The sequence below is a fragment of the Engraulis encrasicolus genome, chromosome 5 (assembly GCF_034702125.1).
Source record: "Engraulis encrasicolus isolate BLACKSEA-1 chromosome 5, IST_EnEncr_1.0, whole genome shotgun sequence".
Classification (NCBI taxonomy): Eukaryota; Metazoa; Chordata; class Actinopteri; order Clupeiformes; family Engraulidae; genus Engraulis; species Engraulis encrasicolus.
In genome coordinates, this window is record NC_085861.1 from 5473575 (window position 1) to 5536741 (window position 63167).

General features: G+C 44.0%; 1 protein-coding gene across 1 annotated transcript; it reads right to left on the reverse strand.

Moving 5' to 3' along the window:
* Positions 1–1451: 1451 nt before the first annotated feature.
* Positions 1452–46770, reverse strand: kiaa0319 (KIAA0319 ortholog). Its single transcript, XM_063198432.1, has 23 exons — positions 46719–46770; positions 38729–38823; positions 36786–37025; positions 34242–34685; positions 30305–30312; positions 29758–29897; positions 29159–29284; positions 27110–27213; positions 23802–23889; positions 22525–22614; positions 21022–21157; positions 18254–18485; positions 17159–17282; positions 16007–16136; positions 14429–14577; positions 12355–12506; positions 7895–8033; positions 6940–7099; positions 6408–6544; positions 5637–5759; positions 4695–4785; positions 3609–3700; positions 1452–2517 (listed from the first exon to the last, which is right to left on the reverse strand). The coding sequence occupies exons 1-23, from the start codon at positions 46768–46770 to the stop codon at positions 2345–2347; spliced, it is 3225 nt and encodes a 1074-aa protein (XP_063054502.1). The 3' UTR covers positions 1452–2344.
* Between the last annotated feature and the right edge of the window lie 16397 nt (positions 46771–63167).

Consider the following 63167-nt stretch of genomic DNA (forward strand, 5'->3'; position numbering starts at 1 on the left):
ACATTACAATTACATCGGGGGCTGGATAAGACGTCCTCAAGGCCCTCGAGACATAGGTCCCCCACCCCTGCTCTACACACAGGGGGGTGCAGGTGTGAGTGGATCTTGTCCCGCATGGTCTTCGCTTAAAGTGGTAGTTCGCTATTTTAGACATTAAGCCCGGTTTGTGTGACTTCTGGGGTGAAGTAGAGATGTTCTCATCACAATTTTGACATTTGGTGCTGAACGGAGCATTTGGGTATCCAAGACTGCAGCCCCCCCACCTTTACATTGACTCCAATAGAGCACTCAAGCAATCGATTATAAAATGGCATTAAACTTTTGTTTGAGAAGACATGGAACTCACCGTGTGGTCAGTGGTAGACAGCGATAAATTGACCCGAAAATTGACCCTATTTTTCCCCAGACACCGTTGAATAGCAGTAGACATCCAGCCAGTAGGTAGCGATAGTGTGTTGTTTGTGTAGACATCAAGGAGTGAGGTAGAACGGCTATCTTTGAGCGGGACTGGCTACAAAAACTACAGCTTGCATACAAACCATAGATAGTAACGTAAACAAACGCACCCCCATTTCCGGTTGCGCGGAGTAATACTAGTCAAACCAATACAATCAATGAAGACGGACAATAATGAATATATCTTCTCTGGAAGCGTATTTCGCGGTGATTTTCGAGCCAACATATCGCTGCCCACCTCTGACCACTCGGTGAGTTTCATGTCTCTGCAAACGAAAGTTTAATGCCATTTTATGATCGATTGCTTGAGTGCTTCATTGGAGTCAATGTAAAGGTGGGGGGGCTGCAGTCCTGAATACCCAAATGCTCCGTTCAGCACCAAATGTCAAAATTGTGATGAGAACATCTCTACTTCACCCCAGAAGTCACACAAACAGGGTTTAATGTCTAAAATAGCGAACTACCACTTTAAAGCATCCCGGATCCAGATAGGCTTCCGTATGCCGAACATGCTTACTGTACACCGAGCACTCAAGGGCGAACTAGTGAATGTACAGTAGAAGGCATGCTAAATTTGGTGGGCCATCGTCAGCATGGTAATGTAACCCGACGTATTACTGCGCACTACGTCCCCCTCAGGGGCGCGAACTCTTCACCACGTCAATGGGAGTCACAGTACAATACTGCTGGACCAAGGGACTAGTCTCCCGGTCCTACGGCATCGACACTTTATGAAGCTTTGGGAGGGAGGTTTTACTAACTTTCCACGCCAACTCTGCTAGTTAGCCTCCATTACAGTAACACTTCTACAAAATCTTGCATCCTATGTTTTTGCACAATTTAAACAAAGTGCCATAATGGATCATTCCATGGTTAGCCATTTTCATAGTGGATGTTCTCTTGCCTCCAATAGAATAAAGGAATATTATTTTCACATATTAGGATTAGAGAGTTATCAAGGGATAGAGGGCAAAACTTTTGCAAACATTCACAGGATTCTGTACTTCAAGTATTTTATACAAATCGAGAACTTCATATATTTTTTGACGAGGGACACATTTTAAATTGATAGATTATGTTCTTTGTAAGCTCAGCGCACATTGCACCAATCAAATAAATAAATAAATAATACAAAAATGACTTTAAAGACAGATCTCTTGTTTCAGGAAATAATTATGCAATGCACAAGAGAGACAGGGATCCAAGCATTTTAAGTTAGTAGTCATATGCAAGATGAGCGAGCGTCCATCTTATTTACATTCTCTGGTCTGTTCGTGTGAACTACTCCACCCAGTGAAGTCCATGTGTCCACATACAGGAGTAGGCTCTGGGAGAAAGTGGTGGCGCATTTTCTTTTCTGTTTTTCATTTTCTTTTCTTCGTTCTTTATTTCTTAACAATGTTACTGCTGCAGCATTCCACTCATTTGTCTGCAGTAAACGTTGAGAAAGCCTCATTTAGGGAGCCCAAAAGTGGGGATGAAAATGCACCACTGCATCCCCCTTTCCGGCACCTATGGCCTTGACCCCTGAGCAGGCCGATAGCCAACCCCCTGGGGAGAGAACAGCAGTCCTAGCCAGGCCGCGCCCTCCTATTGACGCAACACCTTCAGCGATGCTTCTAGTCAGGCCAGGAGCAATACAAATATCGTTTCCGAGCTACGGAAAAATCGGGAACTCCTCCCACTTTGTCGGGAAGGCAAACAACCAGTAGCAAACCAAGGCAGGCGGGTCAACCATGCCGTTTGGGAAATGTTAATTGTTATACTCTTGGTCAGACCAATTCTCGAAGAGATTTGAAAGTCGATGATAAACAGGTTGCAGTCCTTCATGTGTGTTGGTGTTTTGGAGGGAGACAGAAGGCTGTCGGGCTGGCCGGTCCGGCTCAGCTCAGCTGTCCACGGAGCGAAAGCTGAAGGCGTCTCCGTTCCTGACGGCGCCGTTGGAGCGGTTGCGGGGCCGGTCCGAGCGGTCGTGGCTGAAGATGGTGTCCTGCTCGCTCTCGAACTCCGACTCCGACATCATGAGGCTGGAGTTGTGCTCCGTGCTCCTGTGCTTGATGTCTAAGGAGAAAGAAGCCAATCAAATGTGACATGTGTGGAGGGTTTTTTGAGTCAGTAGTTTGTCAATACTGTACAAACAGGTGTCTCTTTACTAGCCAGGCTGCCACCCCCTGGACACAGTCAATTCTGCTGTATTATTTAACTTAGTTAATTTAACTTAGCAGCTTAATTAAGTTCTAGAGTGTAGTTCCTCCACTCGATGTTATTTCACCACAGTGGTAGCACACGACTAGAAGAATCTCACTGAAATGATTCCAAATTCTGCTGTATCCTTGTCAACGCCACCTTGGGGCTCAATAACAGCCCCTAGGGGAAACATCCTACACTAGACTGTAAAATATTTGAACTGATTCTGCACTTACAGATCTACACTGCATTTATAATGGTCCATGCAGTATGTAAGATTGGTATTGCAACTATGCTGCTCATTGAAGCTGTACTGCCTATTGTGGAATTTGATCAGTAATAAACTAATATGTACTACTATGACAAAAAAAACCCTAATATGGCCAAAGTACAGTATTAGGTTTCGTGGCTAAAAATGTCATGAAGACATGGAGAAGATTTTCAAGGTCATAATGAATACTTAGAATTTGATGGTAGTGGTAAGTATTTGTGAAAAGGGAAACATTTGTGAATGAGCAGCATGAATTCTGGAAATAAACTACCGGTAATTACTGTATATACTGCACCGTTAAAGGGACACTGTGAGATTTTTAGTTGTTTATTTCCAGAGTCCATGCTGCCCATTCACTAATGTTACCTTTTTCATGAATACTTACCACCAGCATCAAATTCTTAAGTATTCATTATATCTGGAAAAATTGCACTTTTCATACATGAAAAGGGGGATCTTCTCCATGGTCCGCCATTTTGAATTTCCAAAAATAGCCATTTTTAGCTGCAAAAATGACTCTACTTGGACCATACTAGAAAAAAAAATGTTTATTACTTCGTTAACTTTCATGTAAATGTCAAATTTGGCAATAGGCAGCCCAGTTTCAATAAGCAGCATAGTTGCAGTACCTTTTTTGACCATTTCCTGCACAGTGTCGCTTTAAAAGTAATTCCCCAGAAATCAGGTTCCTTACGGTATTTCGGCCTCAGCTCCATCCTCTCCTGCTCGTCCATGTTGTCCAGGATGGTGTATTTGGTTTTCTTTCTTACTTTGGTGCGTCTGGTCCTTTAATCACAAGCAGAATCAGAGATTGGAATCATTCACCATAACTATGTTTACAGATGAATATCTGTGCATGGATGCATGTTTGGTGTGTAGTATGTGTGGTGGATACATTGAGTAAGTGTGGATACATTGAGTATTCGGTGTAGTAAGTGTGGATACATTGAGTATGCGGTGTAGTAAGTGTGGATACATTGAGTATGCTGTGTAGTATGCCTACATGCATTGTGTATGTGAGTACAAAATGTGGCACTGTGAGCTATAGCATCTATTGGGGCGCCATTGGGGGCTGCCCCCTTGCATGGGTGAGGCATAAATGCAATTTCGTTGTGAGCAGTGTGCAGTGAACACTTGTGTGCTGTGGAGTGCTGTGTCACAATGACAATGGGAGTTGGAGTTTCCCAGTTGGGCTAATTAACACAATTTCCAGTTTAAATGCAATTTTGACAAAATATGTAGTTGCTGTACTTCCGTCAGCCAAGTAATTAAATGTATGGTATTACAAGAGACCGCTGTAAAGTGTAATGAAATGTATGCTATTACAGGAGACCGCTGTAAAGTGTAACAAAAGGTATGGTATAACAATAGACCGCTGTTAAATGTAATGAAAGGTATGGTATTACATGAGACAGCTGTAAAGTGTAATGCAGTGGTGGGGAACGTATGTCTCGAGGACCGTTTGCGGCCCTTGAGGCCGTTTTACGCGGCCCCTGATGCAATTTTAATGTCAAGCAGCTTCACATGAAATGTGACATATTTTGTAAAGGAATCTTAGACATTACATTTGCAATACACTTAAGTCATATTCAGGGGACCTAGAGAAGCTGGGGTCTGATTTTTAGGTGTCTACCTTCAACATAGGCATAAAGTGCAGGGGGGAATCCTGGTTTGTGTTCATAGTACGATCCTTGGATGAATTTGAAGTGGCCCCTCGAATGAAAAAGGTTCCCCACCCCTGGTGTAATGAAATGAATGGCATAACAAGAGCTGGCTGTACCTTTTACAGCAGCAGAGACAGGTCCAGCTGACGGAGAGGACGAGGACCAGCCCCAGGAACCCCGACACCATGACGTACAGCACATTCCACTCTGAACAGGAAGAGAACACATGTTACACATGGTACAGATGTAGAGAGTTACTTGTGCATACTCCCTAGTGCTGAACAAAAAGATTAGGTATTTTTTAAAAAAAGGTTTGCACACTCCTTTGGATTTTGTTCTTCTTTAAGTTATTTTTTCTTCTTTTTATTCATTCATTCAATGGCAAGCATGATGACGTTTCGACATTGAATGAATTAATAAAAAGAAGAAAAAATAACTTAAAGAAGAACAAAATTCAAAGGAGTGTGCGAACCTTTTTTCCAAAAACACATGGTACAGAACATTCACAGAGCGTCTTCATGTTTACATAACGCATGTTACACATTTTAAAAATGTGTTTTGGTCCCCATGTAAAGTCATTAATTAATTGTCTAATGTCTTGAGCAAAAGTCGTTGTATTTCATCACAGTCTCAGTCACAAGCAAGGCTTATCCCGGGCTTGGGTAAGAAAGAACCAATGGTAGGCACAGGCATGTCAAAGGCAAAGAGGATATTTAAATTAGGGTATGTCTACACTGCAGATATACTGTATGACAGGGATCCCCAACCTTTCTGGGTCAGAGGGCTGCCGAGGGCTACCAAGGGCTACTTTTGTTCAAAATCCTCTACTGATATCTTGACATCATTCCCAAATCACACTATGATTGAATGATAATTTGCGTATAAAGAAATAATTTCATATTTAAACACTAACTGTGACTAAAAGCTTATAGTCGTCACTATTTATTAACATCCTTGGAGGGCACCTCAGAAGCTCCTAGAAGACTACCTGGCGCCCGTGGGCACCACGTTGGTGACACCTGCTGTATGCCTATGGTTCAGGGTGAATGTGTACTTACCGCAGTTGCTTTCTCCATCCTCTAGGAGGCGCTGGAAGGGGTTCTCCATCCAGAGGGGGTCACAGGCACAGCTCTTACTGACAGGGTCACACTGGCCTCGCCCAGAACAGCGCAGCAAACACACTGAGGGCAACGCACGCACGCACGCACGCACACACACGCAAACACACATACACACACACACACACACACACACACACACACACACACACACACACACACACACTTTTAGTTTCTTTATCTACTCAATATTCAGCATGAGCTGTGACAGCACTATGCACATGTCTTTTGTGCTTTAACAATTCACATGTGAAAGTGGTTGAAAATATACAGAAATATACCAGTGAAATGCATAGTATACAGTGTGTGTGTGTGTGTGTGTTTGTGTGTGTGTGTGTGTGTGTGTGTGTGTGTGTGTGTACTGCTGTGTGTGTGTGCGTGTGTGTGTGTACTACTGTGTGTGTGAGAGAGTGAGTGTGCATGTGTGTGTGTGTGTGTGTCTCTGCATGTGAGTGTGTGTGTGTGCGTGTGTCTGTGTGTGTGTGTGTGCATGTGTGCCTGCGGGCGCATATGCGTGTGTGCCTGTGTACAAACTGTGTCTGCGTGTGTGTGTCTCTGTGTCTGCGTGTGTGTGTCTCTGTGTCTGCGTGTGTGTGTCTCTGTGTCTGCGTGTGTGTGTCTCTGTGTCTGCGTGTGTGTGTCTCTGTGTGTGTGTGTCTGTCTCTCTGCGTGTGTGTGTTTGCACGTGTGTGTGTGTGTGTGTGTACTGACTGACGGTGTCGACTCGGAGCACTTTGAAGAGCAGGAAGTCAGTCTTCTGCTTCAGCAGCTGGTTCCTCAGCAGCTTGGCCAATCGCGGCCCGGGAATTGTGCCGTCCGACCCCTGCACTGAGAACCTCATCACCGTGCTGCAACCACACACACATCAGGTACACACACACATTCACACACACACACATCAGGTACACACACACACACACACACGCATCAGATACATCATTCTCCATGTCCGCCATTTTGAATTTCCAGAAATAGATATTGTAAACAGCAAAACTTACTTTGGTCATATTGGTAAATATTAGTTTATTACTTAGTAAATATTCATGGAAAAAATAAATTTGGCAATAGGCAGCACAGTTTCAATAAGCAGCATAGTTGTAATACTTACTCCGGCCACCATCCTACACAATGCACCTTTAAAACATGAAACCCAGCCCAGAGAGAACACCACTCTGATGAGACTTCATTTGTCCTACAGTTCAGTACTGTATCAAGACATTTGATTGGCTCTTGGTGAATGTACCTAATATCTGATTGGTCGTGGAGTCCCTTGAGTGCGATGTCAGCGTCGAGGACGTGCAGGAGGGCGGCCAGCTGGCGCAGCACCGTGCTCTTCTGCTGCTGACTCACCTGGGCCACGCCCACCGCCAGCTCAAGCTCCACCTCCTCGCGCTCACGCGGGTCTACAACCAGGAAGCAGAGGGAATTATTATTATTATTATTATTATTAATAATAATAATAATAATAATAATAATAAACAATGATTGTCCAGCTCCACCTATGATAATAATAAAAAAAACAACAACAAAAAGTTTGTCATTAAATCACGACAAGGGAGCTTTTTTGTGGTGTGTGAATATTTCTTCCTTTTTCTTGTGCATTCTTTGATGTCCTGCACCCACGGCAATTGTATTTTTTGGGATGTGCGTGCATCCCCGGGATCAATAAAGTTACTCTACTCACACTTTTTGTAATATGAATGAAATGTGTGTTGAGCGGTCCTATGTAATGTAATGTAATGTAATATGTGCTGAAGGTCCTACCTGGTCCACAATGTAATGTAATGTAATGTAATGTAATGTATTGTAATGTGCGTTGACCAATCCTATGTAATGTAATGTAATGTAATGTGTGTTGAGTGGTGCTATGTAATGTAATGTATTGTAATGTGTGTTGAGCAGTCCTACCGGTACCACAATATAATGTAATGTAATGTATTGTAATGTGTGTTGCGCGATAATGTATTGTAATGTGTGTTGAGCAGTCCTATGTAATATAATGTATTGTAATGCAATGTGTGTTGAACGGTAATATATTGTAGTGTGTGTTGAACGGTAATGTATTGTAGTGTGTGTTGAGCGGTAATGTATTGTAATGTGTGTTGAGCGGTAATGTATTGTAATGTGTGTTGAGCGGTAATGTAATGTAATGTGTGTTGGGGTGGTAATGTATTGTAGTGTGTGTTGAGTGGTCCTACCGGGACGCACTTCCACAGTGGCGGTGGCGGAGCTGGACCTCCCAAGGCCGTCGCTCACACGCAGCTGGAACAGGTAAGTACCCTCCACCAGGTTGGCCAGATACAAGCAGCACGACCGCTCAGAACTATACAGGATGTCCTGCAATAGAGAAGAGTAGAGTAGAGCAGAGTAGAGCAGAGTAGAATAGTGTAGTGTAATAGAGTGGAGTAGAGTAGAGTAGAGTTACTTTAGGCAGCACGACCACTCTACTCTACTCTATTGTAGGATATCCTGTATAGTTCAGAGTAGAGTAGAGTAGAGTAGAGTAGAATAGAGTTACTTTAGGCAGCACCACCGCTCTGAACTATACAGGATGTCCTGCAATAGAGTAGAGTAGAGTAGAGTAGAGTAGAGTAGAGTAGAGTATAGTAGAGTAGTGTAGTACAGTAGAGTAGAGTAGTGTCATAGAGTAGAGTAGTGTAGAGTAGAGTACAGTAGAGTACAGTACAGTAGAATAGAGTAGATTAGAGTTACTTCAGGCAGCACGACCGCTCAGAACTATACAGAATATCCTGTAGTAGTGTAGAGTAGAGTAGAGTAGAGTAGAGTAGAGTACAGTAGTAACTTTAGGCAGCACGACCGCTCAGAACTATACAGAATATCCTGCCATAGAGTAGAGTAGAGTAGAGTAGAGCAGAACAGAGTAGAGTAGAGTAGAGTAGAGTACAGCAGAGAAGAGTAGAGTAGAGAAGAGTAATGTAGAGTAGAGTAGAGTAGAGCAGAGTAAAGTAGATTAGAGTAAAGCACAGCACAGTAGAGAATTGTAGAGAAGAGTAGAGTAAAGCAAAGCAGAGTAGAATAGAGTAGAGTAGAGTATTGTACAGTAGAGTAGAGACGAGTAGAGTACAGTATAGTGGAGTAGCACAGCAGAGTAGAGTAGAGTAGAGTAATTTTATAGAGTTAGAGTTAATATTGTTAAATGGCTAAATAATTAATTAATTACAGGGTGAATCTGCTCCAGTGGTCAGTATGGAAGAAAACATTTGCAAATTGGCTCGCACCTTGTACCTTGTAGAAAAAAAAACCCAAGAGTCGCATACGTAGCATTGCTGTTAATTTCATTTCCAGTGTTTCAACCCATTAAGACAAGGCGTTGCATTACTAAATGCCCTGTGTTATAATGTCATAGTAGTGTAGCACTATGGCATTTAACTTTTCGATGACTATTACACTATTGCATCAAGTGGCTACGTGGTATGTTTGTTTCTGATGACAGTGATGACACATTAATACATAGTAATGTGTTCATTTGAATGGATCATCAGCTATGCAATGGAGACTAAAATGGCACTACTATTTTATTCCCATCTGCTTGCAGCCTCAGGCCACTGACGGTGCCTTAAGGCTGAGAGTCTTCAGCAGGGTTGCCAATTCTGTTTGTTATAAGCAAAGAGTCTTGAGATAAGAGCGATCACAGACGTCATCACAGCGTAGTACGAAATGATGGCGAGGGGAGTACAATTCTTCTTCTACAGTCAGTATTGGAAGCATGGTTAAGTGTAATGCCACTTCCGTGAGGGTCGGAGTGTGGAACAGGTCATAGGACAGTCTGAATGTTTGTCAGCTGTCCTTAATTACCTCCAGCAATTACTGCTGACCAACAGCTGTAGTTAATATGACCAAAGCTGAACACGGACAACCGGATATCCTCTTTCGACCGATTTTACGGAGTACAAATCCCACTGACCATGCGCACTGTGTCTTCAAGCATAGAAATGTATTAGTTCTATGGTATTTAAGCAACGCTCTCGTACTACACCGTGACCAATGTATTTTCCATTGAGTGATACGTCTTATCCAATCTACGTTCTTTGTTCATAAGCGACTTTCGGCTTCTTCTTTTTTAAAGTGTTTATGAAACGAAAACAAAGTAAAGGAATTTGACCATTTCCAGGACAGATTCTGAAAGTTCTAAGCCTTGTGAATAAAATGGGATATTGTCTGGGTGATATTTTGTCCTAAAGTCATGTTAAAACGTTCCCAAAAAGTGTTTTTTTGGTGACATGCAAATTTTATGCAAATGATATGCGTGACATAGAAGGGGTGAGTTCACCTCATTCCACCTTGTTCAGATCAATGGCGGCTAGTACCAAAACAAAGCGCAGTGTCAAGCAGTGTGTTGCTGGAGGGCCGAACGGTGCCAGCTGCAAAAATGGCTACTTGACAGAAGGAATATCTTTGCACAAGTTCCCTTCTGTGCAGAATGATGGAACTGTGGCCGACAAGGAGAAGGCTAAATCAAGCTAGGGCTCTGTGGTTCCAATGCGTGGTTTTGAAGCAAGCTCTTGGTCACTGTTGTGCTCGGCACATTTCCACCCCTTGTGCTTCACCACAAATGTGGAGGTCGCGGGCATGGTTGGACTGAAGAGAATGCTATTGCCTCAAGCAGTTCCAACAATTGACATCGCCGGCGTGCAGACTGAAACTGCCCCTGTAACTGCTCGGGCACGAAGACAGGTGAGTGCACTGCTTTGCTTTAGGCTACTCGTTTTACCTTGTCCATCTGCTTTGTATGTTGTCTTCAGGAAAGGGTAATGCACATTACATGCCAAACCGATGCGAATGCTCTCGGAATATGCACTTTTTTATCAATTGCCATTCAACTGGTCAATAAATTGGTTTTGGGAGGATATCTGCACATCAGCGTGGTGCTCTCAGTCGAGGACAGCCAACTCACAGATTGGGCTACTCAGGGCTTTTTCTGAACGGGGAAATAGGGGCGCTCCACCCTCATACCTCCGTGGGTGCACCCTCATACTTTTATATTTATATATATATATATATATATTTGAGCGCCCCTAATAAATTTCTCATTCATGGGGGGGAACACCCCCCTTCACCCCCTGTAACCTGTCATGATGCTCCCTCATGCCAAAAAATCCTACAAAAAGTCCTGCTACTGCTTAGCGAATAAACAGAGATGCACATAGCGTAGGCCTACTTTGAAGCGTTGATTGTTTGTTTTTAGTATTGTGGTGCACGTGTGGCTGACGTTTGGACACACCTCGTCCTCAGAGTCCGGCTGAGGGACACGCGACACCTGTGACTTTGAGCACAAAAAATAACAACAGCCTAATACCTCAGTTTTTTCTCTAGTTGATGATATTTTTGCATGTAGCCTACATGCATTTCAATCACACTATATCGCGCAATTGAATCAAAATGCCCCCCATTTGTCAACAAATACACACGCCATGTCATCTGTGGGTCATGGCAAAGCGCCCTTAGCAACCGTAACCATAAACAAAACGAACTGTCAGGCTATGTCAACAATCGTCACTTCGCCTGTCAGACATGTCACTTTCTGCAGATGTATCAGTGCCTCTGAAATAGATTTGTGCTGCTGTTTTTTTTTCTCATGAGGTTGGATGTGTGGTTTTTCGACACGCTGATGTTTGTATCAGAATTTTGGTTCCTTTATAAGATGTGGGTCCATCAAATGTGTGTTGTTTTCTCAGATTGCCATACTAGCAAACCAGGGACTCCCCTCTATGATGTCACAGCCCAGCTCATTAGTCACACCAAATTTCACAGAATTCACACTTTGAGTTGCCATTTTCACAAGTTCCTCCAGGATGATTGGGTTCAAAGTCTCATCGATGCTATCAGAAAAAACAAGGCTTTAAAGGGAATGACCGTTTGTTTTCGTTTCATAAACACTTTAAGCTGTCACCTAAAATTCTGTGCAGTGTCGGGCTGCAATTTTTTGGCCATCTTTTTTCAGGGTTGGGTTTGATGTTTGCTTCAGCTCTGCTGACTTGAATGTGCTTCGATGTCTGAAACCTCATGATTGTAAATGACAAACTCTGTTTCTCTCACTCACTCTTACAAGTTCCCACACACAGACGCTCTCAAAAAGAGCAAGATCGCCTCTGACAAGGCACGTGACCCACCCACCCCATCCCCTTTGTTTTAGTCTTCGGGCGCTTCTTTAGGGATTGTTTTCACTCAGGACGCCTTGCTTATTTCTCTCACAAGATCTTGCAACCCTGGTCTTATAACCACAGCAGTGGCAGTAGATTTTTAAGCGACAGCTTTTTGCCTCGGGCACCAACAGGCTCCAGCATCCTTTATGTTCTGCCAACTCGGCACATTTTTCCGCGCAGTCAACAAATGTATAATTCATCATGAATATTCTGAATGGTGAGGAAAACGCAGCACATGAAAAGAAGAGATACTTCATTGCTGAATCACTGTTGAAGTCCATCGGAAAGATGGGCAAAATGGTCACAAAATGGAGAAACTGAGAAAACAGAATTTCTAAGCTTTCATTTGTCATCTCTACGATGACATAACACTATGCCTATGCCTATGGCACTATGACTCGGTCATTGCCATTCTGGTAACAGCAAATTTATAACACCGTGTTTTAACGGGTGAAGTGTTACCGATAAGGTTTCAGATAAAATGCTTCCCTCACCCCTGCGGCCGGGCTCTGCTCATCCCTGACCCAGACGAAGGAGACGTTGGTGGGGCCGGCGTTGGAGACGGAGCCCCGCAGCACCAGGGAGTTGTTGGGCAGCGTCAGCGTGTGACTGCCGCTGGCATGGGCCACCAAGGGCAGGCTTCTGGCTGTGGACGCAAGGGGAGGTAGACCAAATCATGAACATTATACTTATAACAAGGGCTCTGAATTAACACCGGCCAAATGTTGGTAAAAATCCAGTTTGGCTGGTAGAAAAGGAAATTTACTAGCGACTTTGTCTGATATTGAGTGTATGTGTGGCGTGTAAGATTAAACAAATACTACTATAATAATGTGTAAACAGTAGGAGTAAGTACTTGGAAGTATACTGTTACTATTACAAAACTAGAAATGCACTCAGAGAGTGCAGACCTCTGCCAAGGAAGCTGTTTGATAGAACATTTGACTATGTTACGCCCAGTGTTGGGGGTAACGCCTTACTAAGTAACGTCGTTACGTAATTTAATTACTTTTGGCACTAACATAGGAACGTAGCGCATTACTCTTCAAATGTCAGTAATTTAATTACAGTTACTGCGCTGCCGTTACGGGCGTTACTCGTTATAAATTTCAGCCTTGAAATCATCTTAAGGTCTGCTGTTATTAGTAGCCTAGTTCTAGATGCGCGAAGAGCTCTGTCTGGGCTGTTTTCCCCAGCCCTTCTCGAGCTCTCGGAAGTGGGTGTGTGAGAGCGCGCGCACGCAGACTGCTGTTCCTTCCTCGTGCATGCACTTGGAGTTCCACCTTCATTTTTTTCTACCGTGAAAGTGATTCCATGCGCAGTTACATCTACAGTCATTCCGAGTTCATCGTTACGCAAATGCATTCTAAAACAGCTGTACCCCATATCGCAAATGCCATAGCCTCTTTTGTGCTCACTGATGACAGTTAAATAGGCTACACGGCAAAAAAAAAACAATTTGGGTAGCTCCGTCAGCAGCAGCAGCCAGCGCGAGTCAAGTAATTGGGAATAATAACGTGAGAACAACAGCGCAAGCAACATCATGGCGTTGAGGCCGCCACGTTCTTCAGGCTATTCAAATGTGCCTGATCAAACCGTCTTCCAGCACGAACGGATTCTGCATTCGGCAGAATCTTTAAAAATAATGTTGATGCATATGCATATGCAATGCAATGCGCAGGAAACTGAAAGGCTTTGGAGTAGCCTAAGCTGCAACATCTAGGAGAGGATGTAAGCAGAGTGTCCTACCTCATTGGTATGGCCACCTCACCTTACTCATTCTGTTTTTATTCTGTGAGACCAAAAGTAATTGTAATGCTGACATGACAATAAAAGACAATATTCTATTCTATGGTGTAATGTTAGACTAGATTCAAATGTATTGACACTGTTATAAACAGGCTTACAGGGCAATCATGAAATGCATATTAGATTTGAGAATGACAATAGGACTATATAAGGGATTCCATAGAGGTAGGCCTACAGTTTGCACAGATTAAAATATTAGACCATTTATACAGCCGGCCTACAACCTTGGGAAGCAGGTGTATTATGAGGTGTGCTGGTTAAAATCCCTTTTCCCGCGAAAAAGTAAAGTAAAGTAATAAGTAACAAGTTACTTTTTAAATTTAGTAATAAGTAAAGTAATTCAGTTACAATTGAACGCAGTAACTAAAGTAAAGTAACTAACTACTTTTAAAAAGTAACTTACCCAACACTGGTTACACCCTATTTTTTTTTTTTCAAGTCTTTCCGCCTTGTTTTTGTGGAGTTAGAAACTGGAATGTCAAAGTTCGCAATGGTGAAGAACTTTTTAAAAATTCCTGGATCCGGATCGTGAGCTGGATCACCATCAAAATGTAATCACGTCTTCCTTTTGTCAGTTCCAACAACAAAATGTCATCAAAATCCATTGATAACTTCTTGATTTATCCTGCTCACAAACAAACAGACAGACAGACAGACAGACAAACCAACCCTACCGAAAACATAACCTCCTTGGCGGATGTGAAAATGACAAAAGCAAATGCATTGGCAGGAGGTACGTAAGCTATTGTATTAATTTACCCTCTTTGACAGTGACGGTGAAGGCAGCCTTGTCTAGTGCCCCCTGCTGGTCTTTCACGGTTAGCAGGAACTTGTGGTTCCCCGCCCTGAGGCCAGTCGCCGTGGTTACTGCTCTGCTCGCGTCCTCTATTTTTGTGCCTGGTGGACCACTGAAAAAAAGTATGTCAAAATAAGAGGCAATCTGATGCACACACACAAATGTACACAAAAGATAGTGCCCATAATCATCCACAAGGTGTGGCATAATTATGAAACGGTTATAATTATGAAGCAGTTCCTTGTCATCATCGCCAACACTCTCATGCCACAACAGACTGAGATGAATGCTTTTCAAGAACTGATTTTGGTGTGGGGCCTTTAATTAGTGTGATGGGACTCCTCATCTAGACCCGGTGTCTCTGTAGTGAGTGCCTACCTGACGGCTAGGTAGCCTACCTGACAGCTCTGCTTGTGAGAGCCTATGTGACGGCTAGATAGCCTACCTGGCAGCTAGGTAGCCTACCTGACGGTGTCTTGGTAGTGAGATAGCCCAGTGGTTCTCAACTGGAACAGTCTTGGGACCCACCATTTTCCACTCTCATTCGGTCGTGACCCAATTTTTTTAGCGTTCAAGTCAATTCAATGCAATTCTCAAAATGTAACCAAGACTCGAATGACTGGTTGCACGCTATCTATCTGGCATAAACATTCAGATTGTATCTATGATAACAGATGACACGGAGTTCACTAGCCTATCAAAATAAAAGTTGTAAATTGTTGCAGGAAAAGTTGGATTTTTTTTTTTTTTAGAATTACGTTTTTTTTTACACCAAGGCTCTGCGACCCACCCATGACCCCTCCGCGACCCACTTTTGGGTCGCGACCCACCAGTTGAGAAACACTGAGATAGCCTACCTGATGGCTAGGTAGCCTACCTGACGTCTAGATAGCCTACCTGACGGTTAGGTAGCCTACCTGACGGCTAGGTAGCCTAACTGACGGCTAGATAGCCTACCTGACTGCTAGGTAGCCTAACTGACGGCTAGATAGCCTACCTGACGGCTAGATAGCCTACCTGATGGCTAGGTAGCCTAACTGACGGCTAGATAGCCTACCTGACGGCTAGATAGTCTACCTGACGTCTAGATAGCCTACCTGACGGTTAGGCAGCCTACCTGACGTCTAGCTAGCCTACCTGACGGTTAGGTAGCCTACCTGACGGCTAGGTAGCCTAACTGACGGCTAGATAGCCTACCTGACGGCTAGATAACCTACCTAATGGCTAAATAGCCTATCTGACGGCTAGATAACCTACCTGACTGCTAGGTAGCCTACCTGACGGCTAGATAGCCTATCTGATGACTAGATAACCTACCTGACGGCTAGGTAGCCTACCTGACGGCTAGGTAGCCTACCTGACGGTGTCCCATTGGAAGCTGGCGATGCCTCTGATGGCTAGGTAGCCTACCTGACGGTGTCCCATTGGAAGCTGGCGATGCCTACCTGACGGCTAGGTAGCCTACCTGACGGTGTCCCATTGGAAGCTGGCGATGCCTCTGATGGCTAGGTAGCCTACCTGACGGCTAGTACGTAGCCTACCTGACGGTGTCCCACTGGAAGCTGGCGATGCCTCTGTCATCAGTGCTGCTGCTGCCGTCCAGAGTGACGCTGTTGACGGGCAGGATGAGCTGACGATCTGGACCCACCACAGCCACCGGGGCAGCGTTCACTACAAGGACAAGTCAAGGACACTCACTTTAATTATACACACTTCATTACACTGTAAACAAAGATGCATTCTTTATTATATACGGCACATAGTCATACAAGGATGCAGTCTTCAGAGCGTACAATTCTTCATTATACTGAAAGCAATTTAATCATGCTGATTTCTAATGCATGATATTACTCTCCATCTGAAATCTGCTACTTTTTTTTTAGCAACAAAAGCATGTCCGGTGTGTAACGCAGCCCACAGTAGAACGGAATGACTTTCGCAGTAATTACATAGAATATTACAGAATATTACAGAATATTACATATTCTGATATGTCAATTTGTAATAATCTTCAGTTTTTGGTCTTGGCTCTAGAGGAGGAAAAAAAGTGAAGTTTGGAGCAACTTATTGCATTTGATTGCAATACCACATTTGACCACATGCATACGGTAGACAGTGCCTTTTGGCTTTGGTGTATACAGGGACACCAACAAAACGAGAACGTATTTCAGGCAGTTGCCCTGCTGCCTTAAGTTTACTTAACTCAACTGGAGGCTTTCTGAAATTGAGTTACCGTCACTTACAAACTTAAGGCAGCAAGACTTGCTTTTTTAACGTTGAACTGGCTGCAATGTTTTACAGTGTACGGTGTAGGGATGCAAATTATCGATTAATTCATTAATCATTAGTTGATAGCCTTATCGATCGACTTACGATTAATTGATAAGCAGCGTTTTCCCCCCGAAATCTCAATGTTTCTCGAAAAAAAAACTACTAAATCTAAAAATTGTAATTAAAAATTGAGATAAAATACCACATTTAAATGAATTCTATTTCAATTCTTTAATCCAAAGGTGATTTAAATATTCCCACTATTCACACCCCTCTTCACACAGACTCTTCACATGCCCATTTCACCTGGGTCTTTTGTCAGTTGAATTGGCGATTAATTGCGATTAATATTTTTTAACCGATTAACGCATTGACAGATTAATCGATTAATCTTTTGCATCCCTTGTATGGTGTGTCTTTACCCGGTAGAACGGTGACAGTGACAGGGCTTGAATCTTGCTGGCCGCTGGAGTCAGTGACGGTCAAGAGGAAGGTGTATTGGCCCTCCTGAAGACCAGACAGCTGCAGGAACGGCTCACGCAATCCCTGTTGGATACACACATTAATAGTGATGGGCAAAATTGATTAGTTAGTTACAATCCAGTGCCACATTTTCCAAATGACCTGTCCAATTCAGCCAGATGATTGACGGACAGAAATAAACCCCATTCATTTTCAATTAGGTTTTATTTCTGGTGAGTTAGAAGGTCCATACCACCAATGCACGGAATGGCATGGAAATCTACGGGGTATATTGAAGAGTGAAGTGTGGGTCACCAGAACAAACGAACAAAACCAGCTGAGAGCAAAGCATCAAGGATATCAGGGCTTCCATAATGCCCATGCAATGCCTCCGTCTGCCATTGACTTCAATGTTAAACGCATCATGGCAGTGATTAAGACAAAGACAGTCCTAACCAAGTATTGAACATTGACATGTTATGTAGAAAGTACCAAATTTCAACTGATTTGATGTGACCCGAATTTCTTTCTTTTTTTCTGAAGTATCTGGTGATACAATATTCTAATAATGTGAATTTTTCAATTCATGGTTTATTGGGGCTGGAAGGCCAAAATATGTAAAAAAAAATAATAATAATAAACAAACGAATGATTGGAATAGTTCAAAATGTGGGCAATGCTACAGTATTACAGTATTATATCATATTATATTATATTATGTCATATCATATCATATCATATCATATTATATTATATTATATTATATTATATTATATTATATTATATTATATTATGCTATATCATATATTCTACCTCCATGTTGGGTGCCGTGTTGTGGCTGCTGGGCTCTATTGTATAATATTATATTATTTTATATTATATTATATTATATTATATTATATTATATTATATTATATTATATTATATTACATATTACACCTCCATGTTGGGTGCTGTGTTGTGGCTGCTGGGGTCTAGCGTATTATATTATATTATATTATATTATATTATATTATATTATGTTATGTTATGTTATATTATATTATATATTCTACCTCCATGTTGGGCGCTGTGTTGTGGCTGCTGGGGTCTAGTGTCCACAGGTATGCTGTGATGGCCTGGTCATCAGTGCTGCGGTTGCCCCTGACTACCAGGTGATCCACAGGCAGGGTGACGACCGCATCAGGACCCGCGTCCGCCACCGGGGGGAGATCCCTTCTCCGATTGGCCACGATCACTGAGGCGGTGGCGCTGTCAGCCAATCCCCTCGAGTCTGTCACCGTCAGTCTGTGGAGGAGGAGGAGGAGGAAGAAAAAATAAGAACATAAGAAAAAAATCAGGATGTGGCACAACCGTGACTTAATTAGGGCAGGTCAAACTGACACAGTCGCCAAGGGAAAGAAAACAGCCCTGGCAGACAGACGGGTGGGTGCAGGGCAGGACCGGCCATCTGGCATAGCGGGCATTTCCCGGTGGGCCCCGCACCCTCGTGGGCCCCTATTTTCAGAAATTAAAAAAAAAACTCTGAAAATAGGGGCCCCCGAGGGTGCGGGGCCTACCAGTGAGTCAGTTCTGCGCCGCTAATTATAAGAAGCCTCTTTCAGCCAAAAGTGCCCGGGCCCTATTTCTCCCCCAGTTCCATCCCTGGCAGGCAGACAGGTGGGTGGGTGAGTGGGCAGGCGGGCGGCAGGCGGCAAGTGACAATTTAACCCATGGATGAGTTTTCAAGACGGTTTCAAGGCAAAGCGAGGATGGAAAAGAGGAGTAGAGGAGTGCAGCTGATCTGCTCTGATTTTAGGCTCTGTGTTGCAGCAGCAGTTATACATTAGCACAGAGTATCATTAACAGATCTGGCAGCTTAACTTCCATACACTGCAGTGCAGCCTGAGGGACAGGGCAGGGCTGGACTGGGGGAGAAATAGGGCCCCGGGCACTTTTGGCTTAAAGGGGCCCCTCATAATTAGCGGCACAGAACTGACTCACCAGTGGGCCCCGCACCCTCGTGGGCCCCTTTTTTCAGAAATGTTCAAACATTTATTTTTTTTTGAAAAGAGAAAACTTTTCTTCACCAAGGCACTCCAAAAAGTATAGTTAAAAATGTCTTTATTATTATGACATGTCCATTAAGGACTTTTAAAATTGCCCATGCGTAGCGACAGTTGAGCCTTTTTCAGGGCATGAAATTGAACTGAAAAGTTTTCTCTCTTTTCAAGCAACTTTTTTTATACATTTAACCTTGAACCAAAGAGCACCCACAAAAATACTTTTTTCATCTTTCTAAAACATATCTACACTATCTACATTTCTGAAAATAGGGGCCCACGAGGGTGCAGGGCCCACTGGGAAATGCCCGGTATGCCAGATGGCCAGTCCAGCCCTGCTGATGGACTTTGTCCTCTGGGCAGGCTCTGAAGGTCATTTACGGTAAGATCGCTGTCAGCAGTTACAGCACTAAGTGCATGAGAGTGCAATTGAATGCTATCCCTCCATGACCCAGGGGAACATGTGGTGGTCATGGCCGTAACTACCATTGAGGACACAGAGGTCATGTCCTCTGTAAATTTTTTTCAGTAATGTAAATCAAGTAGGTAGCAGGCTTCACTCAGGTTTCTTGATAACTTTTAAGGGTGCTGTCCCAAAGAAATACTTAGAATCAAAGAAAAGGGGGCGCACCTTGCATACATTTTTTCTTCTTTATTTTTGTGCACAGACGCGTTTCGGCGTGTGCCTTCCAGGAAGGCACACGCCGAAACGCGTCTGTGCACAAAAATAAAGAAGAAAAAATTGATGCAAGGTGCGCCCCCTTTTCTTTGATTTTTCAGTAATGTAAAATTGATCTATGATGGAAATCAATGTATGATATGATCAACAAGGATAAATTCAGTCTGTATACACCACCCCCATTTATCCTCAAGGCAGTGATTAATGAAAACAAACTTAAGAGTTTGACTGAAGTGTTTGAAGCATTCTAAATGTACAGTATGCAGTACAGCATGCAGCATTTGACCTCGGTATTTGAAAATGTCCGGTTACGGCCCTGGTTGTGGTAGAGAGTGCTGTAGCTAGCTTGTGTACACATCACAGATACCAACTAGAAGAGGTTGGCAGCAGAACGTGAGTTAAACTCTTGCATCCCGAAGCATCACATAGATGCAATAGCGACTGAGTTATCAGCCAAGACCTGTAGCTAAGGTTTCTAACCTGTGCTCGAACGCCAGAGGACTGTTAGCAAGAAGCCGTGAGTTCGAGCCCCAAGTGAAGTGGCAGACTGTGCATGGATGACCTCGTGTGAAGTACATACACTATTGCCCTGCTGCCTTAAGTTTGTAAGTTAACTCAACTTCAGAAAGCGTTGAGTTGAGTTAAGTCTCGAGTTGAGTTGACTTGCAAACTGAAGACAGCAGGGCAACTTACCGTTTTACATTTAAAGGGACACTGTGCAGGAAATGGTCAAAAAAGGTACTGCAACTATGCTGCTCATTGAAACTGGACTGCCTATTGCCAAATTTGATCTTTACATGAAAGTTTGCAAAGTAATAAACAAATATTTGCTAGTATGGTCCAAGTAGAGTCATTTTTGCAGCTAAAAATGGCTATTTTTGGAAATTCAAAATGGCGGACGCTGGAGAAGATCCCCCTTTTCATGTAGGAAAAGTGCATTTTTTCTAGTCATAATGAATACTTAGAATTTGATGGTGGTGGTAAGTATTCATGAAAAAGGTAACATTAGTGAACAGGCAGCATGAATTCTGAAAGTAAACAACTAAAAATCTCACACAGTGTCCCTTTAACTGGCCTGTAATGTTTTACAGTGTACACTCACCTGAAGGAGTACGTCCCGGGCTCCAGGATGTGTAAAAGGAGAACAGGACTATCCGCAGTACTGGCGTTGGCCAGCGGGGGGCCTCCCACCTGCTCCCAGCGGTAGTTGACAATGTCAGCGTCTTCATCTGCGCTCTCTGATTAGAGAGCAACATAAGTAGAGTAGAGTAGAGTATTATTTATTAATCCTGAGGGAAATTAAGGTGAACAGTGGTGAAAAACACAGACATTACACACATCATTGCACATACATTCACCATACTTCACACTCTTACATACTACATTTAGCCGAAGTCAGATCTTGCTGTCACACACACACGCGCACGAGCACGCAGGCACGCACGGATGAATGCACTCGCACACACACAGCTGTGGTTGGTGATGAGAAGAATAAGAGTGGTTCATCACATGTGCCATTTCTGAGTGGCACAGCAGAGCACAGCAGAGCACAGCAGAGCACAGCAGAGTAGAGCACAGCACAGCACAGCACAGCACAGCACAGCACAGCACAGCACAGCACAGCACAGCACAGCTGTCAGGCAGAACACAGCACAGCACAGCACAGCACAGCACAGCACAGCACAGCACAGCACAGCACAGCACAGCAAAACACAGCACAGCACCACACAGCACAGCACAGCACAGCACAGCAAAACACAGCACAGCATCACACAGTACCGCACAGCACAGCACAGCACAGCACAGCACAGCACAGCACAGCACAGCACAGCACAGCACAGCACAGCACAGCACAGCAAAACACAGCACAGCACCACACAGCACCGCACAGCACAGCACAGCACAGCACAGCACAGCACAGCACAGCACAGCACAGCACAGCAAAACACAGCACAGCACCACACAGCACAGCACAGCACAGCACAGCACAGCACAGCACAGCACAGCACAGCACAGCACAGCACAGCACAGCACAGCACAGCGCAGCGCAGCACAGCACAACACAACACCGTCGTCAGGCTGAACACTCTGCATTAACAGACACCGTAAAGGAGTCTTCTGGGGGCAATCCCACTCACGGAGATTAAAAGGGGAGGAGGAGTGAATTTAAACACCTCCGCCATATTTTTAGAGGTGTACTGTGCGTAGAGAACAAGTCTTTTTCATGTAATAGAATGCCAGTAGTGATCGGAAAACATGTACATTTCACAGAGAAATTACATGGAATCTACATTAATCCGTTAAAAAACACAGTGTTAGCAACTTGCTGTTACCAGATTGGCAAGGATCAAGTCATAGCGCCTTATCCCTGTGTTATGTCATAGTAGTGTAGTATTATGGTAGTTAACTTTTCAATGACTTTTACAGTGTTCCACTAGTGGAACGACATAAATTATGGGACTACTGTATCGACAAACTGCTAAATATAGCATATTTTCACTTGGAAAGTAAAAAAGTAAACAAGTAAAAATATCTGCATAATAAAAAAAAAAGACAGAAGAAAACATCACCCACAAGGAGAGGAGAACAGGAAAGAGACTCTCACCACTGCCATTAATGACGACGAGACCAACTGGGAAGGTCAACTCCTGAGTTGGTGGGTTGACAACAGCTTTGGGAGCGCTATTCACAGAATCTAGAAATGAAACAAAGACTGGATGCCTGAGACCTGCAATACTGTACTGCCGAGGCTCAAATGGCGCACTTGTGCACTCCCGGCACTATGTCTCTCAGTGCTTGGTCAATGTGCCCTATACACTGAATCATAGTGCCTGAAGTTCACCAGGTGAACCATATGAGAAAGGGAATATTTCTTTTATAACCACACAGGCATTCACATCATCTAGACTAGTGTTTCTCAACGGGGGCGGTATAGCCCCCCAGGGGGCGTTGGGGACCATACAGTTGAAAGGGGGCGGTGCTTAGTTGCCATTGGGGGGCATTAGTCCATTTAATTTTTTAATACAAAGAAGGGGGGCGTTGTCAGGCTTATGATGAGGTCAAGGGGGCATTGGTAGGCTAGTGATGAGTATTTTTGGAAAAAAGGTTCGCACACTTTGGATTTTTTCTTCTTTAAGTTATTTTTTTAAGTTATTTTTTACACATAATGTAGATAATGTGTCAAGCCTGTGTTTGTTAGTGAATCTGAGGAAGACCGAGAGGTCGAAACGTCATTGCCAATGAATGGATAAATAAAAAGAAGAAAAAATAACTTAAAGAAGAAAAAATCCAAAGTGTGCGAACCTTTTTTCCAAAAATACGTAATCTTTTTGTTCAGCACCAGGGATTGTGCACAAGTAACTCTCTACATAGGCTAGTGATGAGGCCAAGGGGGCGTTTGTTCAAAAAAGGTTGAAAACCACTGATCTAAACAGAGGGAGAGACTAAATAAAAAAATACAGTATAAAATACAGCATTTCTTGTTAACCACACTGTTGAACTCTCTCAAATGCTGTGACTGGCCCGATCTGTTGTGCCGTACCTGACCACCATGTTCTGTTGTGCCATACCTGACCTGACCACCCTGATCTGTTGCCCCATACCTGACCACCCTGATCTGTTGTGCCATACCTGACCACCCTGATCTGTTGCCCCATACCTGACCACCCTGATCTGTTGTGCCATACCTGAGTGAACTGTGATGATGTGCCATACCTGACCACCCTGATCTGTTGTGCCATACCTGACCACCCTGATCTGTTGTGCCATACCTGAGTGAACTGTTCTGTTGTGCCATACCTGACCACCCTGATCTGTTGTGACATACCTGAGTGAACTGTGATGTTGCCCCATACCTGAGTGCACTGTGATGTTGTGACATACCTGAGTGAACTGTGATGTTGACTGCTGCCTCCCCGTGGGACCGCTCTCCGCTCACAGTCACCTTGAGAGCGTACAGGCCTGCGGTGAGCTGCAGAAGAGCACACACAAGGGAGCAGAGCAGACAGAAAGATTAAATTATATCCACTTACGCTTTTCATCTAAGTTATACTAAAGGCTCTATGGACTGGAGGAAGGTAAGCACATGTAGATACTAGTTTAAAATAACAGAAACATATAAATTGGCTCTGTATGATAGTACAATGTAAAGTTAGTTGACTTAACTTAGTAATATCAGTACTCCAAAACCTAAAGTTATAAGCTGAAACGTATTAACCTATTGACTTCCCTTTGTGAGGGAAACATAGCTACACCGCAGCTTTTTGAAAAAAAATACACTGTTCCAATAGACTGTTGCATTAAAAAAGGTTACCTTAAACAACTGTAGTATAGTAAATGTAATTTGCAGAGAAAAGTTTGAGGGGGTCCTTTCAAATGTTTCCGCTCCATTAGGAGTCCTCCTCCCCAGCACAAAAAGAGGTTTACAGTAAAACTCCTTATGTACTGCAATGTAATATGTTTTTGTTTACCCTAGTGTAATATGTACTGTAATGTGTTTTTGTTTAACCCGTATACTATGTACTGTACTGTGTTTTTGTTTACGCCAGTGTATAATGTACTGTTATATGTTTTTGTTTATTTTACCCCAGTGTAATATGTACTGTAATGTTTTTGTTTATTTCACCCCAGTGTAATATATGTTCTGTAATGTGTTTTTGTTTACCCCTGTGTAATGTGTACTGTAATGTTTTTGTTTACCCCAGTAATGTAATATTTAATGTAATATGTTTTTGTTTACCCCAGTAATGTAATATTTAATGTAATATGTTTTTTTACCCCAGTAACAGAGACGTGCGGTCAGGGTAGGCAGGGTAGGCAGTGCCTGCTGGGATAAATGTCTTAAAAATAAAAACTAACACGTGTTTTAAAAAATATTCTTCAGAGTTCACATACACAACAATAACATTGATTCAGCATAAATTATGAGCTGTTTAAAGTACAGTATACGCAGGACAACGATCAAAAACCAAAGTAATCGCACGAAGCAAAGCGCTCAGGCTTGGGCAGGTTGCCGTGGCAACGCGCAGTCCCGGCTGGTAGCAAAGCAGAGCTTTCGAATGCCAGCCAGGCAGCCCGGTAAGGCTCGCTTTTCCTCTGCCTAGCCTGCCCTCAGTGCTGTCAATGTAGAAGTTTGCGCATGCGTATTAAGTTGTCTCATAGCTTGTCAATGGGACTAAAAGCAGAGCCTTTAGTCTGTGGCGGGAGTATGTGAGCCAATCACAGCGCCCAAAATGAAAAATTGTTACAATTCAGGTGTAATAACTATGCAATAGCCCAGCGAAGACACTCTGCATTCAGCACTCTATCGAAGACTTTGGAAGTGAAATATCGGCAGCTATGTCAACAATTGCACTGAAGTGTTTTAGCAAGCTGCATTACCAGCAGAAGTTGCTCACCATCAATCCAGATCCTTTTCGCGATTTATATCATCGCAAGGGGCAGAAAATAGTACGTACATTCCATCAGGAATGGTATGAGAGAAAAGAGTGGCTCTGCGGGTGTGATGTTAGCAACCGTCTGTTCTGCTTCCCTTGCTTGCTGTTCTCAACACAGCTAGCAAGGCAAGGCTTGTTCAAACTCTAGCCGTACAGAAAACATGGCATGCAGTCTTTGGCGTTTTGCCTTTATTGCAAAAAAGCCGAGAAGTAGCAAGAAAGATGGTTCAGATGACAGGCAATAGCTGAGCCGTTTGCAATCGCTGCATTGTGGAAATATTCAACATCAGATGGGTAGCAGCTTCAAGTAGTTTGAACACACTGGGACACAATATCTTCATCATGTCAACCACCCCGGGCTTTTAATGGAACTAACTTGCATGGAAAACATTCTCGTGATTCTGCTTTAAGGTAAGATTCATCTAATTATTAAGCTGTGGGTAGCCTTTTAACATGAACATGCTCAAGTTTGTCGTGGTGCCTTTTGTTGATGGGTCAGGGAGGTGTTGACATTGAAGATTGGTTGTGCTGTGGACACGAATAGACTGTGTGTGTGTTATTATGGACGCGAGATTGTTTTTTGAGTGTACGACATGACTTCATTTTCCTAATTTATTATGATGATGACTTAATACGCGACGCGTGAGGTGTGTGGAGCCTGTTAGGAAGTTGACGTGCAGCTGTGTTCTTTTGAAGTGCACGGTGTACGAGATCAAGGTGGGGGCGGTGGGGCTCGCTCGAGTGACTGGGATGGGTGCTCACGCACTCAAAAATTGACTTGATTTGAAACACCTTGCACAACCGTTGCTAAAGTGTTTGAGAATACAATCACGCACAAGAATGAGTCTCAGAAGTGTTTTCGTTGGTTTACTCGATGTACCAGTATTTACTGTCTGAATGCACGGCTCATGTTTGTTGAGTTCGCAAGCAACCCGCCCCCTTGCCAACTTTCCTTCTTGTCTGTGAGTGTTTGATTAGCAGCACAAAATGCGTCAATGAAGCAGGAGCTGTTACCTAGGTTGGTTGATTGCTAAATGTAAATCGTTTCCCCTCACATGCTATGGTGTGATTCACAGTTGGTGAACTAGACATTTTATCTTCTAAACAAAGTAGGCTACACTGCCACCCTGCATCCATGTGAAACACCCTGGCATTTGCAACAGAATAAACAGAAGAGGAGCAAAGGCAACTGCTAAAGCCAAAAGTTAAAGCTTTTCCCCCAAAATGCTGTGATGTTGTAGCTTTCTAAATTATTGTAAAATGTAGGCCTACAGGTCCTTAAATGTGTACAAAGTAGGCTATGGGTCCTTGAGCTACCAATTTGCCAATTTGGCAAAAAAAAAGTCTAGCTGGCCTTTTCAAGAAATTGAAATTATGCATTTTCACTTATTGTTTAAGATGTACACTCACACTCTCACACACACACACACACACACACACACACACACACACACCATGTTACATTTCAGATCTGCATGAAAGGGGGTACTATTTGTTCAAAGTTTTTAGTCTTTTATAAACGTTTTTAGCTGATAGTGACTCTCCAGATTTGGTTAAAATGCAGGAAATTGCATCTAAGAAATACATTTTTTTCTGGGGAGGACCCCCAGACCCCGGACCAAAAAAAATTTATTTTCTATATTTACTGCCTACCCTACCATACCCCTCACTGCACGTCACTGCCCAGTAATGTAATATTTAATGTAATATGTTTTTGTTTATTTTATCGAGTGTACTGTTTGTGTTTTTTTTTACCCCGGTGATCTTCAGCGTCCTGCTGCTCTGGCCCTCCATCGCCCCCTGCTGGTCTTCAGGTCGGCTTAGCCACGCCCAGCTGTAGGAGTAGGAGGAGCCTTCTACTGTAGAGCACATGACATGCAAGACATGAGACACATTAGCAGGGGGATGTTTCTTTTTTGTGAGAGCCTCGAAGGTTTCTTTTTCAGCAGGTGCAGCTTTTCAAGGTACTTCAGTCTTCAGTTCTCACAAGGAAGAGCGCGACACTGCTTCTTCACAGTTCACCACTTTAAAAAAAAAAATCTTTGGTGCTGACGTTTCGGCACTAGGCCTTCATCAGAGACTCTGATGAAGGCCTAGTGCCGAAACGTCAGCACCAAAGATTTTTTTTTAAAAAGTGATGAACTGTGAAGAAGCAGTGTCACGCTCTTCCTTGTGTGAACTGCAGACTGAAGGGGAATGGTTAAAGGATAGTTTATATCTCTCACAGACAAGAACCGTCACCTAAAAGCTCATTGCTTATTGCTCTATGTGCATTTGATATGTATACTGTAGTAGTGCGATACATTTCAATAGCAGAAGGGGGTGGGGATGGGGAAAGGATATAGTTTTACATCTCTCACACACATGAACCATCAGGCTAGAAGTCCCCTTGGCTCACATGCTGCACTACGCACTGTTGGAATATGTAGTGTACCGTATTGTTTTACTATATCAGTGGTTCTCACCCTTTTTTGATCAAAGCCTCCCTTTATCTCATCATAAGCCTCCCAACGCACACCCCCCCCCCCCCCCTCTGACCTCATCATAAGCCTGCCAACGCCGACCTTAGTATTGAAAAAAAAAAAATTGACTAATGACCCACAATGGAAAGTAAGCCCTGCCCCCACTCAGCTGTATCCTTCTCAACGCCCCCAAGGGCTCCCCAATGCCCCCTTAGGGGCTGTAGCGCCCCCGTTGAGAAACACATGCTGACTACGCAATGTGCTGTAGGGATGTCACACAAGAACACCGAATTCACACAATGTCATGCAAACATTACTGTAACACACATCACACACAGTATATTCTAGGATCTTAGTATGTACGTAGAAAAAAATAGTATGTGTGTAGCATGCAATTTGATTAATTTAAGTAAGATTATGAGTAGTGTTCCTTGGATTCACTAATTATATTTCGTGTTGAGTTAAAAAGTATAACATTGGTATTGGTATTGGTCTCCTTCCCTCATCCTTGGCACTATTTCTATATATTTAGATTTCCTATTTATTGCTTGCACAGCTAGTAGCATTGCAGTTCATTTTGCTGCAATGTGGAACCTACAGTGAAACAATTCTGTGTTGGTCTTGAGTCATTCAGTACAGCAATGTGCTTCTCAAAGTTCTTCAAACCGAGGACCACTTTGTCCCCCCAAAAATGTTCAGGGACCACCTGTCAGCTGAATTGACAGTTGGCGGGTGCTAATTTGATAGCCTACAGCTAATTTTCAATGCAGATCAGTTACTTTTTATTCACATTACAAGCATGTCTTATTGTGGTGAGGCTATGTTTAGCTGTTTAATAATATTGAAAAATATAGCCTACTGCTAGCTTGTGTTGGAAAAGTAGAAATCCCCTCACGGACTACCTGAGCTCTGTCGCGGACCACCAGTGGTCCACCGGACCACACTTTGAGAATCACTACAGTGCAGTAATGTGCTGGTTATGTTCAGGATGGCTGCACAGACTTATGAGTTTGTAAAGTGGCACAGTGAAACTCAGGGGCTGTTACAAAATATTTATGGAGCCCTGGGCAATGCGGAACTTGGGGCCCCCTTTTCTTAATCTCATAGTATTGGGAAGGGCCCCCCTCGAGACAGATTTCAATAGCAATGTCATTGCACTTTTTGGTCATTGAATATATGGAGCTGCTGCTGCCACAGTCACAATGTTGTCATATTGCTGTGATATGTGTGTCAGTTATTAGTTCTAAGTTATCAGTATAAATTATGAGTACATAACTAGCCATTTGGAGGAACCCTATTAGCTGGGGGCCTCAAGCGATGGCCTAGTTATAACGTAGCTTGCCTGATTGTGACGGGTCTGCTGCTTTTTCTGTTTCTGCTGCTACTGTGACGGAGGCTGTCAACTCCACATCGCTGACAGGGAGGGTGACGTCGACAGGTCCCTCAATAGACACCTGCAGACTCCGCACTGGGAAGGACACACATACAGACGGACGGACGGACTATTAACTCTATAAGAACAGTGAGAAAAACAGACATCATAGAGACTGCTCATACACACAGACACAGTCACACAGTCACACACACGTACATGCACGCACACTCACACACACACACTCACACACACACACACACACACACACACACACACACACACACACACACACACACACACACACACACACACACACACACACACACACACACACACACACACAGCAAGAGCGCACCAATCCCATGCATTTTAAATGGGAAGTCAGTGTGATGCAGTGCGGTGAGATACCAGTCATACTTGTGGAAACACTGGTACAAGTGCCTTTTATAACTGTCTCTCTGTCTGTTTTATGTATTGTACTGTGTTTTGTTTGTTGAAAATGGACCTTGAGTCTGGAAATAAAGCTGCTGCTGATGATGATGCAATGGGGTTCAGTACTGCAGTACCTGTCTCCACAGGGGGGGTGTGCGCGGTAGCCATGGTGGACGCAGCCAGCAGCCTCGCATCAGGAGCCGGCGTCCTCGTTTGGCTTATTCGACTCAGCTGGACGAGATCGGCACTGAAATCCTGCGACAAGGCAGTCGGCCTGGTGGAGGTGGAGGTGGTGGTGTTGGTGGTGGTGGAGGTGGAGGTGGAGGTGAAGGAGGAGGAGGTGGAGGAGGAGGGAACAGTCCCCACATCCTGTTCAGGCAGAAGAATATATAAAAAATACAGTAAGATTACTGAATAGAAAAACACACCACATTCTATTCCGAGCTAGAAGAATGAAAAAATAGGCCTACAGTACGATTACTGGATAGAACAGTCCCCACATTCTATTCAGAGGCAGAAGAATATCAGAAATACGGCAAGATTATTGGAATAGAAAAAACACGCCACATCCTGATCGCGCAGAAGCAAACATTTTTTTTTTGCATTAGTGACTATAAAAAGACAGACACCAGGCGGCCCTACTCAGGCAGAGAGAGAATTATAGTACCCAGTACCCAATACCCAGATTTCTGCATCACCACATTAGCAGGTATTTACAGTAGTTATATTTACTAGTATGACTAAATAAACACCAGCCAACCGGTCAAATGGTCATGAAAAGGCAAGATGGGGTCGGGGGGGTGGCACAACGCGCTAAGCCCCCCAAATTTGGGCTTTCATGCCCATGGGGACCCCCCGTTCGAGTTCGGACGGGGTCATTTCCCAATCCTCCCCCATCTCTCTCTCCCACTCACTTCCTGTCAGCATCTCATATCATATTCACATTTTAGACAAGCCACTGGCAACAAATGATCATTTACATAACGGCTTTCTTTTGTTTACTCTATGCGGAGCGGTAGCTTTTTGCCCCTTGGTGTCGTGCGCAGCCGCAAGAAATCTATATATAGACAAATAAGGCAGCTGGAAGTTCTGCATGCCTGCACTGCGCCACCTGAGCACCTGCCTCCCAAAATGTCTGTGCACGTCACTGTATTAAAGTTTTGAAGGGTGCAGTTTCCTAAACCAAAGAAGGCAGATGAATACTATGAAGAGTTCAGATGCAAAACCCTCTAAAAGCCATCAAAGCATCTGTAAAATTACATTTCAAATAGCATTTTCAGCAAGTAATCACAATTTCAAAACAATTAAATGTTATTATCAAGTGCAGCAAGTCAAGCCAAAGTAAAATTAGATGGAATGATTTTTGAAGCTTAATACATTTATAGAAATACAGCCTGTTTTGTAAACTCATCAAAAATGCACTTAGAGGATTTTGCATCTTAAAGGGACACTGTGTGAGATTTTTAGTAGTTTATTTCCAGAATTCATGATGCCCATTCATTAATGTTACCTTTTTCATGAATACTTATCACCAGCATCAAATTTTAAGTATTCATTATGACTGGAAAAATTGCACTTTTCATACATGAAAAGGGGGATCTTCTCCATGGTCCGCCATTTTGAATTTCCAAAAATAGCCAGTTTTAGCTGCAAAAATGACTGTGCTTGGACCATACTAGAAAATATTAGTTTATTACTTAGTAAACTTTCTTGTAAAGATCAAATTTGACAATAGGCAGCCCAGTTTTAATGAGCAGCATAGTTGCAGTACCTTTTTTGACCATTTCCTGCACAGTGTCCCTTTAACTCTTAACTCTTGCTGTAAAAATACAGCAGCTGGTACACACAAGTCACTTATCCTCCACACATTAGCTGGTATTTATGGCACCTGGTATGCAAAGCTTGTTGCTGCGTTATCACAGGAAACTAGCTAATGCGCAAGCTGGCAGACACACAGTACACTGTATCATCATTGTAGCTTTCACAAAGGCTACATACAGTATTATATGATTACACACAGCTTGTTGTGTCGTTTCATTTAAACCTCAACAAATAATAAATATCTCTTAATCTGTTTACAACAGTCCAACGGGTGTTAGTAGAGACACTGCCCGAGGGGTATTGATCATTTCTTTAATCTGCCTTGATGATTGAGAGTGAGAATGCCTGCGTCAGCAGTTTGGCAAGGAGCACGGCAGCAGCAAGCTAGCATCCAGCAAGCAGGCACAAGCGGCCATTGTTCCTCCCCCTGCCTGCCTGTCTCCCTTCCTGCCACCCTGTCTCCCTTCCTGCCACCCTGTCTGCCTGCGTGTCTCTCTGCCTGTCTGCCTCCCTCCCTGCCTGCCTGCCTGCCTGCCTGCCTGCCCCCCTGCCTGCCTGCCTGCCTGTCTCCCTTCCTGCCACCCTGTCTCCCTTCCTGCCACCCTGTCTCCCTCCCTGCCTGCCTGTCTCCCTTCCTGCCACCCTGTCTCCCTTCCTGCCACCCTGTCTGCCTGCGTGTCTCTCTGCCTGTCTGCCTCCCTCCCTGCCTCCCTCCCTCCCTGCCTGCCTGCCTCCCTGCCTGCCTGCCTGCCTCCCTCCCTCCCTGTCTGCCTCCCTGCCTGCCTGCCTGCCTGCCTGCCTGCCTGCCTGCCTGCCTGCCTCCCTCCCTGCCTGCCTCCCTCCCTCCCTGTCTGCCTCCCTCCCTGCCTCCCTCCCTGCCTGCCTGCCTGCCTCCCTGCCTGCCTGCCTGCCTCCCTCCCTGCCTGCCTCCCTGTCTGTCTGTCTGTCTGCCTGCTAGGCTACTGGCTTTGCTGCCTGCCTTGTAAACACAAGCTGCATCTGTTTGACACAAGGAGACGTCTTATGCAATGCTCTCTTCACAAAGTGTGTGTATGTGTGTGTGTGTGTGTGTGTGTGTGTGTGTGTGTGTGTGTGTGTGCGCGTGCGTGCGTGCGTGCGTGCGTGCGTGGTTACATTTTTAATTGAAAAATGTAGATGATTTCATCCTCAAGATGACCCAGAAACAGAGTAAGTCAGGTGTGCCTATTTTAAATAAAAAGAAGAAAAAAAACGAATCCGAATAGTGTGTAGCAGGAAAGAGCCACATGTAGCAGGAGAGAGCCACGTGTCACTTCCACTATACTTCAACACACCCCCAGCGGTCAGGCTGGGGACCCACTAGTTTGACGCCCTCTCGGTACTTCACATGGTAATCAAACATTTCAAACAAGCAATTTAAGGTTAGGTTTAGGGTTAAGGTTAGGGTTGGTTAGGTTTAAGGTAAGGGTTAGGGTTAGGTTTAGGGTTAAGGTTAGGGTTAGGGTTTAGGTTTAGGTTAGGTTTAGGGTCGTATGACGTAAGCGGTAAGTACCGAAAGGGCGTCGAACTAGTGAGTCCCGGTCAGGCTGGGCACTCTAACCTAGTGAACCATGCAACCATGATCACGGCAATCCCAACCCCCCATCCAATGGCTCATTGCAATCCCAACCCCCCATCCAATGCCTTACAATAGTGTTTCTTAACACGGGGGCGATACAGCCCCCCAGGGGGGCGTTGAGAAAGATACAGCTGAGTGGGGGCGGCGGGGCTTAGTTCCCATTGGGGAGCATTAGTCTATTTTATTTTTCAATACTAAAGGGGGGCGTTGGTTGGCTTATGAATAGTTCAAGGGGTGTTGGGAGGCTTATGATGAGTTAAAAGGGGGCCTTTGATCAAAAAAGGTTGAGAACCATTGCCTTACAACAATCCCATCCCCCCCATCCAGTGCCTCACTGTGGCTGATGCCTGAGCCATTTCCCCCACTACCACCCTTTACAGCATTGGTTCTCAACGTGTAGTCCGGGGTCCACTGGTGGTCCGCAAGATACCTCAAGCGAAGGGATTTCTTCAAAAGTATTCAGTATTTTTAACAATCTTCATTTGTTATATTATTGTAAGTCTAAACATATCTTACCTTTATATTTCTACAATAAAACGTATGTACAGTAGCCTATGTATAGAAAATAAGTGTTCCTCATCTGAATTTGCATCACCCAAAACTTATATTGAGAGCGAGCCCATCAATTCAGTTGGCAGGTGGTGCCTGAATAAAAAACTAATTGAAGATAAAGTCGTCCTCGGTTTGAGAAGCTGTTTACAGGTACAGTACGTATATGGATATTTTGGGAACTGCATTGTATTGGTTTTGTCCTCTCTCTGACGCGTTAACAGAGTTTCAGAATGCTCATTTCAAAACTCCCGTTCAGGGAGCTAAAATGCACTTGCCACGATGGGGTTTTTATTGCTATCCACATGTCACATGTAAACGGATAAAAAATAATCTGCATTTCCAAATAAATAACCAGCGTCTGAAAGAGTATGAGAAATACTGCTGCTTTACACTCACATTCAGGTTCGCTGAAGCAGACGCGGAGGGCCTGGGGGCGAGTTTCTTGTCAACAGGAATTGTCTCGCTGTCGTTTCTCGTTGCAGTGGAGGAGCTCGGCTGAACCAAGCTACCCACTTCTCCTCCTCCTCCTCCAGCTCCTCCTCCTCCTCCTCCTCCTTCTCCTTCCCCAATTCTGGCTCCTTCTCCTCCTCCTCCTCCTCCTCCTCCATCTCCTCCTCCTCCACCTCCTCCCCCACCAGCTCCTCCTCCAGCTCTTCCTCCTCCTCCTTCTCCTTCCCCAGCTCTTGCTCCTACTCCTCCTCCTCCTCCTTCTCCTCCTCCTCCTCCTCCGTTAGACTCCATCAGCGCAGCCTGCTGCCTCTCCCTCCCATCCTCGCTCTCCGTCAGGTTCAAGGCCTCTCTGGATCCCTGAACATCAGGCCAGTCCAGAAGCCCCACCAACCCCTCCTTCAGGCTCTCCGTACCCAAACCGCCTTCCCCAACATCCTCCTCCTCCTCCTCGCCCTCCTCTTCTCCCCCCACCTCTTCCTCCTCCTCTTCTTGCTCCTCTGGCCCCCTGTACAGATCAGCGTACTCCAACTCCTGGCCGTCGAAGTCCCGCTCTCCTCCTCCTCCTGCGCCTCCTCCTGCGCCTCCTTGCAGCAGAGCCAGGTCCTTCAGGGAGGCCTGCAGGCCACGGTGATGCGCTGGCACCTGCACAGTGAAAAATGGGAGTGTCAACCCCTTAGCGCAGAGCCTATGTCACCCATATAATGGCTATGTCTTAATCTGTTACTTAAGGCTCTCGGTAATGCCACAGCAATGTTGTTATGATGTAGTTGAGTATTTTCAGCAAATAGTGAATAGGCTTGTCGGCGACCCCATCTGCACTAAGAGGCTACTATGGGGAGTTAATATGGAGTGTTAATATGTACAGGTCAACAGTGAATCATCCCAACTCGTCAATTTCTGATTACCTGTGGCCAGACTGCAATTTTTGAGTCAAAAAGTCACGTGCGCCTCAAGGGCACCCCCTTGTGGCAGCATGACTTCACTGAAAGTAAGGGTTAGGGAAAGGTCTAAGTTTAGGCGACCTTGTCAACATGCGACATGGCAGGTATGCCCTTGTTGTCAAAAGGTGCCGCCTGCCGCTGGTCAACGGTAGTCAGAAATTTATGAGTTGCGATGAGACTGTGTTGTACAGGTAGTTAATTTGGGGAAATAATAGAGTTAGTAAACTTACACAACTCCAGATAGAGTATTAACAACAGCCAACAGTCAAATTACTCAATATGAAATTATGTTGATGGCCAGTGCAATTTCACTTCCACAGCAGGATGATTATCGGACCGCTCTCTTCCAGGTGTCACAAGTGTGAAATATTTCTTTCACATTCTAGTGTGAATATTGACAGAATATTGAGTACAATCAACTTTGAATATGTTACACTGACCCAAAAATAAAAATGGAAAAAAATATTTTTTGTGTGGGACCAAATTTGATCTGATATGGAGTTAATTTCACTCAAATTTCAACTTTAAATATGCGTAGGACGCTGTAATAGTCAGTGTAAAAACATTTTTGCATAGTACTACCCGATTATGTGCATAGGGTCTTTAGTAATACATTACATCTTGGTCATTGCTATTCTAGTAACAGCTCATTTATACCAGGAGCCATGTGTTACTGGTTTAGGAGTTATATTAACACTGCTATTGGTGTTTCTGAGTGGGGTGACACCTAGGGCCAGCATCCAAGAGGAAATAATTTCAACTCTTGTGTATTGTATTGTGTGTTGTTGTCACCTTGGGCCAGCATCCCGGTGAAAATGGCTCCCCTTACGCTAAGCAAAGAGTAAAACTAACACTATGCACATGATTATATTTATATAATTTCAACTCTTGTATTGTGTGTTGTCACCTGGGTAAAGACGCTGAAGAGGGCAGTCATGGGTGAGCGGTTAGGGCGTCAGACTTGCATCCCAGAGGTTGCCGGTTTGACTCCCGACCCGCCAGGTTGGTGGGGGGAGTAATCAACCAGTGCTCTCCCCCATCCTCCTCCATGACTGAGGTACCCTGAGCATGGTACCGTCCCAGCGCACTGCTCCCCATGGGGCGCCACTTAGGGCTGCCCCCTTACACGGGTGAGGCATAAATGCAATTTCGTTGTGTGCAGTGTGCAGTGTTCACTTGTGTGCTGTGGAGTGCTGTGTCACAATGACAATGGGAGTTGGAGTTTCCCAATGGGCTTTCACTTTCACTTTTCACTGAAGAAGGCTTAGGCCGAAACGTCTGTCTGTCATGCTAACCCAGTAGATTAAAACTGCAAGAATTACACCCAAGAGTGCAACTTTTTTTGACCAAACATGAACTTTGCTGTTTGCTCGCACCCGAAGACCTTGTAAGAAACAGTTGGGAGTTGAGCGCACTTTCTTAAAGGGACACTGTGTGAGATTTTTTGCTGCTTATTTCCAGAATTCATGCTGCCCATTCACTAATGTTACCTTTTTCATGAATACTTACCACCAGCATCAAATTCTAAGTATTCATTATGACTGGAAAAATTGCACTTTTCATACATGAAAAGGGGGATCTTTTCCATGGTCTGAATTTCCAAAAATAGCCATTTTTAGCTGCAAAAATGACTGTACTTGGACCAAACTAGAAAATATTTGTTTAATACTTAGTAAACTTTCATGTAAAGATCAAATTTGGCAATAGGCAGCCCAATTTCAATAAGCAGCATAGTTGCAGTACCTTTCTTGACCATTTCCTGCACAGTGTCCCTTTAAAAAAAAAAAAAACGTGTTGTCACCTGGGGCCAGCGCCCGGGTGGAAACGGCTCCCTGCCGCGCACCAGCGACTGCAGCACGAGCGTCTGTGGCGGCCCGCGTTGCAGGAAGGCTAGGTAGGAGTCGGCGCCGCGCCGCTGCTTGGGCGCACAGTTGTCCTTGCGCTGGCAGCTCAGCACGTAGCAGCGGCGCTCCAACAGCCAGGCCAGGTCGCAGCCGGGCAGGTCGCAGCAGGCCCCCGCGCACTGGGCCAACGACGTCACCTTTAGGGGCAGAGGTGTCAAAAGTAAAAGTAAAAGTACATTTGTGGTGTAAGTACAACACTAGCACATGGCATTACATAGCTGTTACACCATTTACTCCATTGTACCTAATGAGATAGATAGACTGTGTTGTTACTGAAAAACACTGAAAATCTAACAAGGACCCACCACCAACTTGATCTAACCAGTTCAGAGTTAGCTGATCGTAAGACAAGTACACAGGTCTACTTGTTTCTCAGATAAGTTACTTGTGTTGAAAGGAAACCGTGTTTCTTTTTTTTACTTTTAATTTTACTTTTGACACCTCTGTTTAGGGGTGTAAATGAATAATAATCTATTTCAATCGATGCATCGATCCTACATCCCACGATTCAATTCATCGTTTCCTCCACAAGAGGAAGCACGTAGCAGCGGCGCTCGAACAGCCAGGCCAGGTCACAGCCGGGCAGGTCGCAGCAGGCCCCCGTGCACTGGGCCAGCGACGTCACCTTTAGGGACGCGCAAGATGACAAGATTATATCCATATAATTTCAACTCTTGTATTGTGTGCTGTCACCTAGGGCCAACGACGTCACCTTTAGGGGTGCAAATAATAATCGATTTCAATTGATGCATCGATCCGGGCAGGTCGCAGCAGGCCCCCGTGCACTGGGCCGGCGACGTCACCTTAAGGGGACGCGCAAGATGACATGATTATATTCAGGGTGCGATTTGTAGCGGGGGATGGGGGTAATTGTCCCCTCTTCTGGTTTTGATATCGCCACTTTTTTACATGCTTTTAATCACAGTTCAATGCAATTCCATTGATAATGCCCACCCTTCTGGTTTTCCCGACAAATCGCACCCTGATTATATTTATATAATTTCAACTCTTGTATTGTGTGCTGTCACCTGGGGCCAACGACGTCACCTTTAGGTGTGCAAATAGTAATCGATTTCAATCAATGCATCGAATCCTACAGCCCACGATTCAATTCATCAATTCCTCCACAAGAGATTTGATTAATCGTTATTAATCGATTAATAGCTTTTTGTCCTTATTGCACACATTTTGTGAGGCACTTTATTTTGCTCATGCACTAACAATAATACTGACCATAAATAATAAAGATGCCCCTCAAATGAAATGTATGCAGATATTTCAGCTTTTGTTGATTTGTTTAACATATCACATATAAGCCAAGCCTGTAAGGTAAAAAAAATATGAAAAATTGATTTGAATCGAATTGAAATGAATGGAATCATGGAGCATTCTGAAGTATCAAAAAAAATACATCATTGGCCTAAATCAGGGATGGGGAACCTTTTTCATTCGAGGGGCCACTTCAAATTCATCCGAGGGCCGCAAAAGTCCTCCGAGGGCCGTACTATAAACACAAACCAGGTTTTCCCCCTGCATGTTAGGCCTACATTGAAAGCAGACACCTTTAAAACAGACCCTACATTCTCAAAGTCCCCTGAATATAACTTAATTGTATTGCAAATGTATTTTCCAATTGCAAATGGGATCTTGCAAGATTCCATTACAAAATATGTCACATGTTCATGTGAAGCTGCATAACATTAAAATTACATCGGGGGCCGGATAAAACGGCCTCAAGGGCCGCAAACGGCCCTCGAGACATAGGTTCCCCACCCCTGGCCTAAACAATCGATATCAATATCGAATGGCCATGAAGGGTGTGATTTACACCCCTGGTCACCTTGGGGACGCGTAGGATGCTGCTACTCTTCAGGTCCGGGGACACGATGGACTCAGAGAAGGTGGCCCCCTGCCAGCATTGGGTGGCCAGCACGCCTGTAACAGGAGACACACACACACACACGTATACACACACACACACACACACACATGCACACACACACACACACACACGCACACACACAGCATTACATGATGGACTTGGAGAACGTGGCCCCCTGCCAAGTGCAAACACTGGGTGGCCAGGGCACCTATCCAGGGGGGACACACACAATGCGACACACACAATATGACAACTCCTGTCCAGGGGACACACACACAGTGATGATACAGCGCCAGGATTAATATGTGTAATGTTTCTCAGCAGCGTTACATGATGGACTCCGAGAAGGTTGCCCCCTGCCAACACTGGCACACAGTAGTGCGGCACACACAAAAACATGTGATTACTGTACTTTTCAATTATAACATACACGTATGAACAAGCAGCATTTTTGAGTTTCGAGAGAAGTGCTATATATTAAACATGCTAATTACTGATTATGAATTATGTTACTATTGATTTTTTTACAGATTTATAGCATAGCAGAGTTATGAACACAATTATGAAATCATATGGCAAGTACTTTGACAGGTTGACAGGAACACAGGGCTGGGAATTTTGAGACATGCCAAGTCATCAAGTCAGTGTGCGTCTAGAACAGTGTTTCTCAAACTTTGTCAGACCGAGGACCACTTTGTACCCTCAAGAATGATCAGGGACCACCTATCAACTGAATTGACAGCTGGCGGGTGATAATTTGACACTGCTAATTCCGATGCAGGTCACTTACTTTTTATTGACAATTACAAGCCTGTCTTATTGTGGTGAAAATATGACTTCAGCTATGTTTAGCTTTATAATAATGTTAGAAATATAGCCTACTGCTAGCTTGTCTTGGAAAAGAAGAAATCCTCTCGCGGACCACCTGAGATTTGTCACGGACCACCAGTGGTCCCCGGACCACACTTTGAGAATCACTGGTCTAGAAAAACTCTTGCCTGCGATATCCCATGCTGCTTGTTCCAATCTGAAAGATAGCATGAATGCTGGACTAAAGTTAACACAGTTCTTTCAAACTGAACCATTCCTTTACACACGCTACATGTATAGCCCGAGTAGTGATTGTTAAAATATTGTACCTCAAAGGATGTGAATAAATACTGTTCTGTGTTGTGTGTAGCATGTGTAGTTTGTAGAGATGTACAGGATCCAAGATCCGGTTCCGGATCCGGCAGGATAATAGGGTTTTTCAGACTATCCGGATCCGGCAGGATCTTAAGCAGTGGATCCAGTATCCGACAGTTTGCTAAAAATCAGGATCTGGGGCATCTCTACTTTTTACGTAGCCTAGGCTTTTCAGTCAGCCTTTCACAACCCCAATCGCTGCATGGACTGAAAGCCCTTTGGAAGCGGCCGCTAAAGACAGTATGGCAGTAAGCCAATGAGTCTTAAGGATAGTTTGCGCCAACTTAATAAAAAGGGCCCACGTGTGCGAGTTGGCTATCTGTTTCAACCCTTTCGTCGGATCCGGTATCCGGTTCCGGATCCGGATCCGGCAGGATCTTAAGCAGTGGATCCGGTATCCGGCAGGATCCTAAAAATCAGGATCTGGTGCATCTCTAGTAGTTTGTGCTGTTATGTTCTATGATGAATGTCCGAGATGTTTCTCTGCGCCCGACCGTTGAACTCACTGTCTTATTCACATTTTATATACAGTACATGTAGATTGTGATATTTATTATGTTTGTTATGATTTAAAACTGCTTTTGATGATAATTTGACTTTCTGCTGTACATATCTTCCCTTGGCCTTTAGTTTTTCCTCAAGTCTACACACTACTGCCAGAGATTCTTTAAGTATAAAGTGCCTTTCCCTCTGCCTTGCGTCCGCATACATATGCATGAAAGCAGCAGGCCAACCTGTCATGCTGTACCTGTGACAGGGCCGTTACGCTCAATAAACCGCAGAGATTTAATAAAACTTCCACAGTTTGACAGATTGCCAAACCGTCCTGTGCAGCCAGCGAGCTAAATGTTGACAGACAGTCCAGAGACTACTTCCACATTCGGCCATATTTGGATGCAGTTCACGGACTACCATTCTTCAACCTGCCCTTAAGAAGGCCACGCTGTCTGAAAACATGTAGACATGCTCTTTGAGTCAAAGCCCAATATAAAAAAAGGCTTTTTAATAAGTATCCTGTTGAAAAGCGCCTCTAACCATTGGGCCATAACTATTCTTGCAAGTCAGAGGCATGCTCAGTCCCTTTAAAGAAAATGTGAAAAAAACATGTTCTGGTGGGTGCTCTTTCGTTCAAGGTGTTTGTCCAAAGTTAGTTGAAAAGAAAAAAACTTTTCTGCACCAAGGCACTCCAAAAGGTGTAGTTAAAATGTCTTTATTTTAATGACATGTCCAGTGAGGACTTTGGCTTTTGGCCTTTTGAATAAGTATCCTGTTGATAAGCAGCTCTAGCCATTGGGCCATGGCTGCCCCATCTTGTTTTTGATGCAGCACGCTGCACTCAAATTAAATTATCACAAACGATGTGTTATTTCTGACTGTGCTGAGTGAACTTGTTAACAGTTAACACAATTCATCATCCAGGTAGAGGAGTTAATGAATGAGATCACACATGTAGGGCCTAAGGGAAGGCGGGAGGGGAGGTCGGTGTGTGGGAATGGGCTCGTTACTGCTGTACAGGTATGTGTAATCAAGCTGTTCCCGCACATTTTGTCCCCCTCGGGGCGGTGAACTTGCCACCTCCTAGTCAACGCATCAGTTCGGAATCGGAGGCCCAGTACGATACCGCTGAGCTAAAGGACAAGTTCGACAGCCCAACGCTATTGCACTGTATTGAGGCTTCGGGAAGGAGGTTTACTAACGCTCCACGCCACACTCCGCTAGTTGGCCTCCGTTACACTCACGTTCAATCTTAGCGCTGAATTAACATTGCGAGGCCACATAAATGGTAAAATGGTAAACGGACTGCTTTTATATAGCGCCTTTCCACTCCTTCGAGCACTCAAAGCGCTTTACATTGTGGGCCTCACATTAACCCGTTCACACTCACATTCACACACCAGTTGCAGTGGCTGCCATGCAGGGTACGGCACCCTGCCACCAGGAGCAATTTGGGGTTAAATATCTTGCACAAGGACAAATCAATGTGGTCAGGCATAGCGGGGCTCGAACCTGCAACTTTCGAGTCGCTGAACAGCTCCCCTACTACCTAAGCCACCATCACATATGCTCTGAACAGTGTTAAATTCAACACTCAAAGAGATGAACACTAAGTCGATTGGGACCTATATTCTCAGAATATCTCTGAATTAACATTCCATTTTTACAGTTCAGTAACACTAGGTTTCCTGTCAGCGATACACTCACACTTTGCAAGATAAAAACAACAGCTACTACCATTTCCCACTAGTCTCAGACTGCCTTCACACACAGTTCACACAGTCAATCATGCGCACACGAGCAGAGTGGTAGCTTTGACTCTGCATTAATTTGCAGCCTCTGGGCTATACATATCCCACACACTCAAGAGGCTCAGGTGATGCTCACTTCTATTGCAAAAGGAAAGAATAGCAAGCTCTCTACAGTCTTTTCTCCAGGTTGAAGGGGTGCATCTGGTTATTCCTTTTAGGGCTTGACAGACTTATGAACTGTATCCAAAACACTCTCCTTTGAGTCAAGGTAGTTGAAGTATTAAAAACCCTTTATTTTACATCGGGGTAAACATGTTAAAAACACCAACCGGTTTCAGCCGTCCGGCCTTCATCAGGGCGTCGATGCTAACTTCTCTCCTCTCTCCTCTCCTCTTTCCTATCACTAACTGGCATGGCAGGTGATGCTCTCTCTTCTCCTCTCTTCTCCTCTCCTCTCCTCTCCTCTTGCCTCTCTCCTCTCCTCTCGCATCTCTCCTCTCGCATCTCTCCTCTCCTCTCTCCTCTCCTCTCCTCTCCTCTCCCCTCTCCTCTCCTGTCTCCTCTCCTCTCCTCTCCTCTCTTTCCTCCCCTCTCCTCTCTCCTCTCCTCTTCTCTCCTCTCTCATTCTCACTAACTGGCATGGCAAGTCATGCTCTTCTCGCCTCTCTCCTCTCTCCTCTCCTCTCCTCTCCTCTCATCTCTCTCCTCCCTCTCCTCTCTCCTCTCCTCTCCTCTCTCCTCTGCTCTCGTCTCCTCTCCTCCCTCTCCTCTCCTCTCTCCTCCCTCTCCTCTCCCCTCTCCTCTCCTCTCTCTTCTCCTCTCTCCTCTCCCCTCTCGTCTCGTCTTCTCTCCTCTCCTCTCGCCTCCTTCCTTTCTTCATCTTACCTCTCCTCTCCCCTCTCCTCTCTTCTCCTCTCCTCTCCTCTCCTCTCACCTCTCTCCTCTCTCATCTGGTCTCACTAAAGGGCCGTACACACACGTCGCTGCTAGTTACTCGCTCAGCGAATGAACTCAATAGAATGTCAATGTGTATGCCCAGCGAGACTTGCAGGCGAGTAGGTAAGTACTGTACAAGCGATGCGATGTGGGCGGATCCCGAGTTGAAAATATTTTATCTTCGAGCGAGGCAGGTAAGCGAGTAACCAATTGGAAGGCAGAGTTCGGTACTTCTCACCTGTTCATTGGCAGTTAAAGCCACAGGAACTTTCCGCGAACGTTCCATGAAAGAGAGGCGAGTAGGCAAACAAGCGAGAAGCTAGTAAATAGCAGCGATGTGTGTGTATGGCCCTTAACTGGCATGGCAGGTCATGCTCTTCTCGCCTCTCTCCTCTCTCCTCTCTCCTCTCTCGTCCCTCCTCTCTCCTCTCGCCTCTTTCCTCTCGTCTCACTGGCAAGGCCGTCTCGCTGCCGGCTGCCCTGCTATGACTCAAATATTTGGGCAGATGGACTGAAAAGAACACGATAAAACCCACCAAGATCTGACTGTACTGTGGAGGAGTGTGAAGCTTATTCGTTCTTCCCACCCAAGGAGATAGGAAGCCACAGACCTGAACTACACAGTACAAAAAATGTAGTGGTAGCCTCTTACTGCAGATGGGTCCTCTGACGAGCCTATTCACTCGTTGCTAAAAACACTCAACTACATCATAACAACATTGCTATGAAAATGCAGAGTCTTTAGTTATCTAAAACTTGGTCATTACCATTTGGTGATAATTAGGTTATAACAGTGGTTCTCAAACTTTTCCCATCATTCCCCCCTTCGGAGGGTCTGGATGCTTCCGAGCCCCCCCTGAAGCATCAGCAGTACTCGCGCAGACTGATTTTACGATCTCTGCGCTGTGCAGAATTAAAGGAAAGGTTCATTTCCTATATTAGAATTTAAAACATAATGTTTATAATTATGTATATGATGCTTAAAATGTATTGGCTTATTGGCAAGACAGGAAATCATTTCCTTAGGGGAAAACAACCCTAAATCAGATGTCACACGCTTACGCCCCACTTTGAGAAACACTGGGTTATAACATGGTCTCTGCGATAAGGAGTTGATACAAAAAAATTGTGTTAACACTTAGATAGTACACAGTGACCAAATACAATCTAGATGTTACATCTGTTCTTTAACTCCTCAGTGCGGAGTCTCTGTTAGGCCTATATAACCTTATTATTAAATTAATACTGCCCCCAAAATGGTAATGACCAAGTTTTTATCGGTTGACCTAAAACTCTCTGCATTTTCATAGCAATGTTGTTATGATGTAGTGTTTCAATCTGTTTTCAGCGAAGAGGGTGAATAGGCCCATCGTCGCGCCTATCTGCAGCAAGAGGCTACGTGTTGAATTAAGACGGCAAGATTTGCTGTGTGTGTGAACCTGACTCACCACCAGTAATGAATCAGGCCTACAGTATACTACTGTACCTTTCATGAGATGCAGAACAAGGCACAGAATCAGGCCTACAGTAAACTACTGTTAATGCCAGAGGTCAGAGGAGAATGGCCTGATTGGTTAAAGCTGATGCAAAGGCAACATTAACCCCTTAGTGTAGAGCCTATGGCATAACCGTACTGTCACCAAAATTGTAATGGCTGTGTCTTAAAGGGACACTATGCAGGAAATGGTCAAAAAGGGTACTGCAACTATGCTGCTCATTGAAACTGGGCTGCCAATTGCCAAATTTGATCTTTACATGAAAGTTTTCTAAGTAATAAACAAATATTTTCTAGTATGGTCCAAGTAGAGTCATTTTTGCAGCTAAAAATGGCTATTTTTGGAAATTCAAAATGGCGGACCATGGAGAAGAGTGCAATTTTCCCAGTCGTAATGAATTCTTAGAATTTGATGGTGGTGGTAAGTATTCATGAAAAAGGTAACATTAGTGAATGGGCAGCATGAATTCTGGAAATAAACAACTAAAAATCTCACACAGTGTCCCTTTAAACTGTTACTTGAGGCTCTCTGTACTGTCATAGCAATGTTGTTATGATGTAGTTGAGTATTGTCAGCAAATAGTGAATAGGCCCGCCGGCGACCCCATCTGCAGTAAGAGGCTATGTCAAGTAACCACTCGTTACAGCCGTACAAAGACAATCTCTGAACGCACAGCACATTAAGGTAAATGGGCTACAGCAGCAGAAGAATACCTCCTCGGTAGTCACTCCTGTCATAGGCGTAGCCAGGGGTGTGCCTGGGTGGGCCTGGGCCTGGGCCTGCCCACTTGACATCCATGCCCACCCCATTCACACTTGACAGTCAACTGTTGCCTCATTGAACTATAATTAATGGTATAGCACTGAGCTGTAATTAATCATTTTGTCAAAAGTCTGGTTCATCTTCTGTGATTTCTATGATTTCAATTTCAAGGTATCATTTTTGATCGCGATATTATAATATCTGCCTATTCGTTTTCGGGTTGGGTTCGTCCGTTTTTTTCTGGGCCCACCTGTTTTATTATTTCTGCCTACGCCCCTCCTACTGTCAGCTAAAGTGGCGTACACACACAGGCCTGCAACAATACTCAGATAGGCCGTGGCACTCCAAAAAAGATCATTTGGTACTAAGGGGCCCAAATCGTGGCCAGAAAATATCCCCTATGTAAGTGAGTAGGGCCTACGCCATTATACGACAAAAGTGGCTCCAACCCGGCACTAAAGAGGTGTACCTAATAAAGTGGCCGGTGAATGTGTGCTAGTCAAGTCAAGTTGGCTTTATTGTCACTTTCTTTACATGAACTGGTCATACAAAGAATTTGAAATTACGTTTCTTACTTTCCCACGCAGAGACTAGACATAGACTTAGGTGTGGACATAGACAATTAGACATAGACAGTAAGCATACATTACACCTATAGAGTACCTATACAATACCCTTACAGACATATAAAGTGCAAGACTGGGCAACAGCAGATATATATAGAACGTATATTAAAATACATATGTTATACTCATGTCCCATGATAGATCCATTATGGTCTGAGATAGTGTCTTTTATCAACAACTTGCTGACCACTGCTCTGGTACGCCATCCTCTACTCTGTCTCTTAGGTGTGGTACCACAGGGGAACGGGTTAAATTCCCACCAATCCTCATGGTGTCGAATAGCTCTAATAACTGGTTGTAGGATAATATTACGCCATTGGAAAACACAAGTAGTTGTATCCATGGTGGAATGGTTTAACGAAATGTCCAAGATTGCCTCTTACGAGAAGCTGTGCTACAGAATGATAAACAAGGAGGATGTCTATGTGAAAATGCTTTTGTTTTTTTCCCCTTCTTTCTCTGTCTTTCTTTTTTTTTTTGAGGGACATGGTAACATTCAGTGGTATATAAAAGTGTACAGTTACACTCATTTCATACACATATACTGTACAGTGTTTAGCTTTGTTAGTCTGTGTCTGTCTGTAGTCCTCCCTGTTCACCTGTGGTTGTTCAGTGTGTGGCTTGTTCCATGTATTTGTGAGAAAAAAAAAACAATAAAAAGTAAATTACAAAAAAGAAGGTATATTAAAAACTGTACCTTTCATGAGATGCAGAGCAAGGCACGTGACCAGGAGGTGTCCAGGTGTCATGGCGGCGGGGGACCGTCTCTCTCCAGCCTGCGGGGCGGGCCAGCTTCATGGATCCACGTCGACGGCACTTACTTCTCCGCACACTGCTGGGAAGGAAACAAAGACAGCACTGTGATGTTTATCACCCTCTGACTCTCTTTCTCACTCTCACTCTCACTCTCACTCTCACTCTGTCTCTCTCTCTCTCTTTCTCTCTCTCTCTCTTTCTCTCTCTCTCTCTTTCTCTCTCTCTCTCTCTCTCTCTCTCTCTCTTTCTCTCCGTCTCTCTACCAACAAGGCAAAGCAACAGATAAAAACACAAGAGCACTTAAGTTTTAAGACGTTAACTCTGGAAGGAGCACATATGACGACGCCTTGGGGAGCCCCAACAGAGACAGAAGACAGATAATAGCCTTCAGCCTGCCTGACACTGACATAAAATGGTTGCTGTTCGACCCGACCCGATTCGCCACCACCATGGCACAGCTGACGCCACACCACGTGCCTTTTTGTCTTGTGCCAGCGAGGGTGATGGTGTGGGGCAGGTGTTTAGGTTGGCAAGCGCACAACAACAAAAGTGTGTCTACTGTATTTGGTCTGCTTTTGCCTGTACTGTAATATCATCAAATTAGTCTAGATGCAAATGCATCTCAGAAATATAGACCACATAATTGTTGTTATTTCCATGTGTGAACATTATGATGACATTACATGTATGTGGCAGCACCCTTTAGCATTTGCCTACAGTAGTATCAGAAAGGAAGAGAGTGTAAAATATCTTTCATACACAGTAAAAATAAAATAAAAAACAAACCAATCAGTCTTAATTGAGCAGCAGAGAGTAGGCTACTCTGGGAACAAATACACTCTACGTAGACGGTGTTAAATCAACTCCAAGGGTTACATTTTCTTGCTGTGTACTCTATACTTGTTTTCTGTTGACCCCTCTGTGGTTGTCTCTCTTGCGGTTTTCTTCAGGTGCCATCTGCTCCTCTCTGATGAGGAAGTAAGGTGTGACTGAGGTTACTCGAGGACAGTTATTATCACACCCACAGGAACCCTATAGTCCTCATCACTATCAGCAGCAACACACTTCCACTATGGCAAACAGGTGTAATGACGAAAGCAATGGGTGGGGGTGTAGTACGTATAGCCTAATTAGAGGGAAAAATGGGTATTCGTTTTCTGGATGTATACACGTTTTTGTTTAAGGAAATGTCTATTTGGATGAGATAATCACACAGCCAATGCAATTACGCGTTAGCTATTGCTCTGTCGGACCATCAAGTGCATAAACGACGTACAGATAATAAACAGCCCGACTGTAGACTGAACAAATACGACACTGCTTCAGCGTCATTGCCTGACAAATCTCCGATTTGTCACTGTAAAATGTCTAATGTAACGGCTGTACCCGGCGCTACTGTAACACAGTCCAGCATTAACAATGAAGAGTCAGCGCATCACCAATCAAACATGCCTTACCTCAGAGATGCTCCGGATGGATGCTGCGTCTGAGCTAAACCAGCATATCATTCATGTCGTGACGCTTATTTTACAATCCGAGTGAAGGATGGATGGGCTACCGTAACACGGCTGGTGAAATAGTCAGTGGTAGCCTACAAGCTCAACATGGTATGAATGATGCTGGAAAGGAACGGACGGAGGATGACTGCTGTGCCGTGATTCTGTCAGAACAGAAGGGAGTGTCTTCAGCCGGGGGCAACAAGGGAGGGATAGATAGACACGTGGCTACTGATGTAGGCTGGATGTACGAGCTGTGTATGTAGCGCCAGAGGCGGAGACGTCTGTGTGAACTGTGAACCTATCCAGCCCACCACAGCGCATCCTCAGCACGTCCCTTGGCGCGCTAAAGCATCGCCTTTCTTTAAGATGGCATGTTTACAAAACATAAATAGAAATGTATTTATAACATAGCTATAACATATCACATATCATCGTATCACAGCTGACACACCCCTAAAAATTGCCTCCTCGTGCTTGCTTGCATCTGTTGTGTGTATACCCAATGCATACGCCTTTATGAGCACTTATTCTGTTCAATTATTCGGTTTCTGCCAAAGGCGTTTTTCGTGGTAGCCTATGTTTTAGCGTCTCAAAATCAAACCATTCTTCGGCTGTTTTTGACATTAGGCTACAGCTGGAAGCGCATGTTGAATCACGTGATACGTATGCTTGCGCTTCGTCACCCCGTGTAACAAAATATTCAGGAAAGCGAAACTTAGTTGCGTGTATTTCCGTTGGATACGGAGTGGATGCTGGATCATATCTTATTTGACTCTTGTGGCACAGGTAGGCCTACGCTTATTTGCCTACATAATTCATTGATTTTTGTGGGGGGTTTTAATTATCGTGTTCAGATGTTTTGCATGTTGTTTTGTTGACCGTTGCACAGTAAATTGTTAATTCAACACTTAGGCTAGATACTCAAAGTGACACAAGGTGATGAAACAGGGAATTTTTTTGAGCAACCTGAGCGGGTAACGACCTTGTATGATGATGTTTAGACTGCTCATCACATAACATTTAAGAGAACATATCCGTAGGCTAGACAGCTTTTTTCAACCATTCCATCAGAAAATGAATTACCAATCGTGATGTTGCCAGGCAATATTGGTCAAAAAGTTGCCCCTTAGAGTTCGTCGCAGTCTCTAAGTGTTGAATTGACCCTGTGACATTTACTCTGTTAGCGTTTTAGTTTGTAATATAGCCTACACATGCAGTGTTCCTGGACATTTGCCTATATGAGCATATGTCAGGCATAGCCTAGGTGTACACAGATAGGGAGGACGAAGAGGTGCTGCAGAACCTGGACAAAAAAGTATTTTTTGGACATTGTTTTTCTTTGGATATTTTTTGTCACAACGTAGCCTACTGGTTCTTCATGTTCATCTTCAAATGCTTGATTACCAAAAGCATGTGACAATAATCCCCAGATACAATATAGCCTATATCTAGCCTATAATAAGGCAGGCGGTTACAGTGTAAGTTCCACAAACATGCCCCTCAAAATGTCTGTGCATGCAACTGATGTTAGGACTTTCATCATACACAGCCATGTTGCTTCTATAGCAGCTTATATTATGAAACCCAAAATTTGTTACATTTATTTGTTCCTTCGTTTATTTAGTTGTTGTTGTTGTTGTTGTTGTTGTTGTTGTTTATTAACTTCTGCACAGTATGATCACATGCAACAAATAATAATTCTTTTTAAAAATAAAATTCCATCTAGCATCGTTTGAGTTGCGATCAACAGCAGAAACTAACCAGTGTGATAAGAATGGTTTATCCGTAGTCTAAATTTCAGGTGTGTCAACACCTATGCAATTAGTTAGTCTACTATGCAAACAGGAGAGCAGGTCATATCTCTTTATTGCTTATCTGTCTGAAACTGGGTGCAGTATAGTAAGGTAAAACGAAACTACACCTTTGCAAATTTTCATTTGTGACCTAATTTAGCTGTCTCAACTTAGCTGTCTTAGTGTAATAACATGAAACTGGTTCTCAATTTTTTTTAACTAATGCCCCCTTGACCTCATCATAAGCTTCCCAATGCCCCCTTACTATGAAAAACAAATTAGACTAATACCCCCCAATAGCAACTAATCACCCCCCTCTCAGCTGCGTCCTTCTCTACGCCCCCCTTGGGCTCCCTAACGCTCCCTTAGGGGCTGTAGAGCCCCCGTTGAGAATCACTAATGTACAGTAAGAGAAAAGTAGTGAAACTGCAAGCTACAGAAAATGATGAGTAGTATTTATTGGTTTATGCCAATACAGTATAGGCCACATATGAATAAAACAAATGTGATGAGTGTCAACTTACTGTATATGAGGTCACCGGTGGGCCTATTCACTATTTGCTGAAAATACTCAACTACATCATAACAGCATTGCTATGACAGTACTGAGGGCCTTAAAGCGATGGTTCGGAGTAGAATCACCCTAATGCCATTTGAACCGTGACACCCATCCACCTTTACACCCGAAGTGTTTTCTGCCGCAGGCTTACATCAACAGAGTTGCCGTGTTATTCGATGTTTATTCCGGTTAGCTTGACTCAAGCGCATATGGATACTGGGCACCGTCTCCAAACTTTCCCCACAAAAATAACATGTCATGACACCAAACTTCTGCAGTAGCACAAATATGGTCTGTACTCACGAAACGAAGCATTTGGAAGTTTGGAAATAGTCCAGGAGTTTATTATTATCAACACAAGCCGAATAGCTTCTCTGCTGCTAAAGCTGCGCCAACGTTACTTCCGTCATCTAAGACAAGCATGTAAGAGTCCTCAACGAAGCTCATAATATGCACAATGAAAAGTGAATTCAGCATCAGTATTGATAACGAAAATCATTGTCTAATTGATAGTAGGTAAGATTTGAAATATCTTTTAAGTATTTCCTTGAAAATATAAGCCTTAATCACAATTCAGTGAAAACTTTTTTAACACTCTCGTCTGGAAGTTTATTGAAGACTTTTACGGGCTTGTCTCATATGACGGAAGTAACGTTGGCACAGCTTTAGCAGCAGAGAAGCTATTCAGCTTGTGTTGATAATACTAAACTCCTGGACTATTTCCAAACTTCCAAATGCTTCGTTTCGTGAGTACAGACCATATTTGTGCTACTGCAGAAGTTTGGTGTAATGACATGTTATTTTTGTAGGGAAAGTTTGGAGACGGTGCCCAGTATCCATATGCGCTTGAGTCAAGCTAACCGGAATAAACATCGAATAACACGGCAACTCTGTTGATGTAAGTCTGCGGCAGAAAACACTTCGGGTGTAAAGGTGGATGGGTGTCACGGTTCAAATGGCATTAGGGTGATTCTACTCCGAACCATCGCTTTAAGTAACAGATTAAGACATGGCCATTACAATTTTGGTGACAGTAAGGTTATAACATAGGCTCTGCGCTAAGGGGTTAAAAAATATTAATTATTACTTTTTTTTGTGCCCAAATTTGACTTCATATAGCATGATAGAGCCGAGTATCTCTGTGGAGGCTGGGACCGCTGGTCAGGAGGAGGCCCCGAGTATCTCTATGGAGGCTGGGACTGCTCAGGAGGAGGCCCCGAGTATCTGTGTGGAGCCTGGGACTGCTGGTCAGGAGGAGGCCCCGAGTATCTGTGTGGAGCCTGGGACTGGTGAAGAGGAGGCCCTGGGTGTCTCTGTGGAGCCTGGGACTGCTGGTGAAGAGGAGGACCCGAGTGTCTGTGTGGAGCCTGGGACTGCTCAGGAGGAGGACCCGAGTATCTCTATGGAGGCTGGGACTGCTGGTCATGAGGAGGCCCCGGGTGTCTCTGGGGAGACTGGGACTGCGGGTCAGGAGGAGGACCCGGTCACCAACAAGAAGACTGGCAAGGTGAGACATTCTGTAGATCAAAGAAAATGCTGGAAATGCTGCACACCCTGCTCCATGTTTTATTTTGAAGTAAAGTTTCAGTGTTACTTCAAAATAAAACACGGAGCAGAGTGCACAGCATTTTCTTTATTTTGTCTTTGACATTTGTATAGGCCTACACACAAGAAGCCAGGTCCTCAAAAAAGACTTAGGTGGTGTGTAGGGGTGTAAATAATATCAAAATGTATCGATATATTGTGATATATTTTGATGATTGAATCGAATCGCATCGTATCGTGGGGAATTCTTGAGTATCGAAAAGAATCGAATCACTTGCCCCTGCCCAATAACTTAATAGAAGTGGAAAAGTAATACGGAAAAAAAAAATATCGAATCGTATTGTATGGTATCGTGGGGCATTCTTAAGTATCGAAAATAATCGAAACGTATCGCACTGAATAATAAGATATCGATATTGAATCGTATCGTCATGGAGGCTGTGATTTACACCCCTAGTGGTGTGTGATACCTCTTTTTTTCTAAGGTGCGGCAAAGAAACAAGAAAAAGAAAACTTTACCAGAAAGCCAGCCTCCTCCCACTATCCAGCCACCACCCAACCAGACAGCCACACGGTACAAAACTCAGGCTACTCAGACTGACGATGAACTCCTGGAGAAGACCGCGGTGTCAATGGGGACACAAACCCAGACGATGACGTGGAGGAACAAATCAACCCAGACGCCAGGGACGCGATTTGCCAGAGACCTTTCGACCGCCACCTTCATGACTCAGGCGGTGGCACCGCGAGGTCCAGACCAGGCCCGAGAACAGGCTGCAGACCAGGCTGCGTCCAGAGTCCCAGACCCTGCAGACCCCTCTCCATCCCACACTGCACACCAGGCTGCCTCCCATTCTCACCAGGCTCAAGAACAGTCTGCGGACCAGGCCTCAAACCAGACCCAAGAACAAGCCCAATCTTCGCTTGAATTCCATGCTGCATCACGGGCCCAAGAACAAGTTCAACACCATACTCCATCCCACGTTCAATACCAGACTCCATCTCAATCTCCAGCTCAATCTCAAGACCAGGCTGCAGTCCAGGCTTCGTCCCAGGCTGCAGATCGGGCTCCGCCAGGGCAGCTTAACCAACAGGCTGTAGACCATGCAGCACCATCCCAGTCTCAAGGCCAGATTTCAGACCAGGGTCGCTCAGGGCAGCCTTCAGACCTGAGTACCTCAGGGCAGCAGTGTCCCCTACAGCAGGAGTCACCTGATCAACAGCGGCCGGAAAAAGAGTCTGACCTTCCTCCCCGCTTAAACAAAAACTTCATCAGGGATCCGAACGAGCTCTATGTGCTGACGTGGAACATCGATGGCCTGGATGGAGAAGACATAGAGGATAGGTTCCCCAGCTTGATCCGTTACATCATGAGGTACATTACATTACATTACATTACATTACAATACATTACATTACATTCATGGCTCTAAATGAACACCAGCCAACCTGCCAAATGCAGGTGAAATTTCAGTTTGGCTGTAGGTAGAAAAGACAAAACTTACTAGCCTCTTTGTCCCATTAGTCACTGTGTGTTTGGCTGGTAAGACAAACATTTACTATCCATTTTGGCTGGTGATGAAAATTGTTAATTTAGAGCCCTGATTACATTACAGTACATTACATGATATTACACCTAGCTGACGCTTTTATCCAAAATGACTGACAGTTATTTACAGGGTACTGGTAAAGTCTCTGGAGTAATGTGGGGTTAGGTGCCTTGCTCAAGGGCACTTCAGCCATACATGGCGGTAAACATTGGATTCAAAACTGCAACCCTCTGATCTTAAAAACTCCTCCCTAACCATTAGGCCATGTATACTGTATGTCATTTTCTGTGCATACAGTATGCCATATCATAGACAATACTAATGCCCCTCAGTGGTATATTAGCATCCCTAAGTTGTCTCCTTCCCAATACCCCCCTAGGCAGGGGTGTAGTGAAAAAGTGAAAGCCCATTGGGAAACTCCAACTCCCATTGTCATTGTGACACAGCACTCCACAGCACACAAGTGAACACTGCACACTGCACACAACGAAATTGCATTTATGCCTCACCCGTGCAAGGGGGCAGCCCTCAGTGGCGCCCCATGGGGAGCAGTGCGGTGGGACGGTACCATGCTCAGGGTACCTCAGTCATGGAGGAGGATGGGGGAGAGCACTGGTTGATTACTCCCCCCACCAACCTGGCGGGTCGGGAGTGGAACCGGCAACCTCTGGGATGCAAGTCTGACGCCCTAACCGCTCACCCATGACTGCCCACTCACCCATGACTGCCCACTGTGGGTGTGGGCGTGGTACGCGGGGGTACGCAGTCCACCCACTTCTCTTGAGGTGAGATTAAAAAAAAATGTTTGGCATGATAAATTGCCTAAGTAATTAATGATGTCACAAATTTTGTACCCCCACTTCAAAAAAACCCACTACACCACTGCCCCCCTAGGGTTCCGTAATGCCCCCTGCCACAAATCATAAACCAAATATTTTGGTACTAAATTGTAGCCAATTAAATTTTACGAAACGTCACCAGTTTTGTAGTCATAGCATAAGTCGTTATACAACATCAAGTTGGAATTGTACAACATCAAGTTGGTGCCGGCCCTTTTGACTATGGTGCTGCACTGCTTTACTTCATGGAGCCTATTTGATGTTGGCAGGATCCGTGCAGATGTTGTTCTATTGCAAGAACTTATTCCACCCATAGCGGAGGGTCTGGAGGAAATACTACAGGACTATGAATTCATATTTGGTAAGCAACAGTGAGCTATATATGATATATGATTATTTTATGTGTAAATATGTGTGTTATGTCTTGTGGGCAATGTCTTTATTTATCTGTGTATGCTACTTGACACCTTAATTTCCCCCTGGGATCAATAAACAATACTCTACTCTACTCTAAGTGCACTGGGCAGAATTCTTTTGAAGTGGCAACATAAATCATTAATCATAATCCACGTACAGAGCGAGTCTTCATTGAACTACACAGTAAAATACACTGTAAAACATTGTTAGCCAGTTAAACGTAAAAAAAGCTAAGTTGCCCTGCTGTCTTACAGTAAGTTTGCAACTTACTTTTTTATGTTTAACTGGCTGCAATGTTTTACAGTGTACCAGTGCTAATGTAACGGAGGCTAACTAGCAGAGTTGGCATGGAACGTTAGTAAACCTCCCTCCCGAAAGCCTTATACAGTGTCGATGCTGTTGGGCTGGGGGACTGGTCCTTTAGTCCAGCGGTATCGTACTGTGCCTCCCATTGCCGAAACCGATGGAGTTGACGAGGTCGCAGGTTCGCAGCCCAGAGGGGGACAAACAGGTGCAAGATGACATTCGTCACAGTGGTGCCGTGATCCGGATGGGAGTGAGGTTTAAGGGGGAGAGTATAATGGAGGCTAACTAGCAAAGTTGGCGTGGAACATTGGTAAAGATCCCTCCCAAAGCCTCATACAGTGTCGATGCCGTTGGGCTGGGGGACTGGTCCTTTAGTCCAGTGGTATGGTACTGTGCCTTCCATTGCCGTGCCGGAGGGGGACGAACAGGTGCAAGATGACCTCCGTCACACTAATATTACACTTAAAGAGTGTAATTTAGCTCCATTCAGATAACACTTGCTCAAAATAGTGTTAATTTTACTCTTTGGTCTGTGTAACACTTTTAGAGTTAATTCCACTCAATATTGTGCATTTTAAGAGCTGTACAGGGGACTTTTGACCCCATGTTACAGTAATTTGACTCTCCATAGTGTTTTAAATATTCTATCAGGATATCGGATATATGATCATAATAATAAGAATAATAATAAGTTCACTCTGAAACGTTGACACCCCATTTTTTTTACTGTGTACTTGTATCTGCTCTTCTACTCTGTATGACTTCCATCGCGGACGGTCCTCTCCCTCCCATCCAAGGCAACTCCACTAGCTACTTCACAGCAATACTGCTGCTCAAGTCCAGGGTTAAACTGCTGCAGAGCACCGTTGTCAACTACCCCACTACGGAGATGGGCCGCAACCTCCTAATGGCACAGGTGAGTTCTTCTTACCTGTAGTGTACCAGGTACTGCACGATACGTGCAGTAGGGTCAAAGTTCAGTTGCAGTACTATGTCAATATATTACTGTATATAGCAACTGAAAAACTGAAATAAAGGTCCGCGACACCAAGCTCCCATTGCTCTTTTTTAATGTAACGTGGCTGCCCGAAACGTTACATTAAAAAAAGAGCAACGGGAGCTTGGTGTCGCAGACTTTTCTTTCAGTTTTTCATGGTATTTTTGCTGGTCCTGCACCCAATCTTTTTGAGACGGATGTGCGTGTTTTTCTTTTTTTGACAATAGCAACTGAAAAGCCTGCCAATGTTGTTGTCATTCTGCCCAATCAAACATGCTGTACATTGCAATCAAAATTCTGCCCAATCAAACATGCTGTACATTGCAATCAAAATTCTGCCCAATCAAACTGCTACATTCAGTAACAGTGGTGGGCAAATGTATGCTTTCTTCATTGATAGATTTATCTGTAAGACAGACGTGTTTTGAATTCAATGTCCTTTCTAAACATTTGACAAACTACTACCTTTTGACGTTGTAGGAAATTTGAATATGCTGTTGTATAATGTACTTTATCTAGTGTATGTATGTACAGTGAGTCCAATATGTATTTGATCCCTTGCTGATTTCGCCAGTTTGCCCACTAATAAAGACATGATCAGTCTATAAATTTATGATAATATGTATTCAAACATGGAGAGACAGAATATCAAAAAGAAATTCTAGAAAATAACTTAATATAATATATTTTAATTTATTTGTATTTAAGTTAGGCAAATAAGTATTTGACCCCTCTAGCTAAAGAAGATAAAGTGCTTTGTGGCAAAGCCCTAGTTGTCTAGCACTGAGGTCAGATGCTTCTTTTAGTTGATGACAATGTTTGTGCATATAGTATAAAATATTTTTGCCCATTTTTCTTCGCAGATTATCTCTAAAACATTAATAGTTTGTGGCTGTAGCTTGGTAAATGGGAGGCTCAGTTCTCTCCATAGAATTACTATAGGGTTAATATTTGGAGACGGTCTAGGCCACTTCACGACTTTAATATGCTTCTTATTGAGCCACTCCTTCGTTGCTTTGACTGTATGTTGTGTATTATTGTCATGTTGGGAGATCCAAAAATGGCCCACCCTTCAGTGTAGTGGTGGAGGGAAGGACGTTTGCACTCAGGATTGTACATTACATGTCTCCCTCCATCCATTCATTGACGATGTGAAGTTGTCCTGTGCCTTGGCGAGACAAACACCCTCAAACCATAATGATACCACTTTCATGCATGATGGTGAGGAGGGTGTTCTTGGGATCATAGACAGCAGTTCCCTTTCTCAAAACACATTGAATTGTGTTAATGCCGGACAGCTTGATTTTGGTTTCATCTGACTACAGCACCTCCTTATCATATCCTAAACCAGTCTGATGTTCGCTGGCAAACCTCAGGTGGGACTGCACAAGTTCCTTCTGAAGTAGAGGTACCATGTGTGCACTACATGATTTTAATCCTCTGTGGCTTTAAGTGCTACCCATAGTTTTCTCAGTGATTTTGGTCCCAGTAGTTTTGATATCATTGTCTAGTTCATCCCGTACAGGTCTAGGGTGCTTTCTGTCTGTTCTCATGATTATCGAATCCCTACAAAAGGTCAAATCTTGTATAAAACCCTAGACAGGCTGATGGATGGTCATTTTGTATTCCTTACATTTTGGAGGAAATGCATCAACAGTTGGGTCCTTAATACAAAGTCTCTTTCTTGTGGCTTTGTAGCCCATTTAATCTTTGTTCAGGTCTAAAATCTTGTCCCTGATATCCTTTGACCGCTCTTTGGTCTTTCCCATCCTGGTGAGGTTGGAGTGTGATTGATTCACTCATACTATGGACTGATTCTGCTGATTCAATGTGTATTTTATGCATGTTAGTATGTACAGGTTATCTTTAATTCAGATGACAAGTTGATCGGAAGTGCCCATCTGGTCTGTGGGCCCAGAACTGTTATCAGTTGGCAGGGGATCAAATACTTATTTTGCTCAGTGAAATAGAAATAAATTAATATATATTCTCTCAAGAATATTTCTGGATTTTCTTTTTGATATTCTGTCTCTCCATATTAGAATACATATTATCATAAAATGTATTGACTGATCATGTCTTTGTTAGTAGGCAAACCAACAAAATCAGCAAGGGATCAAATACATATTGGACTCACTGTATGTATGTATGTATGTATGTATGTATGTGTACAGTATGTATGTATACTGTATTTATGTATGTATGTAGTATATGTGTGCATGTACAGTTGAGGACGATATTATTAGCCCCCCTCCTGAAATTAGACATATCTCTTCATTGATCATTGAGAATGATCATTATTAATAAATGCATGTTATTCTGGAAACGAATACACCATGGAGATAGTATCCAATAAGTTAAATTTGGACTTTTCCATTTTCACAATGAGTTTAAACAAAAAAGTGTAAAAATGGCAAGGACAAAATTATTAGCCCCCTTATCATTAATAGTCAATACAGTGCCATTTATGAACAAAAACTGACACCAGGCACTTTGATTAGTTGTTAACTAGATTGGCACATGTCCTACCAGGGATTTTGACCCATTTCTCCATTGCAAATAGTTTAGCTGGTCCAAATTGCATGGATGTTGAGGGTGGACATGCATTACAGCACTCCTCAAAGACTATCTAAACTTTGGTCTGAACCACTCCATGACCATGGTTTTAGTATCCTTGAAGAACATTTGAACTATTTTGGATGCAAGTTTTTGGTTATTGTCTTATTGAAAGATCCAGTGAAGATCTTAACTCCCTCTATGAGCATATTTTTGCAAGGTCACTTTCCACATTCTATCATAATTTTCAGTTTTTATGGTGCCGTACACCCAAACAAGGTTTCCTGTGGCTGAGGCTGCCACAGAATGATGCATCCACCACCATGTTTAATTGTGGAAACCATCTTATAACGATTCAAGGCCTATTCCTTTCTTCACCTGACAGAAGCAGAATTCATGCATCAAAGCAGGTGCAATTGAATATCATCAGATGAAAGCAGAGACGTTCAAAACTCATTTTTGACTTTCAAAAGTTCACAGGCAAAGCTCAGTAACACTGTGATATGCACTGCCTTTAGTAAAGGGGTTCTTCTGTGATGATGGCCCCAAAGCCCAATATGATGACAAGCCCTAACAACTGTCTTTCTTGAGGGGGGGGGGGACACCTCCAGTTGAGGCCAGGTCAATAACAATCATCTAGGCAGGTGTCCAATGCTTCTTTGGTCTAATGAGGCTAAGCAGTTTCCACAGTTACACATAGTGGAAGGGCATCACGTTTAGTCTGTTATTCAGCCTCAGACACAGGGAGTCTGGGTCTGAATCTGGATTGCTGGGTCTTCCAACAACATTGTAACCCAAAGCATACATTTAGATTAGTTCAGATGTTCTTCAAGGACACTAAAACCATGATATTGGAATCACCCGCTCATAGTCCAGTCCTCAATCCCACTGAGAGTCTGTGGTTAATGTCTATGCTCAGCATCCATGCGATTTGGACCAGCTAGAACACTTTGCAGTGAAGAAATGGGTCAAAATCCCTAGTGGGGCATGTGCCAACCTAGGTAGCAACTTATCAGAGCCTGTTGTCAGTTTTGGTTCATAAATGGCACCATATTGACTATTAATGATCAGGGGGCTAATAATTTTGTCCTTGTCATTTTTGCCCTTTTTTGTTTAAACTCATCGTAACAGTAGAAAAATCCAAATTCAACTCATTGAACATTATCTCCATCAGTGTATTTGTTTCCAGAATAACAGAAACGGTAAATAATGGTCATTCTTACTGAGAAATCAAGAGAAATGTCTAATTTCAGGAGGGGGGCTAATAATATCGTCCTTAACTGTATGTACAATTTGTGCTGTGCGTATGCCTGTGTTGCTATATCTTGACCTGTATTGCTGTGCACTGTACCATATGCGGTATACAGTAGACTGACTGTATGTGGATATGCAGAGTTGAACCTGATGCGTCATCTTCTGTGCCCTCTTGCTCTTTGCTGTCTGTGCTCACTTGTCTGTGTTCTCCTGTCTGTGCTCACCTGTCTGTGTTCACCTGTCCATGTTCAGTTGAAGGTGAAGATTGTGCACATCAACCCAGGAAAAGGTGCAGGACTTAAGGCTGACTGGAGTTTTTGGAGTCATCACATTGAAAATCCTTTTTTTGTTTTCTGGATTCCAGCCATGATTTTTGTTTTAAAGGATTTAAGTGTGCAGACTTCTCACTCCGAAAACTACAACTGGCCATAGAAAGATGACTGAATCCAAAGCACTCTCCTTTGAGAGTTGTAGTTATAACAAAAACCCTTTATTTTACATTGGGTTAAGCAAACTTTAAAACGCCGACCGATGTCAGCCATCTGGCCTTCGTCAGGGTTTTTATGATAACTACCGTACAACCTTGACTCGAAGGAGAGTGCTTTGGATTCAGTCATCTTTCTATGAAGCCGTAACAGGATTAACCAGATGCACCCCTTCTGTCTGGAGAAAAGACTTTGAGCGCTTGTTATCCTTTTCCTTTTTACACCTGTCCATATTCACTTGTCCATATTCACCTGTCCGTGTTCAGGTGAGCTTCTCGGGCCACCCGGTGTGGGTGATGACGTCGCACCTGGAGAGCTGCCGGGAGTCGTCGCAGGAGCGTCTGAACCAGATGAGGCGCGTGTGGAAGAGGATGAGAGAGGCGCCGGACGACCACCACGTCATCTTCGGAGGAGACACCAACCTCCGCGACAGAGAGGTCAGGGGCAATTCATGCATAATATACAACCACATACGCATACGTACGCGTAAAAAACACACGCGTGCACACACACACAGAATATAACCCCTTAAGACACGGCAATATAAATTAGCTGTTACCACAATGGCAATGATCGAGTTGTTATGTATTACTAAAGGCCTTGTGCGCTGTCATAGTAGTGTAGTACTGTAGTAGTTAACTCTCCATATCTATTACAGCGTACCACAGGAGGTACGGCGTGCGTTAAGGGGCTACCACAAGTCCGTGTTTCAGACTTTTACACATTAAATGCAGTATGCATCAGTCCTGCAATCAGGCTCAAAATCTTTTTGTGAAAACACAGGGCTGATGGTATTCAGGCTCCATGCCTGATTTCAGGCTTGACAGAGTTTGGAAAAAAAAAAAAAAACATTGATAATAATTAGCCATTAGGTTATTCTTATCTCAGAAAGTGTTACAGGTTCAGGGTTTTCTTCTACTATCAGGCTTGAATAATGGTCATACACAGGCTATTAAATGTTTGAATAATGTGTCAAAATAGGCCGACGTTACGTCACTATGCAGTATCTTGTCGTCATTGTTAGAGCAGGGAAAAAAGTTCAGGCGCAGGATTTTTTTTCACTATCACCCCTGGAAAACATTTTGCGTCCTCTTGGATTTTCTCAATTGGACCGATGCTGCAGTGCAATGCAGGATTTTTTCAAGTCCTCAGTGTGTCGTGAGGGCAAACCTTAGTCTCTCTCTCTCTCTCTCTCTCTCTCTCTCTCTCTCTCTCTCTCTCTCTCTCTCTCTCTCTCTCTCTCTCTCTCTCTCTCTCTCTCTCTCTCTCTCTCTCTCTCTCTCTCTCTCTCTCTCTCTCTCTCTCTCTCTCTCTCTCTCTCTCTCTCTCTCACACACACACACAGTCATTGGGTAGTCATGGGTGAGTGGTTAGGGCGTCCGACTTGCATCCCAGAGGTTGCCGGTTCGACTCCCGACCCGCCAGGTTGGTGGGGGGAGTAATCAACCATTGCTCTCCCCCATCCTCCTCCATGACTGAGGTACCCTGAGCATGGTACCGTCCCACCGCACTGCTCCCCATGGGGCGCCACTGAGGGCTGCCCCCTTACACGGGTGAGGCATAAATGCAATTTCGTTGTGTGCAGTGTGCAGTGTTCACTTGTGTGCTGTGGAGTGCTGTGTCACAATGAAAATGGGAGTTGGAGTTTCCCAATGGGCTTTCACTTTCACACACACACACACACACACACACTTGATCTTGTGATGTTTGTCCTGGCAGGTGAAGTGGTTGCGGGGAGTGCCGGAGGGCCTAACGGACGTCTGGGAGCTGATTGGCCAGCCGGAGAGCTGCGCGTACACCTGGGACACGGTCACCAACAACAACAAGGACGTCGACTTCAAGGCCAGGTTGCGCTTTGACCGCGTCTACATGCGCTCAGCGAAGGTACGTAGGGTCCAAGAGCTCTGAAGTCGGCATAGAGCAAGGACCAGATTACACTATATTATAAAAAAAATAGTTTACATGTCTTTCATGTGCTGCATAGTTTCCACCTTGATTTGTTAGGTCCTTATTTTCATGATAAGAGTGGTCACGTTATGATCTCCCTAATCACTGTTTTCAAGGAATAAGCTTACTTGACATACACCAGGGGTATTCAATTAAAAGTCAGTCAGTCTCTTGCTGGTACTGCTCACCGGCTGTAACTGTTATACCGGCGCTACAGTATGCACCGGTGCGCGCCTGTCTATTTTCACCCCTGATTATATCTAACATGCTAACATAATTACATTACATGACATTATATTATATCTAGCATATTAACGCTAATTATATTACCAGAGAGAGTAGAGAGACTTAAAGAATCTCTGCTATTACATTATATTATATCTAGCATATTAACGCTAATTATATTACATTACATTATATCTAGCATGCTAACGCTAATTACATTACATTACATTGTATTATATCTAGCATGCTAACGCTAATTACATTACATTACAGGTCGGGTCGAAGATCTCCGAAGTCAAAATGAAGCTGGTGGGGAAGGAGCAGCTGAAATGCGGGCGCTTCACGAGCGATCACTGGGGCATCCTGTGCAAGTTCTCCATGGAGCCACGATGAAGCTAATGTTTTTTTAAACTCTAAT

What these genes read in the sequence shown, in the direction of transcription:
- kiaa0319 (XM_063198432.1), bottom strand. Translation starts at nt 46,770, where the DNA reads ATGACACCTGGACACCTCCTGGTCACGTGCCTTGCTCTGCATCTCATG. An exon ending in GCATCCTACGCGTCCCCAAG is followed by an intron (nt 37,026 to 38,728) that starts GTGACCAGGGGT and finishes CTGCCCCTAAAG; the next exon opens with GTGACGTCGTTGGCCCAGTG. An exon ending in CGTCGTCATTAATGGCAGTG is followed by an intron (nt 21,158 to 22,524) that starts GTGAGAGTCTCT and finishes CTCTCTAATCAG; the next exon opens with AGAGCGCAGATGAAGACGCT.